Below are 72,089 nucleotides of genomic sequence, written 5' to 3'. Positions count from 1 at the left end.
TACCCAGTCGTTATTTTCCAGTGGCCTAGGGCAATAGCAATGCGTTGCACTAGGAGTCCAGATCGGGAAAATTCCACAAAAAATTAAAGTTGTGTCTAGGGTTAAAACAGTCTTTTCCCATGATTTTATTTCGCCCAGATGTGGGATTTAAGCCCTAAAAATGTTTAAACCATTCATTATTCACTTTTTACCCAAAATCAGAAGGTATTTCTCTCTCAAGAAAACAAAACCTAGTTCAAGAATCAAGGTCAATCCCAAGAATTTCTTCAAGAACTTCACGAATCTAACAAATTAAGGTATGTTAGATGTTCATCCATGGATCCTTACCTTCCATGGAGCCCAAGAATTCCTTTTTAAAATACAAGATTTATGATTCATGATTTCCATGTTTGAACTAGATTGAATTCATGTTCATAATGTTGTTTGAGTTTTAATCCATGATTTAGATTACAAGTTCCAAGAGTTGATTCTAGTATGTGTTGAATTACATGATATTCATGATAAACCCTTTAATTCGCAATTCATTGTTGTAACCACGTTAACCCTAAGTGTTTATGATTTAATGAACCAAGTATGCTTCTTATGTTCTTGATAAATTGTCTATGGGAATGAAATAATGCCATTATAGCATGCTAACATGTACTCTCTATTCATGTACAAGTTAATGCATTACAAGTGTTTAATGGAATGTCTCTATGAATGAATTATGACCAAGTGGACATTGTTATATTATTCAAGATTATGCTTTTCTTTACTTTTCATGCTATCGAGTCCTGGGGGTATTTAATACCCGATAACTAACTATTTATTTAGAGCCAGTGTCAACTACAAAATATTATCAGTCATATCACCATTAGTAGTACTCTTAGTCAGTTACAGAACTTAGGATAACTCAGTAATATCAGTGAGTTCAGTCTAGCTCAGTCCAATATAACAGTTTAGTGTCTTTCAGTTGGGCGTAAAATTCAGCACCGAACGAACCCAAGGATGGGGCTCAACTGCCACCAGAGGGTGTGATCCTTAAAAACACTCCTTGCATTCTAGAACTACTTAGCCAGCGTGGGTTGAGATATCAAACCTGCCAGTTGAGCATTGATGAGGTGCTCTACCTGCTAGTAGAGGGTACCACCATTCTCGATTAAGGGAACCTTCCAGTAAAGGGTTACTCTTTATCTTGTATTTACCCGTGGCATGGTACTGACACCGTTCCAATTGGGGTTATAGATTAGACCCCACCTCAGTTATCTTCTCTTATTTAGGGCATGTCGATAAGATGATTACCTCTCACAGTTTTAATTTCAGTCTTAGTCTTCAGAATAAAACTCAGTTCAGTTCTACAGAATTAGGACTGTCAGATACAATTACTCAGTTATTAGTAACTCAGATTATCAGTATATTTAGCTAGTAGTTATCAGATTCAGTTCCAGTATACTCAATTACAGTATACACAGTATGTTCAATAGTTACAAATCTTTCATGTATGCTAATCCAGCTCTTGCTTATCATTCATTTAGTTATTATTCATGTATATAAACCCATCCATTCAGCCTTACCTCATTTAGCATACCAGTACATTCCCACATACTGATAGTATACCCGTTTCTTGTGCTATGATATTTTATATAAGAGGTTCGGATGCTCAGGTTCCTTACTGCACTTAGCTAGATTCAGCTAGCAATACTAGATTTAGCAGTGAGTCCTCATCTATCGAGGATATTTTTTTATTTTTGTACTTCAGCTTAGCAGTATTTTAGTAGATGGAGTTAGTTGGGGAAGTGTCCCATCAACTCCACTTTCAGAAATTTTAAGTTAAAGGCTCTTCAAACTAGATATTTAGATAGTATTTTAGAGTCAGATGTTATTATTTATTATCATTATTTTAGATGTTTTAAACCTTATGGCATTTCAACCTATTATTCCGCAATTATTATAGTATTACTATTCAGTACTTACAGAAGGTACCAGCTCATGGGTTAGATTGTGGTCCCTTGGGATCGTAAGCACCTTGTAACGACTAGGGAGTAGTCTTAGGTCGTTACAGAAGATATCAATGAGACTAAGGCTCCGATACCAACTTTGTCATAACCCAAATGATCATGAGTAGCACCCACACTAATCTTCTTATGGGAGAACCATCTAAATCAAACCATTACCCAATCACTTAGTCAATATTAAAATGAAAGTATCATAAAACCAATTTAATGACAATAATTTAGAGCTAATAATTTGTAAGGAAAAAATAAAAAAAATACGTTTAAAATTTCCAAGACCCGAAAGTCATGTACAAGAACTTCTGAACAAAGATCATGACTAAAAGATATATCATAAAATAAAGAAAATAAAGAATGTTTCATTGCTAAAAAGATGGACAAGAACAAATAGAATGATCCATGGAAGTTTGGAGACAGAATGCTCACCCTTGGATCAAGATCTGCTATAAAACGCTAGTGGTGAGGTTATTTCAGAGCCTTTGGAATACTTTCTACACTCAACAAAAGAAGAGTATAGGGTAGTATTAGTACAAACCACTATGTACTGGAAGTATCATAGGCCAACTCAATTTAATAGCATGTACATAACATAAATCAAATAACAAGTAGACAGGCATCATCACGTAACAAATATTTAATGAATTAGTAATACAATAATAACAGGTCAAATAGTGATTACAAACAAGCCACATAGCCATCAAGATTATCAATCAGACTGTAAGAATCCACAGAATCAACAACAATACCATAAATAACAACCATATTCTTCTAAGCCTAGCAATTAGAACACTATTAGCTAGTTATCTGCTTAATAACCCATAACACCTCTCAAATTGAACATAAATATGTACACACATGCTATGAGACTTACTTTTTCCCAAATAATCATGACCTACAAGGAACAATCTATGTTTATGTACAATACCAGTGTGGTCCCCGATCCTCAATAACAAGAAATATCAATATCATATTCGTACCGGTGTGGTACCCGATCCTCCATAAATAAGTAACATCAATATCATATTCATACTGGCATGGTAACCATCCTCAATAAACAAGTAACATTAATATCATTTTTGTAACAGTGTGGTACCCGATCCTCTATAAACAAGTAATATCAATATACAAATCCGTACCAGAGTGGTACCCGACCCTCCATATGGAAGTAATATCAATATACATATCCATACCGGTATGGTAACTGATCCTCCATAAATAAGTAATATCAATATACATATTCGTACTGGCGTGGTACCCAATTCTCCATAAACAAGTAATATCAATATCATATTCATACCGGTGCACTACCTCCCAGGATACAATATGATCTACTAAGTTTACAAGTACACTTAAAGTCATACGAAAATTCCATCAGGTAAATTTCAATAATTAATTAGACAAATCTCAACAATCCAAATATCATCAATATTAAGCATATCCGAATACCTATTAACAATCATTCTATTTAGGAGCATACACACAATTAAATTGAGTCTAAACACCAATTAAACCGTAACCTACCTCAATTGAAGAATCCGAATGTAGCTAGTCCTAAGAGTCTTATCCTTCCTCAAAGTTTTGGAATGCTCAAAATCTGTTCCAATATCTATAATTTCCATAAGAGTATGAATCTAATAACATCCATTTTATAAATTCTTACTCTAAAAACCTAGACCAATAACCTAATTTATCCAAAATGATAACGGATTCCATAGGGAAAAATTTCATTTGAAAGTAACTAAGAAATAACGACCTGCACCACTTTTAATTCATTGGAAACATGGTTTCCATGCCAATTTCACCTTTCTGCCAACCAATAGCATTTTAATAATTGTAATAATCTAGAATCAAGAACAAAAAAAATATTTTAAATAGACTATAACCTTACTTTGATCGTTATTGACCATTCCAGTGGCAAAATATCCACTAAACTCTAGCAACAACACTAATTAATTACAATACTATCATTATAATAAGCCAACCAATTCTATAATTGGCAAACTCAGCTATAAGGCTTGAGAATCCATTCTTGTTAATCTCAATATAACATATGATTTCAATTAACCAGTACTGATGCCCACTGTCTATTTCCAGACAATTCGTCTTCATCACATGTATCCAATTAATAAAAAAAAACTTACAGGGATCTCACCTGAAATTGTAGAAACCCTTTCAACAAGGATGGAGAAAATAGTGATAGCTGTCGTGCTCCTCTACCTCTCAACTTCTGATTCTATTATTATAATATAGGTAAACCCTACCCAATTAAATTTATTCTAGTATTGGCCACATAATTAAATAAATTATAGTTTTGACCCATTAAATTACCAACTAAATTAATTATATAAAATTCCCAAAACTTGTAAAAAATCATCAAAATTTATCCAAACCCTCAAGAAAATAAACCAATATATGCATTGACTAAAAAGAACATCCCGAACCTATTGAAAATATTACAACACTAATCTGAGGTCGTCTCGATCAAAGATTGACATTTATTGGGTTTAACTTTTTCAACTCAATAACCCCATTAATGACTTAAATTACTTTCAAACACCTCAAGAATCAGTACTACTTATCCCATGTGTCATAATTAATGTATACAAACTACAGAGAGCACTAAATAGGGGAGATGAGAAAATTTCACAAACGACCGGGAGGGTCGTCATAAAATCATATTTTTACTTACCAAAGTCACCTATGAAGTAATGTCAAATTGATGTACAAAAAAATTTGACCTAAAAAATTGGTCAAGTAGCAGTAGTAGCGATAACAACAACAATGGTCAACAAGAAGAAGATGATGGCGATATTTTTTTTTGAGTTAAAATTTGGATTTTATGAATGAATGATCAAAAAACACAAAAAATAGTCTTTTCACTTGGTGGACTAACCCAACCAAAAAATTTAAAAATTTAAAAAATTGGCCTAACTACTTATTGATTTGAGACCCGACCCTCTCCCCCTCATTTATTGCATATAAATCCTAAAATAGTGTTTCCTAAATCAGTCCATTGTCTTCTTCGCCGCTTGAGCCCTTCTTCACCTGAAAAATATTGACCATATCTCTATTGAATCCCTAGTCTATCAGACTTTAGCTTTGGATTATCAATGCCCTACCATGGATGCGTGTTGTTGCTGCTGTTTCAAGCTTTCAGAAGTAAGTACCTTCTCTCTACATGATTATGCTTCTTTTTTAAGATCATTTCCTCTCTATATGCTTGCTATCAGCTTTGCTCTCTAGTGGATGGGAAAATTCTCTTGTTTTTGTGCTACTTTGTGGGATCTATGTCCCTGTGAAGAGTAACAGTTTTAGGTAAGTTGTATCTTTAACTCTATATTCATCATTTCCTTTTGTGTACTTCCTTTAAATCGATTCTTACTGCAATTATGGCCGGTAGGGAGATATTGGGATGCTCGGAATCACAATTGACTGATTTGTTGCCTTTTTCTCAAGTGTATTAATTGCAATAATCTTATGTGACCCTCCCCTTTTGCTGCAAGTCCTTTTTGATGGTTGAGATTGTATAGGCTTGTCAGCTTTTCCATCTTTTTGTTACCCTCATGGGTTGTAAATAGCTGCATGTGACTTCTGTAAACTCTATTAGCTATAGCCTTCAGCCTTTTTATTCCCTTTCTGATGAAATTCGAATGTATGGACACTGAACTTTGTCACTGTTAAGTATCTTCTTTCCTATAATTTCTAATTGCTAAAATAATCTAATGATGAATTCCCTTTTATCTATGGATTGATTAGCTAAGTAGTCAGCCAATTGATTGCCCTCCCTTATGATATGTTGAAACTGGAATTGCTTATCTTTCAATACTGCTCTAATATTCTCAATAGAATCTAGAAAATTCCATGGATAATTCCATTCTTTATTCAATATTTTCTGCATGAGAAGAGAATCTGTTTGAATTATTATTTTGTTAAAATGTATAGCTTTTTATAGTATAGCATGTACTTCTGTTTCCATATTAGAAGTATTCTCTATCTTAGAACCTTGTGCATATATCAAATCCCCCTTTTCATCTCTCAGACAAAAGGCATAGGAGCTAACACCTAGATTACTTCTAGAAGCTCCATCTATATTGTATTTAGTCCACACTTCCTGTGGGAATTTCCAATTTACCTTGATAATCTTCACCTTGGATCTTCTTTTCTCCAGCTCATTCAAGATTTCTAGCAATGCATTTGGAAAGACTTTTCTTGAGTTTCTAACCTTGAGTAATAATCCAACATTCCTTATGATATTAGATATTACTCTATGAGTTGACAAACTCTTTCCTTCATGTTTGGAGCTATTTCTTCTCTTTCAAAGTTCCCATATTATTATGCTAAGGATAGATTGATAATTATCTCTAGCTCTTCCACTAACCTCATCCCTCCACCAAGCCAATAAATTTCTCTGAAGCTAAGTCTACCCATATTAATGCCTGCAAAAGAAGAAAAGTAGGACCAAGTCCTAGTAGCAGTTTCTGATCATAGAAACACATGAGCTATGGTTTCTTGATCAGGAACAGAACAACACCAACATCTAGTAGGGACTTCAATTCCCCATCTACTTAAGTTATCATCCACATACACCTTTTCTTTCTAAATTCTCCACATCAGAAAAGCCATCTTTAAAGGTAAACCAGTCTTGCTCGTCCTTTCTTGAAAGTATATTTTATCTAGGAACATGGTCAACCAGGCAAATCCAAAATTTCACTTTGAATTTTGATCCATCTTAAATGGTAAACCTTTAATCCAAATATTTTTGAAAATCAAATTCTTTTTCTCTCTTCGTCTAATGTACTGCCATGCTGATTTAACTATATTTTTTCTTATTGAATCAAGCATCAAGATAGAAATATCTTGTACATCTGACCTACTTGGAGGCTTGATTTTATTTATGATGTGATTAACAACCTCCTAAGGAAAAACCTGAGTAATCATCTGATCATTCCAAGTTCCATTTCAACATAAATCCTTCATCTTTTGATACTTGTCGTCCCATTCCCTGCTATCCTGCACAATATTATACGAATCTCCTAAATTAGTCTAATTATTATATCATATACTTTCATTCCCATCTCTGATTCTTCATAATATTTGATGCTCAACTAGATCCCTAGGTTGCAATATCGTCTGCCACACCTGAGACTCTGCTCTTGATGTCCACACTATCTCATTTGGATGCTTCTTCTTGCAGTATTTGTTATACATATATCTACTCCATATTAAATCTTTTGTTCTAAAATTCCACCACGGCTTGCAAAATAGAGCCATAGATACATCATGCATCTCCCTGAAACCAAGTCCACCTTTATTTTTTGGAACACAGAGAGCATTCCATTTAACCCATTGTCTGCTTCTACCTCCTATATGACTACTCCAAGAAAGTGGAGCAAACATCTTTTATATTGTAGTCATAACATTTAAAGGAGGGTTCATCACTAAAAGACAATGAATGGAAAGAGACGATGATAATGAAATAGAATATGATGAATAAAGCAGCAACAACAATGAAGCACAAAAATCGTAAAGAGAGAGAAAACAACAATAAATGAGAAGAGACAGAAAATGCGCGATTTTTTCCTTCCGTTTCTAGTTATATTAGGTTTTACTAGGATCAAAGTATAAATTTAAAAATTTGTTCAAACTTTTTCAACTTTCTTAATCCATAATAAAGTATTTTTCACCTACATTCAATTTTTATAACTTAAGTCACCTACACCTCATTTCAAAACTCTTTTGTCACTTTTTACAAAATTTCCCCCAAACACTTCTAATACTAGAAAATTTCATAAACTTATAAAATTAACAAACGAATGTCTATAAGGTATTAACTCTGAGACTCAAAATAGTACGAGATTATTTCTACTTAGAATTAGAATAAAAAAGCATTCACAATTTAAACATACCTTTTAAGAGTGTATATTTTTATACTTATATGGTCCAAATAACATTTGAAGTATCCAAGAAATATTTTTGTGCTATGTCTCTTTCAAATGATTTGGCTGGGTATATTAAGTATAGAGAAGTATTTTATAGATTTTAAGTTTGAAAAAAATACAAAAAGTAGCAAATTTAAGTTCATAATTAAGCTTAATAGTAGCACTTTAAAAAAATTATGCGTGATAGAAACAACAATGATATTTTAGTGGATGCTTATCCTCTTTTATTATTCTCTCTTTCTCTCTCTTATATCTCTAATTTTTTTTTCTTTTTTGTTAGTATTTTTCATCTTCTTTTTTTTTTTTAAAAAATTTTTTGATTTTTTTTTTTTTTTTTTTTTTTGTCTTTTTTTTTTTCTCTTTTTCCTCTCTTCCATTTCTTTTTTTTGTTCCTTTTTTCTTTTTCTTTTTTTATTGATTTTTATTTTTCATATTTTTATTTTTCTTTTCCTATTAATAAGCATCATAATTCAACTCTAATTTCATCATCCAAGGGTTCAATCACACGTTCACATGAATCTACACCTATACTAATCAATTCCACATAAAATTGATCACCCAATATGAATTTGAATTTAATTGGTCATTATCAACATGAACAAAAGCAAACCCAACATGAAATTTTTAAAGAAATCCATAAACTTGAACTTTGAAAAGAGATTTTTGGGCTTTATAGATGAAAGGAGTCAATGAATGAACACTATGCATACCTGGTAGTGAATTTCTTACAGTTCTTGAACTTGAAGACTTTGAATCTCTTAGTTCTTGAAGAAGATTTGGATGTTGTTGCTTAAGGATTGCTCTTAGGGAGAAAACCCTAATTTTTGATGTTGTGGAAGAATAATGAAATTATGAGCCCTGGTTGGATATTACTAGGCATATAACGGGTGGTAAAAGACCATAAATGCCCTTTAACAAAGGCTTAAAAATTTACTGAACGGAACCTGTGATGGCTTATGCGACGGTCTGCACTGGATCGATGGTCCATCATTTCGACTGTCATAGGTGGACCAGGATAGGGACTCATTGCCTAAGTAGCAACGTCTTGGGCGATGGTCCATCGCAAATTTAACGGTCCATAAAATTGTCTATTGCACCTTATCTAGAAGGTTGCCTCACTACCTTAGCTACGATAGTCAAGGTGACGGTCCGTCGCTAGGTTGACGGTCTATCAACCTGGCCATTGCACCTGGACGATTCTGATAGCTTTTAGTAAACGTCCATAACTTTTCACTCCTATACCAGATTTAGACTAAATTGGTATCGTTGGAAAGATAATTCAATTTACCATATGATTAAAAGTGAAAATCTTAAAAATTCCACATGCAAAAAAATAGATTAATCTTTCAAAGAAAGTTTTTAACATTCTTCGGACAATTTTAAGGTAGGAAAAAGTATTGGGTATTACAATATCTCCCTCTTGAGAACATTCATCTTCAAAAATGAGACTGAGAATTAGGGGAGAAAATAAACTGACATACATGCTGAACATGAATGACTGAAACATGATTTCATGACTAACATGACTGATAACTGAATATATCATACTAAGTATGCATATCTGATTCTTGTGTAACTGATTCATGAATGCATGGCTGAGTGTTCTGATGAACCAAGGTTCTTATAATGAGAATGCATGTCGAATGCATGCTTGTATAAATGAACTGATACATGAATGCATGACTAAATATGCAATGGTAGTTAATACCAAATCTGTGATGAAATCCTGAACATGAACTGTATACCAAGTTTGTAACTGAAGTCTGAACATGAAACTGAAAAGCTTAAGTAGAACTGTTACCTTGAGATTGATCTGAGTTGGTGGGAAAGAGGTGAGGATACTTGGTTTGCATATATGATTCTGTTTCCCAAGTAGCTCCCTCAACGGATTGATTTTGCCAAAGAACATTAACTAGATGGACTTCTTTGTTCCTCAGTCTATGAGTCTTATAGCTAGGATTTCGACTGGAATCTCTTCATAAAGAGGCTGTTCTGAACATCTCTGAATAAGGACTATAACTGTTGGATCACCTATGCACTTTTTGAGTAAAGAGACATGGAAGACTGGATGAACTGAGGCTAGATCTGAAGAAAATTTAGGCTCATAAGCTACCTTGCCAAAGCGACTGAGAATTTTGAAGGGACCGACATATCGGGGACTGAGCTTTCCCTTTTTGATGAACCTCTTCACTCCTTTCATGAAAGAGATCTTTAGATAGACATGTCACTAATTTCGAACTAGAGATCCTTTCTGAAAATATCTGAATAAGACTTCTGTTGGATCTGAGTAGCCCAAAGTCTTTCTCTGATCAATTGGGCTTTTTCTAAGGCATCGAATACTAAGTCAGGCCCTAAAACTGTGGCCTCACTAACTTCGAACTAACCGATAGGAGATCTGCATATCCTACCATAGAGAGCTTTGAATAGAACCATCCAAATACTGGAATGATAGCTATTATTGTATGCAAACTCAATCAAAGGCTAGTGGTAATCCAAAATACCCATGAAATCAATTGTACACGCCCTTAGCATATCTTCTAGGGTCTAAATGGTCCTTTCTGCTTAACCGTCTGTCTGAGAATAAAAGGCTATACTAAGATGAACTTGGGTACCAAGACCCTTTTGGAATGCTTTCCAAAAATAAGAGGTGAACTGGGTTCCTCTGTCTGAGATAATTGATAACAAAACACCTTGCAATCTGACCAACTCCTTGATGTAGCGTTTGGCATAATCCTTAGTTGTATAAGAGATATGAACTGGAAGAAAATGAGCTGATTTGTTCATCCTATCTATAATGACCCAAACTGAATCATGTTGGCGATGAGTACGAGGCAAACCCATCACAAAGTCAATGTTCACTTCTTCCCACTTCCAAGTAGGAATATTGAACTCCTGCATGGACCCACTAGGCTCCTGATGCTCTATCTTTACCTACTGACATGTAGAGCACTTAGTAACTAATTCTTCAATATCTCTCTTCATCTCACTCCATCAATAGATTTCCTACAATTTGCGATACATCTTTATGGCCCATGGATGAATAGAGTAGCATGCACCATGCGCTTCTGTAAGAATTTGCTGCCTCAAGTCATCTATATTTGGAACACATAGACAACCCTGACAACACAAAATACCATCTCTTCCTTGGGAGAAAACCTCTACTTTATGATCTTCAACTGACTCTATCAACTTGAAAAGGCTGGGATCTCTATCTTACTTTTGTTTCACCTCGAAAACTAGAGATGAATCTGAACTAGTCTGAACCCATATGTCACCCTCCCCTGAATCAACTAAGCGAACACCTAGTCTGGTAAGATGATGAATTTACTGAGCTAACTTCTTCTTACTATCCTCAACATGAGCAACACTACCCATGGACAATCTACTAAGAGCGTCGGCCACTACGTTGGCCTTGCCCCACTACGTTAGCCTTTCCCGATTGATAAAGGACACTCATGTCATAATCTGTTAAGAGCTCTAACTACCTTCGCTGATGAAGAATGAGATCTTTCTGAGAGAAGACATACTGAAGGATCTTATGATCTGTGAACACATCTATATGAACACCGTATAGCTATTGCCTCTAAATCTTCAAGGAAAAACCTACGGTTACTAACTCGAGATCATAAGTAGGATAATTCTTCTCATGGGGTTTAAGCTATCTAGAGGCATAGGCTATGACCTTACCATGCTGTATAAGGACACAACCCAAACCTACTCTGGATGAATCACAATACACTATGAAACTATCTGAACCATCTGGAAGAGCTAAGATTGGAGCTTAGGTGAGTCGAGTCTTCAAATACTGAAAACTCTTCTCACAAGAATCTGACCACTGAAACTTGACTTTCTTCTGAGTCAATCTGGACATAGGGGACGCAATAGAAGAAAATCCCTCAACAAATTATCTGTAATAGCCAACCAAACCTAAGAAACTCCTGACGTCTGATGGAGAGACAGGTCTGGGCCAGTTTTTTACCACTTTGGTATTTTGAGGATCAACTCTAATGTCATCACCGAAAATGATTTGACCAAGGAATGCTACTGAACTTAGCTAAAATTTACACTTACTGAATTTGGCGAACAATTGATGATCTCTGGGAGTCTAAAGTATGATTTTGAGATGGTCTGCATGATCACGCTCACTATAGGAATAAACCAAAATATCATCTATAAAGACTATGACAAACATGTCTCAGTACTACTTGAATACATAGTTCATCAGGTCCATGAAAGGTGCTGGGGCATTAGTAAGACCAAAGGACATAACCCAAAACTCAAAGTGACTATACCAAGTACGAAAAGCTATTTTCGGAATGTCACATTCTCTGACTCTGAGCTGATGGTAGCCTAATTTGAGTTCAATCTTTGAGAAATAATTGGCACCCTCAAGTTGGTCAAATAAGTCATCGATTTTGGGAAGAGTATACTTGTTCTTGACCGTGACTTTATTGAGATGACGGTAATCAATACACATTCTGAGAGAACTGTCTTTTTTGTGCATAAATAAAATTTGTGCACCCTATAGGGACACACTAGGCCTAATGAATTTCTTATCTAAGAATCCTTCAACTGCTCTTTTAATTCTCTAAGTTTTGTTGGTGCCATTCTATATGGAAGAATAGATATAGGCTGAGTATCTGGAAGAAGATCAATGCCAAACTTTATTTCCCTTTCAGGAGGAATTCCTGGAAGATCTTTGGGAAAGACATCTGAATATTCACTTACTAATGGGACTGGTTCAAGACTGGGATTTGCAAAACTAGAGTCCTTAACTCAAACAAGATGATAGACATACCCTTAGATATATTTTCTGTGCCCAAAGGTGGGAAACAAACTGACCTCTAAAAGCGGATACACTACCCTTCTACACTAGGATGGGTTTATTCAAAAACTGAAACTTAACTATTTTGTTTCTACAGTCGATAGCAGGAATGAAGCCAATCCATGCTGAGAATGACATCAAAATTAGTCATCTCTAATTCAACAAAGTCTACAGAAGTGACTTTCTAAAATATCATAACTGGGCCGTTCCTGTATACTCGTCGGGCTGTAATGGTTTTACCCACTGGAGTTGATACTGAAAAGGGCTCTGCTAGAATTTTTGGACTGATTCTGGAATCGCCTACTATATAGGGAGTAACAAAAGACAAAGAAGCTCCTGGATCTAGCAAATCATAAATATGAACATGAAAGACCTGTAATGTACCAGTGACCATATTAGGAGAATTTTCTTGACCTTTTTGTAACTGGAGAGCATAAAGTCTATTGGCGTTGCCCATTAGTAGCACTGAAGGTGGCACCCTACTGGTTTGGGCGACCGAACTGAGTTAAGAAACGGTTATACTGACCCTGAGGACTTGGCTGAGGACAGTCTCTGACTCTGTGGCCTGTCTTGCCACACCCAAAACAAATACGATACCAGTTCTGCATATACCCTAATGGTGCTTGCCACAAGTCTGTCAAAGAGGATAGGTGTGGGCACTGCTAACACTGCCCTTAGACTTAGAGCCTGGTTCTCTATCTCTATTACCATCCCTGAACTTAGGAGCTAGAGCACTAGCTGAAAACGGAGTTGGAACTGCTAACTTAGGATGAAATTGAGAATGGTTTTCTTCTTCTGATTTGGATAGAGAAAAGTTGAAATTACCTATCCTTTCTCTCTTATTCTGCTTCTTCCTCATCTTAATATTTTACTCTTCTATCTGCTAAGCATGTGTCATAATCTTGGCTAAAGTTATGTCACTATTCAACATCACAGATCTATACTCATTGACCACACTGGCATTCACCATAGAAATAAACTTACTCATCTTAGCCATGTCATCTGCAACCACATGAGAGGCATATCTTGTTAATTGAGTAAACTTAAGAGAATACTCTTTCACCATCATATTTACCTGCCTAAGGTTGATGAATTCTAACACCTTATCCTCTCTCAGCTCTTGGGGGAAGAATCCATCTGAGAATGCGGTGACAAATTCCTCCTACTCAATAGGCCCTGTATCATCTGGCATTTTTGACTTCCACTGCTTGTACCAAGTATAAGAAATATCTTACAATTGATATGTAGCTAGCTCAGTACTCTCACTAGGAGTAACCCCTATGATGTTTGTAACCTTCTAAACCTGATCGATGAATTCCTGATGGTCCTTAACTTAGACCCGAGAAAGGATGGAGGATTCATTCGGGTGAAGTCCCAAATCCTGGTTGTAGCTGAATTGGCACTGGGTTGGCCAGAACGATAGCTGGTCATTTATTCTGAGCAGTAACTAACTGGGGAAGAGTAGTGAATGCAGCTCTGAACTATACATGTGAAACATGTTCACCCAAAGATACTTTGTCCTGAGGGTTTAGTTAATTCCCATTTCTTCTTTTTGGAGGCATGTTCTGTAGAAAAAAGGGAGAAACAAATTAGACTGAGAGATTGACTTGAGATTATGCTCATTGGCATGACATGAATACTGAAAGAAGGGAAATTTTTCCTAAAACATCTTATAGCCTCCTGCACATAAATGTGGCGCGCAACACACCCATGTACAAGAAGACTCTACTAGATGCAGCTTTCAGACTTCCTAGGACACTATTGAACCTTAGGCTCTGGTACCAAGTTTTTAATGCCCCGAATCTAGTACCTGGAATGCTACATGGTTCTGATAACCCCGAAAGACCATAGGCTAACCCATAACTGATATTTATACCTGTACACTGCATAATATACTATATAATATGGAAACACAAACTGAATGGACATAAGGTTAAACACTGAGATATAATATCTAATAAAAATATAACATCTGGGTGGGGTATAAAATACCCAAAACAACTTAAATAAATTGCCTGAAACATACAGTAGTCTGAAAAGACTCTAAATCAGGACTAAACTGTCAGAATAAGAAGTTGATAGGACATGTTCCCAACTAACTCCAACTAATAAATAATTAATAAGGTAATAAAGTAATGATCAGGTCCTCGAAAGATGAGGACTCACTACTAACTCTTAATGTTGAGACTGGAATCTACTGATGCTCTGGAGCTCGTGTCTCTAAACCTATGGTTTAAGACACCATAGCGCAAATGCGTCAGTACTTTGAATGTACTGGTATGCATGTGAGGTAGGATAAATGCATGGGGTACATATGCATGAACAATACTAACTAACTAATATGAATGTGAGAATGCATGCATGAATACATAGTAACTATAACTGAAATCGTGATAACTGGAATTTACTGATAACTAACATAACTGGTAACTAAATTCTGATGACTGATGTAACTGGTAACATGAGTGACTATATCTGATAGTCCTAAATCTGATGGAACTAGATGAGCTCCATACTATTCTGAGTTGACTGTATCTGACAGTCCTGATCCTAAAGAACTATCTAAGTTCTTTTATTGATACTGATGCTGAAACTGTGGGAAGTAGTTATCTAATCGACATGCCCCTAATATGCCATTATGGTTGAGTTGGTGTCCAATCTATAACCCCAATTGGAAGGCTGTTAACACCGCGCCACAGGTAAGGACAATTTGTGAGTAACCCTGATATAATAGGTAACTTTAGTAAGAACAGTAGGAACTCTCATATAATAGGTTAAGCCATCTTATCTACCCTCATATAGCAGTATATGATGTCTCAACCAATGTTGGATACATATTTCTAGAATGCAAGGATTGCTTCTAAGAATCACACCTTCATATAACAGGTGAGTTCCCATTCTTGGGTTCACTCGGTGCTAATTTCTAATCCCATCTGAATAGACACTGAACATGATTAACTGAGCTGACTAGTCTGAGTTAACCAAGTTTTGGTGAAGGAAAGAATATTACTGAGGTCTGATACCTGACTGAGATTTATTAAAGTTACTGAGTTTTTCTAAGTCATGAGACTGACTGAATTCTATTGAACATTACTTGACTGAGAGTATCTTGAGAACATGAAATAGGCTCTAGGCATACAGCTAAATTGTCTGGTACAAGTACCCCTAGGACTCGATGAAAATAAACTGACAAAACATGACTTTCTTGAATAAATGACCAACATCATAATCTATAATTCATTTATTGAGGCATTTCATCAAACCTGTGATATGCATAAACTTGTACATGCATGAGGATTGCATAATATCATACTAGTTGGGCACTTTTCCTTCACATAGGCATTTAATCAAACACATGGTAAACATAGTATATATAAACAATATTATACAATAAATAAACATCATAATTCAACTCTAATTTCATCATCCAAGGGTTTAATCATAGATTCACATGAATCTACACTTACACTAATCAATTCCACATAAAATTGATCACCCAGCATGGATTAGAATTTAATTGATCATTATCAACATGAAAAAACGTAAACCCAACATGAAATTCATACAGAAATCCATACACTTGAACTTTGAAAAGAGATTCTTGGGCTTCATGGATGAAAAGAGTCCATGAATGAATACTATGCATGCCTGGTAGTGAGTTTCTTGAAGTGTTTGAACTTGAAGAGTTTGAATCTCTTAGTTCTTAAAGAATATTTGGATTTTGTTTCTTAAGGATTGCTCTTAGGGAGAAAACCCTAATTTTTGATGTTATGGAAGAATAATGAAATTATGACCCTTGGTTGGATATTACTAGGTATATAAGCATGTGGTAAAAGACCATAACGCCCCTTTAAAAATGGCTTAAAAATTCGCTGAATGGAACCTGTGACGGCTCGTGGGATGGTCCATCGCTTGCTCATCGGTCTATTGTTTCGACCGTTGTAGGTGGACCAGGATTGGGACTCACTGCCTAAGTGGCGGCGGATTGGGCGACGGTTCATTGTAAGTTTGATGGTCATTCAACCTATCCATCACACATTATAAAGAAGGTTACCTCACTTCCTTGGGTACGATGGTCAAGGTGACATCCGTCGCTAGGTCGACGGTCCGTCAACCTGGCTATCATACCTGGGCGATTCTAACAACTTTGAGTAAAAAGTCCATAACTTTTTACTCCGATACTAGATTTAGACAAAATTGGTATCGTTGGAAAGCTAATTCAATTTCCCACATGATAAAAAATGAAAATTTTAAAAATTCCATGTGCAAAAAAAATGGAATCATCTTTCCAAGAAAGTTTTTAACATTCTTGGGATAATTTCAAGCTAGGAAAAAGTATAGGGAATTAGAACAGATAATGAGTGGAAGAGACTAATTGAGATAGACCTATGAGGAGGAGAAATTAGAAATTTTGTCATATTGTATTGCAGAGAAACCAAAAAGAGCAACTTTGGCAACATATGAAGTAATATGGTACCTGAAGATATGATAAAAACTATGACAAACACACAAAGAATGGTGGAGGGTTGTATCAAAAACTTTCAGGAATATATGGAATGTCAAATAAATTAAACTAAGAAAACTTAAAAAGTTTAACACCATATAGAAGTCTAATCTATTGTTAAATAACAAATACCACCATAGAAAAGACTATAACATACTTCATATTAGTTTTAACTTCACTAAATAAACCAATTCTTTCGCACAACCATATAGGTAAACAAAAAGTAGGAGATCATTTTATCCACATTGATATTCCATAGATGGTGTAATTAATAATGTTGTGTAGTTCACACATAGATTAGATGTAGATATAATTGGAGAAAAAGACAGAATAAATAACTATTTGGTCAAAGACACTTCTATTATATTCATAAAAAGAATACCGTTCACTTGTTATATCGGGCATTTCATTAGGTATTCTTATGATCAAACTATTGATAATGCTCAAACTACACCTCTCTTATGAGAATGTAAGCGATAGTTGTCAATATATAACCCAACTAGATTGGGGTCAAATCCCACAGGGAATATAGTGTGAATTTGAGTTAACTGCAGGTTAATCAACGGATAATTATTAGATTCTTGTGAATGGGTTTTTTTGTAAAGGTAACAAATAATTACTTCTCAATTCACTGTTTGAAATCAATATGATAAGGAAAACAAGAGTTATGTTTACTATGGGTGTTGGGATTTGACAGACGCTAGTAATGGTTCAAGATTCTTGTGGTAGGTAGGAACAACAGACTATCCTTGAAGTTATGTCTAAATGTTTCTCAACCTATTTAGAAATTTAACCACCTAATTCTCTCGAACTTAGGGAATTTATATTTCATAGCAGGATGTTATCTCAAGTTAATTAATCTTGATACAACATTAATTATTAAATGGAAGTTTAATGTTTTCAAGTCCCTGTTGATAATTCACTTCTTACTAGGTTTGATTTCTTATCTCAAGCAAATCACTAGTAAGCAAGGAATATTGTTTGTAGCCAATAGTCAGAGTATAAAATAATGGAATTAACAAGAAGTTTCTACCACCGTTAGAATCTTGAACACTTATTTACGTTACAAACCCAAACCCATAGATCCTACAACTTGAGTTAAGGGAATTTAGCTACTCATAATAAAACAATCAAGACAACAAGTTAAATTCATAGTTTTATATATGAACTTACAGCAAGATGAATAGCAACAAGTGTTTCTCAGATTTGATTCACAGTAGAAAATCCCAAAATAATTGGAATAATCTCTCCAAAAATAATTGTAAAGTTCAAGTCAAAAAAACCAGAGAGAAGAGATTCTCCAAACGTCAGTTCCCCCTTTTTCTCATTATAATTAGAAAACTAACATATTCTGTAAATACTTTAGCCTAATTATGGAAACAAAATCATAGATCATAGTATTTTCTCAGACAGGCGACGACGTGTGTGATGATTTTTTGGAGTCTGACGACTTATTAGGAATGTCGTCAGCTCCTCTTCACTTTTGACAATCTCTGCCTTAGGTTGATGATGAGACTGATGGATTATCACACTTCTGATGGCCTATCATAGATGTCATCACGAATTCCAGCTGAATCCCATTCTCTGTCTAAGCCTAATGACGAGCCTGACGGCTTATCACACTTCTGACGACCTATCATACATGTCATCACGAATTCTTGTTGAAGCTTATTCTCTATCTAGTGCTGACGGAAACTCTGATAGCTTAACACAAGGCTGATGACTTATCAGACAAGTCGTTATCTATACTTCCCTCTCTAATTACTCAAAAATCAACTCTTTTACTTTCATTATTGTTGGTTCTCTTGTATATTGGCTTTTACTTCAATATCAAATAGAAAACAATAAAAAATGACAAAAGTTACTTAATACCATGCAATTATTCTTAGTTAAAAGCCTCAATTGTGTTAGCATCTAGTCACATATCATACCCTCAACTTAAAATAGTTGTTTGTCCTCAAGAAACTAAAACACAACCAAGCGGATACAGAGTACATTCGACAGTTAGCCATCCATATTTTCTCAAAACATCTTCACCATCTCCAAGGTCAATTAATTTAAAAATAAAAAAATATGCATATTATTGAAGAACAACAATGCGACACACAGAAATCAAGATATGGCATCAATTAAGCAACAACAACCATGCATGTACCAAGATTACACTATCCAAACAAGTTAGAAATAGGCAACGTAACCAGTGTGCCCTCACTACAAAGAAGTCCCACTCCACTTATATCAGACATCACCTATGTAACCATGGGGAAAATCAAAAGACACTCACTCTCAGAGTGAATTTCCAATCAATGTATGCCAAATACCATAGGCTTGCCTTTATTCTCATTACCAAGTTTTTCCGACAGGTCAGCTAGGATCACTATAGGTCTTTTCTTTGGCTTGTAATGTAGGCTAGGGGATGGTATGATACTAGATGATATTTAAAGTGACTAAGTCTCCTTGACACTACACTAGCTTCTAGGTTCTTACTTATTAACCTTTTTCTATTCTTCTCTTTTCTTGATCACACATATTCAGGATGGGTGCAGTCTTTTCTACTCTCACTTTTTTTTTCACAACTTTTCTTTTCTTGTTCTTTTCCATTGCACCCAACTTTTTATTCTTTTCTTTTATTCTACCTTTCTTCATACTCATTTTACATCACGCACCCCTATGATATCCACCCTTAACTTAGGACATTTGCCTAAGTCAAGGTGCACAGTGTCCAAGGAGGACCAGGGCCAAAATAGGTTCATTATGATATAAATTATACGGTGATAGGCATCATAAAAAAATAGGTTATTCAGGCTCAAAATAGGGATCAAGGGATATTATGCTTAAGGGAAAGGTCATTTAGGCTAAAAGTGGCTAATATCAAAATAACCTATGATCCTTTCCTAACCCCTATCCTTCAATCTAGGTAAGACTAACCAGGAAAGTTTTGGATTCAACATAAAAAGGGAACCAAGTAAGATCTCACACGCACATGGCAAACAAGTATATCACAAGTTACTACTTATCTAGTTCATGCAATTGTTTAGCAATGATTATCAAAGCACTAGAACTGATACCAAACAAGATGCACAGTGGTCGCAATTAGATTCAAATCACACAGTTAACAATCAGACCATTTAAGAGGTGTTCTTAAAATAACAAAACCACGTTAGCTGCCTTAGGTACTTGTATTTCTCCTAGTCAACTACAAAATATTACAACAAAAACTCACCCTACACTCTCAACTTAAAATAAAAGAAAAACTAAACTAAGGGTTAGGGTGTACCTGAAGTAGATTAAGAACTAGGATCATGTGTTGCCTCCTATGTAGCACCTGATTTAATGTCACGGTATGACTCGGGTATCTCAATTACTTCAAACTTCATCCATACTGATAGTAGTAATACTTTTCATCAAGTTTTATAGATCGATATAAAGTTTTACTTGTTGCTCATTAACCTTGAAGATGATTCTGTCTTTATTTTTAAGTTTTAATAGTCCAAATGAGTAGACTTTAATAACTCTAAACAAGCCTGACCACTTGGATTTAAGCTTACCTGGGAACAGTTTGAGTCTAGAATTGAACAGAAGCACCACATCACCTTTTTGGAAATCTCATTTCTTGATCCTTCAATCATGATATTTCTTCATATTTTCTTTATATAGGTATGCTCTTTCATATGCCCTAAGACTCAATTCATCCATCTCATTTAGTTGTCTCAGTATTAGCTCTACTGTCTTTTTCCAATTCAAATTTAACCTTTTGAGTGCCCATAAAGCCTTGTGTTCCAGCTCTATTAGTAAGTGGAATGCTCTGCCATAGATTAACTGGAATGGCAACATGCCAATGGGTGTCTTAAAAGTGGTCTGATATGCCCGTAAGGCATCATTGAGATTTCGAGACCAGTCTTGCCGACTAGCATACACTATTTTGGATAGGATGACTTTAATATCTTGATTTGACACCTCCGCTTTCCCACTAGTTTGTGGGTGATATAGAGTGGCTACTCTATGCTGTTTCACCCCATATTTTGCTAAGGCAGCTCAAAAGACTTTGTTGCGAAAATGAGATCCCCCATCGCTTATAATAGTACATGGTACTCCAAAATGGGAGAAAATGTTCTTCTTGAGAAAAGAAACAACCTTCTTTCCTTCATTATCAGATAAGGCAACAACTTTGACCCATTTCAAGACATAGTCAACAGCAACTAGAATATACTTCATCCCCTACGAGCTTACAAAAGGACCCATGAAATCGATGCCCCAGACATCAAACAATTCAACTTCAAGCATCTTAGTCAAAGACATCTCATGTATTTTGGAGATCAACCCCTGCCTCTGATATTGGTCGCATTTCACCACAAACTCATGAACATCCTTAAACAACGTTAGCCAATAGTAGCCACTCTACAACACCTTCCTAGCAGTTCGATTACCTGCATGGTGACCTCCAACTGGGGAAGCATGACCTGCTTCCAATACACATAATACATCCACTTATGGTACACATCTCCTTATAATATTGTCAGCACATCACCAAAAAAGATACAGCTCATCCCAAAGTAATGTGTCACATCATGAAGAAATTTCTTTCTTTGATGGAAAGAAAGGTTTTCTGAATAACCTCACTCATAACATAATTTTCAAAATCAGCATACCAAGGCATTTTCTCCATAGCAGCAGCCAAGATCTCCGTATAAGGAAATGCATCATATATCTCTATTTCATCATTAGCTGTCTGCTCACCTTTTATTCTAGACAGATGATCCATAACTTGGATTTCGCAACCCTTCCTATCTTTGACTTCAAAGTCAAATTCTTATAGTAGAAACACCCATCTAATCAACCCTGGCTTTGTATCCTTCTTAGACATCAAATTCCTCAAGGATGCATGGTCAGTGTGGACCACCACCTTGGTCTCAAGCAGGTAAGCCCTGAATTTTTCAAAAGCATACACTACAGCCAGGAGTTCCTATTTAGTAACGGTGTAGTTATTTTATGGTCAATTCAGTACTTTGTTGGCATAATATATTAGATAAAACAGTTTGTTCTTCTTTTATCCAAGGGCAAAACCGCTTTCATCACACATGATCTCAAATAGTTTTGACCAGTCTGGTGTAATAATGATAGGGGCTTCGACTAGCTTATTTTTAAGGCATTCAAATGCCTTTAAGTAATCATCATCGAAGGAGAACTTCACTTCTTTCTCCAAAAAGTTTGCAAAATAGATTTGCAACCTTTGAGAAGTCTCTTATAAACCTCTGATAAAAGCCTGCATGTCCAAGAAAACTACGCACTCCCTTCACTAAAATGGGAGGTGGTAGTTTCTTGATAAATTCAACCTTGGCTCGATCAACCTCTATCACTTTTGCTGCAATTTTGTTCCCGAGAACGATGAACTTTTTTACCATAAAGTGACATTTCTCCCAATTAAGCACCAAATTGAATTCAACACTTTGTTGTAAGGCCATACTTAGGTTTTCCAAACACAACTCAAATGAATATCCCACCATAGAAAAATCATCCATGAACACCTCTAAGGTGTCCTCCATCATATCTGAGAAAGTTGACATCATACACCATTAAAAAGTAGCGGGTGCATTGCATAGCCTAAATGATATCCTCTTAAATACAAAGGTGCCATATGGGAATGTGAATGCTGCCTTCTCCTGATCTTCAGGAGCAATACAGATCTAGTTATATCCAGAATAACCATCTAAGAAACAATACCACCTCTTTTCGGCTAATCGATCAAGCATTTGGTCCATAAGGGCATCGAAAAGTGGTCTTTCAAAGTCCATGAGTTTAGTTTGCAGTAGTCCATGCAAACTCTCCACCCAGTCATAGGCCAGAGTGGAATCAACTCATTCCTTTCATTTGCAACAATAGTCATGCCCCTTTTTTGGGCATGCACTTAACTAGGATCACCTATTTACTATCAGAAATTGGGTAAACCCCTCATGCGTCCAACCAATTAATAATTTCCTTCTTAACCACCTCTTGCATTGGTGGGTTAAGACGATGCTGGTGCTCAATGGTTGGAGAACAATCTTTCTCAAGTTGTATTTTATGCGTGCAGATGCCAGGGGGAATGCCAATAATATCTGTGATAGTCCATCGTATTGCTCTTTTTTACCTCTGAAGTACTGAAATAAGTGCTTTTACCTACTTTTTGTCCAAATCAGCTACAATAATAATGGGTAGCAAGTTTCCATTGCCCAAAAACGTACCTTAAATGCCCTGGCAATTCCTTCAATTCCAACATCGGTGGATCTTCAATAGATGGCTTAGCTGGTGGTGTTGGTTGATTAGCAAGATCAAGATCTAGCATCTTAGAAGCATAAGAGTATGAACCCATTCCTGACAAAGAACAAATAGTCTTTTCATACTCCTCAATACCTTCACAATCAAAATTCATTAGAACTGCAGCTAAAGGCTTGACAACAAGTTTCTCCTCTATTGACACCTCCTACTCATCCTTATAATATACATCAAGGATTGAGAACACACTTATTTATTTATGCTGATTCATTGATTGGCACACATCAAATTGCACCACCTTATCATTCATCCTAAATAATAGCCCATTAGCTCGCAAATCAATCAACACACTTCCGATTACAAGGAAAGGTCGACCCAAGATTATGGGCACCTCAAAATGCACCTCGCAATCTAGAATGATGAAATCCACAGGAAATATAAAGCTAGCTACCTTCACCAACACATCATACAAAATACCAACAGGTCATTTTACTGACCTATCTGCCATTACAAGTCGCATGTTGGTGGGTGTGGGATTTCTCAAACCCAGCTTTTTATATACAGACAGCGGCATTAGATTAATGCTCACTCCCAGATCATATAAGGCCTTAGCGAATCCAGAGACCCAATCGTGTAAGGAATTATGAATGCTCCTGGGTCTGCCTCTTCTGCACCAAGGACCTCATAGAAATAGCGCTACAATAATGGAGATTATCCTCTGTTTCATAGCTCACATCTCTTTTCTTCATCACAAGGTCGTTCATGAATTTAGCATACCTTGGTATTTGCTCGAGTGCCTCCACCAAAGGCATATTTATTGTTAACTGATTTAACATTGCAATGAATTTACTAAATTTCGTGTTATCAAGCTTGTTCTTCAATCTTTGAGGAAAGAAAGGTGGTGGTCTTTGGAGAGTTTTCACCACTACTTCCTTTTCTTTATATTTTCCTTATTCTGGAGCATTATCGTAACCTTCCAGCTTCCCAGACTCTACTCAACATTCTTCTTTGGGTTCATCATCTACTTTAGTCATATCTATAATTAAACTTTTACCCATAAAAGGGCCAGGTAAAATTTTACCACTCCTAGTGGTAATTGCTATACATGAGCCATCACTTTGTGAATTCTGAACTGTATTACTTTGTAATGTTTCACTCTTCCTCTGATTCAATACTACAAAGATTTAGCTTATTTATTATTCCAGCTGTTTGTTTAAAGTAAAGTACGAATTCACCAACTGACTCATAGAGGACAAATCGGTCTTCATAGTAGTCACCCCTGAGTTGGTAGATTCCACTCCCTTTAACAATTTAGCCATCATGTCCTCTAGGGACATCTTTTTAGAAATTGTTATAGTAACCTCATGATTTCTAGAAAGGACATATAACCCGCTCCTATCATTATTGCTCCTCCAATTACCTTGCTCTTAGTTCTTATATCTAGCCCTATCATAATAAGTCCGACCTTGAATTCCTTGGTGATTTCCTTAGAAACCCCCTTGATTATTTATGTAGTTCACCTCTTCTTCTGACCTAGACTCCACTTTGCTTTGCAATCCCACAACCTTCACTTTCTCAGTTTTACCTGATAGTAAATGCTTGGTTAGAAAGTCCATCTGCGTTTTTAGGTGAGCCATGTCTTGATCATGCTCCTCATCTCTTCTACGTTGTTCCACAGTCATACGAATAGAAACAGTGGGGCTTTCTACCACAGAGTGCTTGATATGCCATCAGAGTGCTTGTTACGAGCCCTGTACAAAGTCTCCATCAAGTGTATGTCCGTCATGCTGTAGTTCGGACATTGCGTCAGCTTCTTCTTAAATCACTCCCAGGTTTCATGCAAGGCTTCAGTTGGGAGCTTTCTAAAGTTGCTGACCTCATCCTTTAATTGTACCCTCCTGGAAGGTGGAAAGAACCTTTCTAGGAATGCTCCTTTCAACTGCCTTCTGTTGGTTATAGAATCAGGTGTCATCTCATTAAGCCACAATGTTGCCTCCCCAGACAGAGACAATGAAAACAATCTCAAATGGATAGCATTCTGACCTACTCCTGGGTTATCAAAAGATTTATAAATGGTGACAAATGTTACTAGGTGCAAGTTTGGATCATCCCCAAGAATGCCACCAAATAACCCTTTTAAATTAAGGAGTTGAATCATAGTACTTGTAATGTTGAATTTTTCCCCAGGTGCTAATGGTGGAGGAATAATTGCACCCACTCCACCTGATCCATCCATTACATCATCATCATTATTGAGGTCATACTAGACCGGCTGGTGATCTTGCATTCCTCAGAATGGATGGTTCTTGTTAGCATTACGCTATACTGGTGCAGCTATTTGCTCTGCACGCCTTGGGTTACCAGGGTTAGAAACTCCTCATCTCCCAAGTCGTCATCCTTAGGATTTGGATGCCGTACTTGTTGACCATCATTCTGCACATTCACATGAGCTTTAGCTAAGGTTTCTAACCTATTAGCCTCCTACTGGTCTGCCATTCTACCGATTAGTTGTGGTTTCGGATTAAATAGTAATAATGGTTCTTCAGAACTTCTAGTTCTTGGCATGCACCACAAAAGTCCTGCAGCAAAAAATAACAACAAATAAACGTAAAACTAGGAAACGTGACTAACAGTCAATTAGCGCACACAAGTTCAATTTACAATCGTACTCCGCAGTAATGGAGCCATTTTTTATAAGGCTCAAACTACACCTCTCTTACAAGAATTCAAGTAATCGTTGTCAATATATAACCCAACTAGGTTAGGGTTGAATCCTATAGGAAATATGGTGTGAATTTAAGTTATCTACGGGTTAATCAACTGATAGTTATCAGTTTCGTATTAATAGGATTTTTTGTAAAGATAACAAATAATTACATCTCAATTTAGTGTTTGAAATCAATATGATAAGGAAAACCAGAGTTATGTTCACTATGGGTGTTGGGATTTGACAGATGCTAGTAACGGTTTAAGATTCTTGTGGTAGGTAGGAACAACAGACTATCCTTGTCAAAGTTATGTCTAAATATTTCTCAACCTATTTAGATATTTAACCACCTAATTCTCTCAAACTTAGGGAATTTATATTTCATAATAGGATGTTATCTCAAGTTAAGTAATCTTGTTACAACATTAATTTTTAAATGGAAGTTTAATGCTTCCAAGTCCCTATTGATAATTCACTTCTTACTAGGGTTGATTTCTTATCTCAAGCAAATCACCAGTAAGAAAAGCCTATTGTTTACAACCAATAGTCAGAGTATAAAATAATGGAATTAACAAGAAGTTTCTACCACCGTTAAAATCTTGAACACTTAGTTACATTACAAACCCAAACCCATAGATCCCACAACTCGGGTTAAGGGAATTTAGCTACTCATAATACAATACTGAAGACAACAAGTTGAATTCATAGTTTGATATATGAACTTACAAAAATATGAATAGTAACAAGTGTTTCTCAGTAGAAATCCCAAAACAATTGGAATAATCTCTCCAAAGATAATTGTAAAGTTCAAGTCAAAAAAACTAGAGAGAAGAGATTCTCCAAACGTCAGTTCCTCTTTTATTTCTCATTACAATTAGAAAACCATAACATATTCTTTAAATACTTCAGCCTAATTATGGATACAAAATCATAGATCACAATATTTTCTAGGATAGGCGACGACGTGTATGACGGCTTATCAAGAGTCTGATGACTTATCAGGAATGTCGTCAGTTCCTCTTCACTTTTCACAATCTCTGCCTTAGGTTGACCATGAGCCTAACGGCTTATCACACTTCTGATGGCCTATCACAGATGTCATAACGAATTCCAGCTGAAGCCTATTCTCTGTCTAAGCCTAACGACAAGCTTGACGAGTTATCATACTTTTGATGGCCTATAATAGATATCGTCACGAATTCCAGCTGAAGCCTATTCTCTGTCTAAGGCTAACGACAACTTTAATAGCTTATCACAAGGCTGATGACTTATCAAACAAGTTGCCAGCTATACTTCCCTCTTTACTTCCTTAGAAATCAACTCTTTTACTTCCATTATTTCTGGTTCTCTTGCATTTTGACTTTTGCTGCAAATATGAAACAGAAAACAATCAAAAACGACAAAAGTTTCTTAAAAATATAAAATTATTCTTAGTTAAAAGCCTCAAATGTGTTAGCATATGCTTACACATCAACTATGCATACAAGTAAATAAAAGGCCAAACCTATTGGTGGCCCCCTAAACTTGGCACAAACTTTCACTTAGACACCTCATATGAACATTGTTCACTTTTGGCACCTCAAATAGCCATAAAGTGTGTCACTTTTGCACCTTTCGACATCAGCATTGGTGAGAGCATCTCACTGCTGCCAACATGGAAAAAAGGGCCAATTAATTTGTGCCAACTTATTTAAATTGCCACATCACTATATACACCTATAATTATTTTTTTTATTGAAAAAAAGATTAAAACACATGGAAAGGGCCCAATTATAAAAGGACATTTTTCATTTTTATAAAAATAATTTTTATATAATTAATTTAAATAAAAATATTAATAACCCCACCCCCACCTTATATCATCTTCCTGACCACCCCGTTGTACCCCTTATCATCTTCCTCAACCCACCCCACCCCGTAAATTGGTTACCGCCACCTTACCCCTACCCCCACCCACCCACCTCTTCCATATTGTCTTCTTCAATCCACAACGCCCGCCCCCGCCACCCCTACCCCAACATTTTCTTTTTCCTTTTTCTATTCATACATTTTCCTTCCATTTTCTTTCATAACCACTATCAAATTTCCATTTCCACCATAGCATCACAATCACTAAACTCAATCGCCGAAGCAATTACCATTCAAATCCACCACTTACACAGCTTATTCCTACACTTTGAAATAAAAATAAAAAAGAAATCTCTTTTTATTTTTCATTTTTGCATGCTTGAGGATCAAAAATTTGGTCACCTCATCTCTCTCTCTAGTATTTGAATATTTTTTGTTATCTTGGAGTGCTTCATTAGTGTTGGAGTGCTTCTTTAGTACCTGTTGATTATAATCAATCAGTTAGGATAGAGATGGTCTATGTACTTGGTGGATTTATTTGCGAATATTGATAGAAGAGTTGGAGAAAATTGTCACCTCATAACATCAATATTTTTTGAGAAAGAATACATACACCTCAATTTTTTTGAACTCAATTTTCATCAATTCTTGGAAAAACTTGCAGCTTCATAAAATAGATGCGGAGAATTATGTATACTTGGGGTATTTTGGACATTGATTCATAGGTTGGGTGAGGGTGGGGGTGCTGGGTATTTAGAGAAGAAGGAGATTTGGTGGGGTGGATGGGGGCTGGGTATTCGGAGAAGATGATTTTGGTAAGTGGGTGAGAGTGTTTAGAGAAGATAGGTTATAGGGGGTAGGGGTGAATAGAGGTATTTGATTATTATTTTTATTTAAACTAATAATTTAAAAGTTATTTGGAAAAAAAATGAGGAGAAGATGGTAAAATTAAATAAAAAATGAGCGAAAATATAGCTATCATGCGCCAAACCGCGAGTGTAATACACTCTCTTTGCCGAATCAGCAAAAAGTGTCAAAGTAACAACCTTTATGGCTACTTAAGGTGTCAAAAGTGAACAACACCTACTTGAGGTGCCTAAGTGAAAGTTTATGCCAAGTTTAGGGGGCCACCGATGGGTTTGGCCTAAATGAAATAGAAAACTCAGTACAACTCATAGTTATAATAAATCCATAACCAATAGCAAATGGAATAAAATCTACAAGTCAATGAAAGCTAATGGCCTGAGGAAAAGAAGAGCTGAAATATAGAAATAATTGAGCAAATCAACATTAGATTAAACTCTAATTTAAAATTCAAGCAGCAGTAAAAGCAATGCAGTACCTCGTGGAAGTGAATAACAAAAAGAGTTCAGGATATATTTTAGGATGTAGCAAATCGTGGCTCCAATTTTACTGCAAAAGTAGTCGACAGAAGATCCTTCACCGATGATAAAATTAAAGCATTATTGTTAGCCGTGGTTAAGCTAAATACTATTCAAGAGTATTTGATGTTGATCTTTTCACACAAATATGGTTAAAACTATATCAATACTAATGTCGCACACCAAAGTATAAGTGCAACATTTCAACTTGGTTCGAATCAAAGAAGTGCTTCTGCTAAAAGAAGAGTGTGTTTCTCTGTCAAACTAATTGAGTTAGCACCAAATTATTGATTGCTTGATTCATCTTTATTGGTTCGCTTTTTGCTGATAAAGCCTCTTTCTAACTTTTTTAAGTCCAACTGTACTTGTACCAATGCAGCCCAGCACTAGAGAAACAAATTAATGAAGAACAAAAAATACTTGGGATGAGGAACATCAAAGTGATTAGCCAAAAGAACAATAAAGGACTTGAGAATTATATATGAACTTGAATTAGATGTAGGATATGAAATTAAGGATTTTACAAGGGCATTCCTATTTGATTTTTCCATACAAAAATGACAAACAACTTTTACATCTACTTGTAGGTCTTTGCAATACTCACTCTAAAACAAATATTTTAGCCAATTCACTATTTCATATCCACAAATGAAATGCATTCTCCAGAATATATGCCAAATTTTGCAATTTATAGCAAGGTTTTGGTTGGTCTTATTCCTAGACAACATGTGGGTGGTCTAAAATGAAGATTAGCAGAGTTCAGTTGGTACGTTGGCCAGCTAATGGGAATGTTCATCATGTCTCATTTCTCCATTTATGTGATCTGTATAGAAAGAACTAATCAAGAAGAATATAGAGTAAAGTATTAAAAACACACCTACATTGTCCCCCTTTTTGAGTTTCACACTAAACTAATGGAAGTGTGAGAAACACACATAAACTATCACATTTAGTTTGTGGAACACACCTAAACTATCACCATGTCAAACTATACCAATAGATACCAAAGATAAATAAATCAATTTCTTCAAAGGTGGAATAAACTATTTTTTGGCGGAAAATTAAATCCTGTAAAAATTTAGAAAGCAGCAGAGAAACTAATATAAATGGTTTTATATTAGATTTTGCATCTAAAGTAAGCCAATTCAAGCTCTTATTCTGTACTAAAATAATCCTAGGTACTGGAGATATGATCAAAATCTACCAACTCAAAGTTAAATAACAAAAGCCGTTATATATCTTTTAAAATATTTCATAGAACACAATAAATTTCAATTGAAATTCCTAACATAAGCTACTATAGTATACTATAAAACAAGAAAATAGTACAACACTTAAGAGAAACTTCCTTGAAAAAGAGAGCTTATGCTCCCTAAAATGAGAGGTTAACTAATTTTTTTCTTTAAGAAAAAAAGTAAAAGCAACTTGAGAATCCGGAACTCTGATTTTGAATCACCAAATGTATAAGTGGAAAAGCCCCAAATCCACAAGATGAAAGAGAAGGGAAAAAATTAAAATAAGTATTTACGGTGAGGGAATTGATAGAGTAAAATGATGATCCAATGGCATTTATGTCATCCGATCTTCCGCTCATTTCCCTCCACAAAGAAAAGATAGATAGAAAGATGGCAAAAAGCAAGGCTTGATCCCATGAAATCCTAATCACATGGCAACAACTTTATGAGTTACTCCTAGATTACTTTCCCCAAAAGTGAACTGAAACCCCCAATAGAACTTTAACCAAAGGAAAGGGAAACTTTTCTGACAATGCACTTCAAGGATCAAATGTATAAGTTACTATTCAATATACACATATACTTCACTGAGAGACCTTTGCTTTAGGAATAACCTTAATATCAACTTTTTGATCCTTAAGTTCACCCTTTTTAACAATAGCAGAACAAGTTCATCCAAATGACCTCTACCCACTTCCTCTCCAATCTCATACTTAATATTAAACTGCTTAGAAAAAAAATCTTATTCAAATTAGCACCTTCACTTTCCTCTTCTTTAGCTATAGCTGCAATATCGAATATGTGAGACTAATTAATATGGCAGACATATTTAACATTTTAGTAAGATTTAAACACGCACACAATCTACTCTATCCAAAAATTGGAAAATTGAATTAATTTTTATGACAGAAACTAACTCCGAGTAAAGTCTTAAATGAACTATGAAATTCAATCTTCTTCTTGAGTTGGAATCTAAGAAAACCCCGAGTAACTATAATAAAGAATTGGAGATGATGTAATAAGAAATCGATTTGGAGAAAAAGACATGTCTGACAGAGAGAACACATGCCTTGAATTTTTTCATGTTTTTTTTATTGTGCAACAACAGAAGATGATTTGAAAAAAGTTACCCTCAGAAAAGAGTTACTCTTGAAAGAGAGATGGCAGCCACGTATTTTATAGGAGGTTGTAACTTGGACACATATATAAACCTCATCAGCTGACTATTAGCCTGTGGGATAATATGATTAAAATAACCTCAAATAAATTTTTAAAGAAATTTAGCAGCCATGTCAAAACCATCTTTTCTATAATATAGATAAAGATAATATAGAAATGCTTCTTGAAATTGTATTTTTAAAAAATAAAGAAGACTTTTGAATTTTGTGACTTTAAATTGAAGTTGTGTCAAATGTTCAAAAATGCCCTTTAATCTTGTGGTCATAAACATGCTAGGTGGAAAGTTGAAATTAATGTATTGCCAAATATGGAAAGGGGTCATTCTTTTTGGAACAGACTAAAAAGGAAAGTAGGTCATTCCTTTTAAAACTGAGGGACAGCTTCCTAATTAAAGTGGTTCAGGTGATAAATGGATTCTCTAACGACTTTTTATTTTCTTTAAATAATTATTATTTTTTGGCACAAAATTATATTAAAATTAAGGAAATTTATGATTTGTTTGAATAATATATGACTTAATGGGTCAAATTTGAGTCAACAATGGAGAACCCAAAAGGTATTTCTACTATAGGAAAAAGACACGGGCTAGCCTTTTTAAAAAGAAATGGCCTAATTTTAATATATTGGACAGAAAATGATACTCGAGCCTTTTTAATTCCTTTTGTAGTCATTCATAATATGACCCAAATCAAGTATCCGTAGTAGCCAAAATAATTCCTTTCAACTACTCTATCGCACTTTCCTTTTTTGACTATTCTTTTCAAAATAAAATTTTTCTATTCTTCTCTACTTTCTTATTTGAATAGAGTTTTCTCTACTTTATCTACTTTCATAACTACTCGCATGTCGATCTAGTGTGAAATTTGTATCTACTTTTTCTTTTCATTTATAATTATTGTGGATTAAATTTGCTGTGATAAAGACATACAACAAAACTACCTTAGTTTTTGAAATCGACTGGTAGAGGATCCCAAATTCATTGTTAAAGATGATGATTTTGTTGAATTACCAATTGTTGATGTTCAATTGAAGGACTCGAAGAATGTTCATTCTCCTAATCTGTTAGAAAAAATGTAGAAATATATAGTACTTCATGTGTTTGAGTGACTCGATCTCAGAGTTGTTCACTGTCTGCTGAATAAATACATCTCAAAGTAATTGTCCTAATCGAATTACTAGATCTCAAAGTAAAGTATTTATTGGTCCATCAAGGACGACATAAAAAATCATCTAAATAAAAGAAAAAAATAGGCATGAATGATGAAGGAAGTTGTCACGACCCGAGACTACCCCCAAGTCACAACAACGGTGCTTACAGTCACAAATGACCATAAGATAACCGATCAATTGATACATACTGTGAGCACTGAGTAAATTGATAATAAACAACATATACAAAAAAATAGCTGATAATACCATAAGGTTTTAAATATTGAAAAATGATTAAATTATAAATATGAAATGTATGAAGACATACTGAAAAGACTGATAAAACAATGGATAAACCTACTAACAGTCTGAATGTCTGAAAAGGCTCTAACTAAATGGCTGTGGAGTTGATGGGACAAACCTCCAACAAACTTTAAATAAATGGAAATACTAAACTACTGAGATAAAATAAAATGAAACTATTATGTCCTCGATAGATGAGGACTCACCATAACTGCTACTGCTGATAAGATAAAGTGTCTAAGCACGGTTGTACATTCGAACCTATGATGTAATAAATCATAGCTCGAAGAAATGTATGCAGTCAGTACTTTGAATGTATTGGTATATGTGATGAGGTTAAGCTATAATATAAGGGTTAACCGTGTATGAAATATTGATTGGATAAATGACATCAGATACCTAAGGCATGCATGAAAACTAAAATACTGAGAATGCAAGACCAAGCATATAATGGTTCTAAAATAATCTGTAAACTAAATTATAGAAATTTGATAACTGAATAACGGGAAGTCTATATGCTATGTTCAATCAAACCTGAACTAAATTCTATACTAAATTTTGTACTAAATACTATACTGAGACTGCGGGAGGTATCATATAACCGACATTACCTAATCTAAGCTAATCAGGGTCCAACCTATACCATATTTAGAAGGGTTCTAGTACCGTTCCATGGGTACTAACACTAGTTATGTGGAACTACTAATCTGATGTCCTAAAGGACCAGGGTGTCAAGCCTAACTGACGGGAGACCCCTCAGAGGAATTCAAGGCTAACTAATGGGTGACTCTTCATATCCTATGCTGGCAATGTAGTTCTGGAATACAGGGACTACTACTAACAAATCTGACTAACTGATGGGGAAGTCGCTATCCCTGCATTAACTCGGTGCTAAATCCTACTCACAACTAAACTGACACTGATTACTTATAAGACCCCGCAAAGTCCTAGTCGTTTTAGTCCTATATAGCATGCAAAAAAGAGTCCTAGAATTAGAAAATTTTAGCTAAGTGTTGACACTTAGTCTTATTCTTGGGTTCGTTATTTCAATGACATCATTTATAATTTTTTTGACCTTAGATTGTCTACTTTTAAATTGATTCCTGATTACGAATGTCAATAGGTCATATTGGGTGAGTTTTGGAATTTTTCGACTTCGTTTGGGTCATGTTTGGATAGCCAAAACAGCAAGCGAATGCAATTTTAATGCATCACGTTGGTTATCGAATTGACACCATCGACGCGACGCGTCAGTGATCACTTCAACCCTATCGATGCGGCGAGTCGCCTATCGCATCACTGGGCAGTTTTTGTGTGATACCTAGGGATAAAATATTGAACTAAGTTAAAATAAGTACAAATTTGGTCTATAAAGAGAATTATGGTACAACAACAAATGGTATAGGATATATATATACACATATATATGATGTATTTGTTCTGTTGGTTCTGGTAAGACAAGAACTTTGGAGTGTTTATTATGTTTTAAGTGTGCCATGTAGTGGCCCTTTGACTTTTCTTAAAAAAAAGAGAAAATTAAAATAAGTAAAGTGAAAGTTAAAGAAAAGTTACATTCTTTAATTGGGAAATACTCCTAGGCGGTGGAAACAACTAGAACCTAAAGGGTTCTCTGTCTCTTCTCCGTACTTAGTTAGTTGATAAGAAAAATTCGAGCGATAATACATCTTACCAAATTTTATTGAAAGAGAAAACGTTCAACAGTCCTTAGTTTCTAAAGAACTATCAGTTTTATCTAGAATCTTCAAGAACTCGAGTTTGATCTTAACTTCAGGAGGACAATCTCTCGAGTCTATACTCAAATTTAATTATAGAATATGTTGGGGTGTAGTATAAGCTGTTAATTATTGTTTGATTTGAATCCTTCCACTATTCCTTGAATTGGGTTCACAAGAAAAAAAAAGGAAAATGGGAAATTTAAAAGAAGTTTTTAGGGTTTTCTATTAATTGGGTGGATTTAGTATTGAATTGTGTAAGTTGAAAGAGTTAGAATTTACTCCAAATTCTGATAAGAAATTCAATTAATGTCGGGCATAAGTGAAGATTTTTGGATTAAGTTACTAAATGCACCTATGGTTTATTGATGGACACACATGTAATCTTTGTAGCTAGTGAATTGTGTATCAGATAGCAGGAACTAGTGGTTCAGAAATAAAGGCTACACTCCAGTGGGTTTAATGACTTGAGGCTCGAATTATTATTGTATTTAATAAAGCACTAAGGTATGTAAAGTTACACCCTCCCTCATTATTAAGGCACCACCCTACATCATGTACTCTTTTCTATTAATGCTAATCGAATTCTCATGAAATACTAGAGTAGAATCTTTATATTGCCATACATATCATTCCCTTATCCTACCATCAAGCTTATACGTACCTATTTTTTCCTCTTTGTGTTAAATTTCCATGATACTTCCATATTATCATAAGTTTCTATACTTGAAGCCCTTAGGCCACATTATGTATATGTATATCACACGTTAGGAGTAAAAGTAAATAAATAATAGAATAATTTCACTTGTATATGATAGCTAAATGACCATTATTAAAGCTCACATGTCATAGGACTCAATGCAATATTTGATAAACATTAACATCGGGAGGGTACGTAGGGTTGTCTTGGCATATCGCTTGACGTGATTCTATGCATAGGATCGAGACCAGAACACTATAGCGAGCCCAACCAGTGGGCATACCCACTTTTGTGGCATCATTTGTATTTGAAGTCAGCTAGAATGTCATGCATTAGTTTCCCTTGACTCGAGCCAACATATGGCATATATGGCATACGGGAAGACCCCCATAGTAAGCCCCTGGGTGGGGCATACCGGGATATAGATTATGATTACAATTATACGTATGGGATCATAAAAATAAGCATGTGAGCAACATATGCTTTATACTTAACTCAGATTGCCTTTGGTAGGCCATTTGTGATTATTTTTACAACTTATAAGATAAGTACATCACCTAGACAAAGTATAGTCCCTATATTATAATGAATGCTTTTCTAAATATTATATAAGAGGCTAATAAGGTCAGCGTATAAATTACCAGTTGATTTCATATAGGTGTTACTTACTGGCTCATATGATTTCCAGTTTACTATTCAACTCATATGAACTTTTGTACTTGTCTAGATATTGTTCTATCTACTTTCATACCAGTACATGTTGTTTATGTACTGATGTCTTGGGCCTACCATGTTTTATTAATGCGGGTTCAGATTTTTCAAGATAGCAAACGTCCATCTTAGGCCCTATTACGGTTTTCAATTGATATTTTGGTGAGCTCCAACTCTCTTTGGAGCCAGTATATGCCTAGTATTTTTGATTATATGTACAGGTCACTGGTTGGCATGACGGGTCTGATGCCTACTAGTCACTTATAGTATAGCATGTTAAACTGACTAGAGGCTTCATGGACATCGTGTAGTATTGTATGGTTTTGTTAATGTAACTCTCTCGTGTATATGTGTAACTTTTATTTAATATCCTGCTCGTTAATATCTCACAACCTCGCATATGTCATAGAGTATTTGTAGAGTAAGTGTATACAGTTTTTATCCGTCATTATCATTTTGGGGCATGACAAACTTGGTATCAGAGCGCCTAGGTTCACTTGTCCCATAGAGTCTATGAAACCGTGCTTAGTCAGGCCTTATTTACCGATGTGTTGCGCGCCACATTTATAATTATGTGACTACGTGGACATTTTGGAACATGACCTTCATTAATAATCTAGATCGTGCCATAGAGTTAAGTCATAGGAAGTTGTTTCTGACTCCCATTCTGCTTATTTGTGATACAGACCATGTCTGCTACAGAAAAGGATAAAGCAGCCCAGCAGGCCACTACTAGCACTACTCAGAAGGCAACTACTACTGGGTAATCTCCCGTATTAGTGGATCTAAATAGGACTCATGAAATTTTGTTGGGTTCGATGCTTTTAGCTTCTCAAATGCTCAGAACGGAAGGACCTACAGGTGTTTCTGCACCTCCAGTGGTACTAACCATAATTCTTATCCCACCACCAGGTGCCTTAGGCCCAGATCTAATGGGAGCGATACAGTTGTTTACACGATTAGTCTCTGCTCAGGTCCAAAGACAGAATGTAGACGTACCTGCTACTACTCAGGGAGGGATAGCAGAATCTAAGATCAAAGATTTTCTCCATATAAATCCACCAAAATTCACAGGTTCTAAGATTATAGAGGGTCCTCAACAATTCATTGATGAGGCTTGTAGAATTTGAAAGGTGATGCGGGTCTCGAATACAGATGTAGTTAAATTGGCCGTCTATCGATTGAAAGATATTGCTATTGATTGGTATGAGATTTGGGTTGACTTGAGAGGTAAAAAAGCTTTTCCAGCGATCAGGACAGAATTTGAAGAAGCCTTCATGGATCATTTCATGCCATTAATGCTCAGAGAGGCAACGATGGATGAATTTCTATCTTTAAAGAAGGGTAATCTTAGTGTCAAGAAGTAATGTTTGTGGTTTACACAATTGTCCAAATATGCTCCAAATGTGGTTAGTACACAAGAAAAATGGATTCATCACTTTGTGAATGGCCTTACTTGTCCCTTGAATGACCTTCTTTCTATTACTGGAATGAATAAAAATTTAGATATAGCAAGGATCATGGCGGATGCTTAGCAGATAAAGTAATATCTGTGTAATCACAAGGTAGATAGTGAGAGGAAGCAGAGTAAAAGGGCTAGGACGGCCAGCCAGTATCAAAAAAGCAGTGGAGCTTCCACTAGTAGAGGTCCACCCAGGCACACCCAGTCACCTATATGCTCTACATCTAATGCTATAACTCAGTCCTTGACGCATAGGTATAAGTAGAATCAGACTTCTAGAGCACCATATTTACGACCTTAGAGGGGCGCTAGTTGAGGGTTACCGCCTTACTTACATGCAAGTAGTGTGGCCGACCACATGGAGGAGAGTGTCAGTGTGGTTTAAATACGTGTTACTAGTGTGGTATAGAGGGTTATATGGCACATGATTTTCCATAGCTTAGAAGTAAAGGTGGAGGTAACCGATCACAACCTATAGAATATGCATCATCCTTCTCATCATCAGTGCATACTTCTTCTCATAGTTTTCAAGCATCAGCAGGTAGAGGATCTGGTATGGGTGGAGGATCCGATTCAGGCACAGACTTGAATCGTATGTATGCACTAGCTGGTTGGCAGGATTTAGAGGCATCTCCAAATATGGTCACAGGTACATTATCTTTCTTTTCATATGATGTATATGCCTTGATAGACCCAGGATCTACCTTGTCATATGTTACTCCATTCATTGCTAAGAAGTTTGGAGTAGAGCCGAAGTTGTAATGAGAACTATTTCTAGTATTAACTCTAGTAGGAGATTCTATTATAGCTAGATGAGTCTATTATGATTGTGTAGTGACAGTATGTGGTCATGCTACATTGGCTAATATGATTGAACTTGAAATAGTTGATTTTGATATTATTATGGGTATGGATTGGCTATCCTCCTATTATGCTATAGTTGATAGTCGAGCCAAGATAGCCGTTTCCACTTCCCAGGAGAGCCAATCTTAAAGTGGAGGGGTGATTGTATGATGCCTAGAGGAAGGTTTATTTCCTTTCTTAAGGCACAAAAAGTTATTGCAAAGGGGTATTTTTATCACCTAGTCTAAGTAAAAGACGTTGAAGCTGAGAAGCAGGCACCGACTTTAGAATCTGTACCAATGGTGAATGAGTACTCAGATGTATTTCCTGATGAACTTCCTAGATTACCTCCTATCAGAGGGATTAATTTTTGTATTGATGTGGATCAGTACCCTATCGATATTGTAACACCTCGAGATTCTATCCTGAGATGTCACACGGTGCTTGTGACCCCGAAGGGCCACAAACTAATCCTTTACTGATATTTGTACCTGTACACTACATAATATCTGAAATAAATGTCGAAACTAGCCACAAGGTTCAACACATCTATGAATACTCATAATACAGAAAACTAAATATTAATACATCCGTCTGAAAAACCTCTAAAGTATATGAACTATGGAGTTTATGGGACAAGTCCCCAACTAACTCCATCAACTAAAAATAAATAAAGTCTAAGGTAATAATAGTAAATAGAGATTGGTCCTCAAAAGAAGAGAACTCACTGCTACTGCTGCTGACTGGAACTGAACTACTGAGGATACTCTGGATTCTGTGCCTCTGAACCTATGGTGTCAAATAAAACACCATAGTACAAATGTGCAGTACAGGAATGTACCGAGTATGTAGATGAGGTAAGCTAATGCAAGGGCTCATTAATGCACAATATCTAAACTAAATATTCATAAAGATGCCACATGAGAACAGATACATGAATGCACAGACATTAACCACAATCATCACAACTCTAGATATTGAAACTCGGATAGCACTTTACTATAGAATGACCTCACTACTGGCACTGAGATACTGAATCATAGACTCATCTGATACTAATAACTGAGAGTCTGGATGTACTTGCATAAAGGACTGAATTTTGAGCTTACTGCTTTTGACTGACAGGATTAAAGATCAACTTTTCTAATAGATTATTCTGGAAGTGATTATCAAAGATAAGAAGTATGATTATATCTAAATCTGACAACAAGAATACTAAATAGAAATTTGATACGGTGATCAAGCTTGTCAGGTGGCATATCACTGAATATGATATCAAATAACTATATATGAGATTAAGCCTATCTGATGGGATGGTCCATGAATCAATGGAACTATCTGAGTTCCTCATAAAGATAGATTACTGTATCTGAAAGTCCTAATTTATGAAGATTGATACTGAAACTGTGATTAAATCTAAAACTGAAACTGTAACTCTGGAAAGTATCTACTTAACCGACATGCCCTAACATACCATAGGTGGGGTCCAACCTATAACCCTAGGTGGAAGGGTGTCAATACCGTACCACGGGTAAAGACCTCTCTCTGGTCAATCCTCTTTGACGGATGACCCTTACCAAAAAGTTGACCTAAGGCAACATAATAGTCAAATACTCTCTCTCTCTGGAGTTGAAAACCTTTACTGACGGTGACTCATATATACTACACTAGATACGCAGTTCTGGAGTTCAGTGATTGCTACTAACAACTCTGGCCTCTCTCGCTGGCGGGAAGAGCTGCCATCCCTTACCTTGCTCCATGCTAGTTTCTACTCCTAACTGAAAGACTCTGACTGAATCCTTAACTGACCACAACTAAACTATATCTGATACTGATCATGTTTCTCAAAAGATCTGACTGTGTTAAGATAAGATTACTTATTTTCATATCTGACGGAAAAGGTATTGAATCATGGTATCTGACTGACGATACAGAGCTAGAATAGATTACTCAAATTGCTTCTGAGATTAGAATTGAATCACTTGAATACTATTAGATCTAAGTTGATTACAGGACTGAGGCTAGATTACTCGTGATAGAGATATTACAGAGATAACTGAGATTACTGAGCTTTCTTAAATTCTGCACTTGTCTGAGGATGCAGAGTTCTATAGTTCACTGAGTACTGAGAATCATGGCTCGACTGAAATTATCGAGAAACTGACACAAGCTCTATAAAACAACTCTATTGTTGGGTATAAATATCCTCAGAACTCGATAGCATAAAAGTACAGCATAATCATTCTTGACAAGTTATCACCATAATCATTCATTCATCATCACAAGCATTCGTTTATCAACACAAGCATTCATTCATCATCACAATCATTAAAGCATCTCTTCAAGTAATTAGGAATCAGGTCATATGTTCATTCCCACAATCATTACGACATCACCTCAAGCATTTAACGATCACAAATATCTATTCATCATCACAGTCACCAAGGGGTCACTTTAAGCATCTCGGAATCAGAATCATTTAATAACGTACGAGAAATATGCTACTAGATCGTACTCCATTCAACCAGGTTTTACCTCAACTATTTCATACCTATATGAGTCTTAACATGTGTTTGGATATCACATGGCTTGGGGAAACTTCATACAATTATGTCATAACTTACTTGCTAACCACTTGGCACGTATTAAAAACTTAACATATATCAAGAACACATAATTGGGGAATTTACTACACTCACATCTTCACTTGTTCACTAAGGTCCTTCAATAAAACACTAGACATGCACAGGTTCACACTTATTTGGGGATTTCCCACTACATGGAATAATTCATTTACTTGGGCATTTTATCAAACACAAGGCATGCATAAACTAACTCATAATTTGGGGTTTCTTATTCAACATATTATAATGGCCCTTATGCTTCACCTAAGCTCTTTATCTAACCTATGGGGGACATGCTTCACTTATTCAACCATTTCTACACCTAAAAGTCATGAACATATCACATAGAAAGAAACATAAGGAAGATTCATCAAAAATATCACATGGATTCTACCTATTAGGGTCAATGCTCATGAATCTTGTAAACAAACATGAATTAAAACTCAACAACACATGTAACATCAATTTCAACTCATACAAATCATGGAATCTCACAAACATAAAATTTTCATACTTTAAAAAGGGTTCTTGAGCTTCTTGGATGAAAGGGACCCAAGAATCAACATCTGCATACCTTAATCTTTGAAATTAGATGAATTCTAATGCTTGATACTCTATCCACAATTGGAATAAATGATTCTCGAAGCCCACACTATGAGGAACTTGACTCTTGAAGAAATCTTGAAGAATTTAAGGATGATTTTTGAAAGATTAGGGTTCTTGAATAAAACTCTAGATATTTTCTCTTAAGGGAATTGGAAGAGTAAATGATGAAATTACGGTTTGGATGGGGTTCCTCATATTTATAGAAACCTATAAAAGATGGTAAAATACCAAAATACCCTTTAAAAATATCCTTAAATAGCTGGAAAAACAAGCCGTCAAGCTGGTGGTAAGTCGTCACGAAATGTCGTCACAAAAGGGTGAAATTTTGATTTTCTGGTTAAGGTTGATGACAGTGGTGATAGGCCATCACGAGCATGATGGATTATCACATAATTTTTTCACTAGGGGTAGAAATCTACTCAGAGATGACAACCTTGGTGATAGTCATCACGGGCGTGACGACTTATTACGAATGTCGTCACTCAGTTTTCCAGCCTGGCATGCTGGAGTAAAATAGTCATAACTCCTTGATCCGATATCAGTTTTTGAAGAAATTAGTATCATTGGAAATATAATTCATAGATATTTCATTTGATATATAGTAGGTCTTATCATTCAATAAATACAAGGAGGTATGGTCGATTGAATTTAAGCCAAATTTTGACGCTCACTAAAACTTGAATGATAGGAAAACTTTCAACTCGTCCTTGAGTTAGGGGACCTCTATGACCTTCATTCATGCTCAAATAGATTCCCACACTATATAATTGGTTAACACACTAAATTACATAGGATTCGAGGCTTTTGGAACATCTATGCATATGAATGATGGATTCCATTCTAGTCCAAAATGTGAGGTATTTCATTATCTGTCCCTTGGAATCATTCGTCCTTGAATGTTGCTTCATAAGTTATGAGTATTGATCAACAAAACTTACTTAAGCTATGTAAATATCTAGAACATGGCTATGCAACTGGAACCACTAGCATATAGAGTTATCGCACTGGGTATGCATATCTGATGCATGGAATACTCGACTGAATGTACTCATTGATGAATTCTCATAACACATGCTATGTGATGCATGGACTCATAACTGGGCTGATCTACAGAATGCATGACTAATCACACACTGACAACTGAACTCATTTCTACTAAATGCGCATATCTAATGCATAAATGTTTGGCTAAGCTAACTTTCAAAAGCACGACTTGACATTGCAATAATGACTGATGCTAACTTCATAAAGAAAATATGAACATGCATCGGTACAAATCTAATGGCATGCAACATCATAAAACTATGGGGTATATCCCCCTTAGGACTCTATGTCTCTCTAAGCACACTTCACTGACATACTGGGTGGTGCGCGAGGCACCTACAGACTGGGTTATGATTGACCAATCAAGATTTGAAACTCATGCATGACTCATGCTAACATATAAGCTCAAAATAGGATAAAAGGATCTATTAATGAATGTCATAAAGATGAAGGGCTCATAACATGCCCGGGTCTATTTTAGGGAATCCTTCCCGATCAACGCGAGCCTGAAGCACACGGAGTCTACCTCTTTGAGTCAGCACACTACATTTTCGCCTTATATGGCCTGGATCACCACACCCAAAGCACACATCACTACCGGCTCTACACATACCTTGGTGGAGCTTGCCATACTCTCCACAACGTAGATGGGTACGAACACCACTAGCACTACTTTGGGCTTTGGAGCTTGGCGCTCCCTCAGATCTGATACCCCAAGCAGAGGTGTGGTACATTAGCTGAAGACGAAGATGGAACTAAAAATTTTTGACCATACTGAGAACTACTATCACCTTGAGACTCTAACTGCGAGAAACCACGACTACTTGTCTTGGCTTTCTTACTCACTCTCTCTCTCTCTTTCATCTTATCTGCCTTAATCTATTGTGAATGAATCATTAGCCTGGAAATATCCATAAATCTATTAAACATAGCAGCTCTACACTTCTTCAACACATAAAACGACACCCCAGACAAAAACTTACTCATACTCGCTCTAGGATCAGCTTCCAAGTCGGGAGCATACTTAGCTAATTGGTTAAACTTAAGACAATACTCTTTCATAGTCATGGAACCTGGCCTTGGGTTAATGAACTCTTCTACCTTAGATTCTATCATCTCTAGCGGGAAAACCCTATCTAGAAAGGCACTCTAAAACTTTGGCCAAGTCACGGGAGCTGCATTCTCCCATCTACTCTTCTCCCACATCACTACCCAATTATGAGCAATATCTTTCAGACCATAAGATGCTAACTCAACACTCTCCTCCATAGAAACATGCATAATATGGGTGATCTTCTTCACTTTATCTAAATAAAGATGTGGATCCTCACCTACTATTGACCCAAAGAATTCTTTTGAGTTCATTTTCATGAAATTTCTAACCCTAACTACGACAGAATTCCCATGTTGTTAAGGTGGGGCTGTAGCATAATGATTGCCCTAAGCATTAGTCACAGCTTGGGCTAGCACCTAGAAAGCTACCCAAAACTCTGCATGTGACACACTCTAATTCTTAGGATCTACTAGCTAAGGGGGATGATCATCAACCCCACAGATAAAATCTCTGTGAGAAGGCATACTATGTAATTGGAAGAAAGAAGTGGATTAGACTGATAACCAACTTAAGCTTATGCTCACTCGCATGAAATAATCACTGAAAAAAGGAAAATGGCTCCTAAGAACATCCTATAGCTTCTTGTACATAAATATGGCGCTCTACACACCCATGCACAAGACTCTACTAGATGTGGATTTTTAGAATCCCTAGGACATTTTTGAACCTTAGGCTCTGGTACCAAGTTTGTAACGCCCCAAGAGTCCATCTCGAGATTTCACACGGTTCTTGTGACCCTGAAGGACCATAAGCTAACCCTTTACTGATATCTCTACCTATACACTGGATAATATGTGAAATAAATGTGGAAACTAGCCACAAGGTTCAACACATCTATGAATACTCATAATACAGAAAACTAAATACTAATACATCCATTTGAAATGCCTCTAAACTGTCTGAATTGTATATTTGATAGGACAGGTCCCCAACTAACTCCGTCAACTAAAAATAAACAAATTCTGAAGTAATAATAATAAACTAAGATTCGTCCTTAAAAGAAGAGGGCTCACTACTACTGCTGCTAACTGGGACTGAATTGCTGAGGATACTCTGGATTCTGTGCCTCCGAACCTATGGTGTCAAATAAAACACCATAGCACAAATGTGTCAGTACAAGAATATACCGAGTATGTTGACGAGGTAGACTAATAGAAGGGCTCATGTATGCACAATATCTAAATTGAATAATCATGAAGATGCTGCATGAGAACACATACATAAATGCATAGACCATAACCACAATCATCACAACTCTAGATATTGAAACTCAGATATCACTTTACTGTAGACTGAACTCACTATTGACACTGAGATACTGAATCACTGACTTATCTGATACTGATAACTGAGAGTCTGGATGTACATACATCAAGGATTGAATTCTAAGCTTACTACTTTCGACTGAAAGGATTAGAGATCAGCTTTTCTAATAGATTATTTTGGAAGTGATTATCAAAGATAAGAAGTATGATTATATCTGAATCTGACAACAAGAATACTCAATTGAAATATAATACCATGATCAAGCCTGTCTGGCGGTATATCTCCGAATATAATATCAAATAACTATATATGAGACCAAGACAATCTAATGGGATGGTCCATAAATTAATGGAACTATCTGAGTTTCTCATAAAGATAGATGACTGTATTTAACATTCTTGATTTCAGAAGATTGATACTGAAACTGAGATTGAATCTAAAACTGAAACTGTAACTATGGGAAGTAGCTACTTAACTGATATGCCCCAACCTATAGGTGGGGTCCAACCTGTAAACCCAATTGGAAGGGTGTCAATACCATCCACGGGTAAGACCTCTCTCTGGTCAATCCTCTCTGATGGATGACCCTTACCAGGAAGTCAGCCTAGGGCAACATAATAGTTAAATACTTTCTCTCAGAAGGTGACAACCTTTACTAATGGTGACTCCTATATCCTACACTGGCTTTGCAGTTTTAGAGTTCAGGGATTGCTACTAATGACTTCGGCCTCTCTTGCTGACGGGAAGAGCCGCCATCCCTTCCCTCGATCAGTGCTATTTTCTATTCCCAATAGAAAAAATCTGACTTAATCCTTAACTGACCACAACTGAACTGTATCTGATATTGATTATGTTTCTCAAAAGATCTAACTGAGTTTTGCTAAGATTACTTAATTTTGTATCTAACAAAAAAGGTATCGAATTATGGTATTTAACTGATGATACAGAGCTTGAATAGATTACTCAAATCGCTTGTGAGATTAGAATTGAATCACTTGAATACTATTAGATCTGAGCTGATTACGTGACTGAGGCTTGATTACTAGCGATACAGAGATTACACAGATAACTAAGATTACTGAGCTTTCTTAAGTTCTACACTTGTCTGAGGATACAGAGTTCTATAGTTCATTGAGTTCTGAGAATCATGGCTCGACTTAAATTATTGAGAAATTGACACGAGGTCTAGACAACAACTCTATTGTCGGGTATAAATACCCCCAGGACTCGATAGAAAAAAAGTACAATATAATCATTCTTGAATAGTCATCACCACAATTATTCATTCATCATCACAAGCATTCGTTCATCATCATAGGCATTGATTCATCATCACAATCATTAAATCATCTCTTGAAGAAATTAGGAATTATGTCATATGTTCATTCCCATAATCAATAAGACATCACCTAAAGCATTTAAGGATCACAAACGTCTATTCATCATCACAGTCGCCAAGGGGTCACTTTAAGTATCTCGGAATCATAATCATATAAGAACGTAGGGGAAACATACTACTAGATTGTACTTCATTCAACCAGGTTTTACCTCAACTATTTCATACCTATATCAGTCTTGAAATGTGTTTGGATATCACATGGCTTGGGGAAACTTCATACTATCATGTCATAACTTACTTGCTAACTATTTGACACGTATTAAAAACTTAGCATATATCAAGAGCACATAATTGGGGAATTTACTACTCTAACATCTCCACTTGTTCATAAAGGTCCTTCAGCAAAATACTAGACATGCACGTCAACTTCAATCGACCCCACTTATGACTTAGAGCTTGCAGTTGTGGTTTTTGCACTAAAAATATGGCGTCATTATTTATATAGAGTGCAGGTTGATATCTATACTGATCATAAGAGTCTTAAATACCTATTCAAGTAGAAAGAGCTGAACTTGAAGCACGAGAGGTGGCTAGAGTTACTAAAGGATTATGATGTTAATATTCTCTATTATCCAGGTAAAGGTAACGTTGTAGCTAATGCTCTTAGTCGACTATCTATGGATATTCTACAACATCAGTCACTTGTTCAATAGGGAATAACAAGAGATGTTCATAAACTATCCAATCTTAGTATTCTCCTTATGGATTCCTAAGAATGTAGGTTATGGTACTTAATATAACTGAGTCATCACTTATGGTATTGGTTAAATAGAGGTAGTATGATGACCCCTTATTAAATCTCCAACAGTAAAAGGGAATTCAACAATATTGATTCATAATATTTGAGCTAGCAAGTGACGAAACTTTGAGTTGTCGAGGTAAATTGTGTGTACCTGATATAAATGGGTTGCAGAAAAAGATTATGGCTGAGGCACATTACTCCCGTTATTCAATCCATCACAGTTCTACAAAAATATATCATGATTTGAAAGAAATCTATTGGTGGAATTACATGAAAAAAGATATAGCAGAAAATGTGAAGCGATGCCCCAATTGTCAGCAAGTGAAAGCAGAATATCAAAGAACCAGTGGCCTAGCTCAAACCTTTAGTATTCCTATATGGATATGGGATGCTATTAATATAGACTTCAATGTAGGTTTGCCTTTTTCCTATTTGAAATATGACTCTATTTGGGTAATAGTTGATCGGCTGACGAAATCAACCCATTTCCTTCCTATTGTGTCTATGAGCATAGCTGAAGATTATGCCAATTTATATATAAAAGAGATTGTTCACCTACAAGGGATCCCGATATCCATTATTTTAGATAGAGGTTCCTCATTTAAAGCTCAGTTTTGGAAATCATTCCATTAGAGCTTGGGTATGCAGGTGAACCTTAGCACTGCATTTCATCTATAGAAAGACTGCCAGGCTGAGCGCACCGTTCAGCCACTTAAAGACTATTTGAGAACGTACGTACTAGATTTTAAAGGTAATTGGGATGATTATTCACCTTTAATAAAATTTGCTTATAATAGCAATTATCACTTCAGCATTGGGATGGCTTCATTCGAAACTCTCTATGAGAGACGATGTAGATCACCTATTAATTGGTTTGAAGTAGATGAGACACAAGTATTTGTCCCAGATCTAGTCCATCAAGCTATCAAAAAGGTTAAACTGATATGAGAGCGGTTGAAGACTACCTAGAGTAGGCAAAAATAATATACGGATATGCGACATAGAGATCTAGAATTTTAAATTAATGATTTCATATTCTTGAAGGTGTTGTCTATGAAAGGCGTTATGTGATTTGGTAAAATGGGTAAGTTGAGTCCCTGGTATATTGGGCCCTATAGAATTATTCTCTAAATTGGCTAGGTAGCCTATGAGTTAGAATTACCTCCAGAGTTAGCTGCAGTACATCCTGTCTTTTATGTGTCTATGCTACGTAAATGCTTAGGAGAGCCATCCCGTGTCATCCTTATTAAAGGTATTAAGTTTGCTAGAGACTTATCTTTTGAGGAAGTCCCCGTGACTTTATTGGATCGCCAAATCAAAAAGTTGAAAACCAAAAGATATAGCTTCCGTAAAGGTGCTTTGAAGGAACCATAATGTAAAAGAAGACACTTAGGAAGCAGAAGTGGACATGAAAACTAAATACCCTTATTTATTTCAAAAACTATCAGAAGGTCCATGAACTACTTGTCCCTTTTATGATCAATAGTTTCTACTATATTTTGTTCTGTTGATATCTGATTCTTACCTGATATGTCTAGGTACTTGATTGATGCCTAGGAACCTTGGTATTTACTTGGAAACAGCATGCACATGAAGGTTATAAGGCAAGTTACATAGTTGGTTCTGACTGTTTGTTATGTGTAAGGCCAAGAGAAGCCTCGTGTACTATTTCTTGAGTTTAAGGCCAAGTAGAGCCTCGTGTGTTATTTGTTGAGTATTATATGCATTGTGACACTCTGTGAAGAATATTTGGATGTATTCTGGCTAGATGACAGGTACCCAATAGGCCAATTTACAAAGAAAACTCTGGCGATTTTTTTTTGAAAATTTAGAGAGTTAGTCAAATTTAAGGCCTAATGATTGGTCAAGTGAGACCGAAGTTGATTAAACGATCTTAGGAATGTCTTGGATAGTTATGGGGTGCAAAGTAAGGTACAAGCATCATTCGAGGATGAATGATCCTAAGTGAGGGAGATTGTGATACCTCAGGAGAAAATTTTGAACTAAGTTAAAATAAGTACAACTTTGGTCTATAAAGAGAATTAGGATACAAAAATAAATGGTATAGGATATATATATACACACAGATATATGTGTTGTATTTGTTTTGTTTGTTCTGGTAAGACAAGTATTTTGGAGTGTTTTATATGTTTTAAGTGTTCCATGTAGTGGGCCCTTTGACTTTTCTTTAAAAAAGAAAGAAAATGAAAAGAAGTAAAGTGAAAGTTAAAGAAAAGTTACATTCTTTAATTGGGAAATACTCCCAGGTGATGGAAACAATAAGAACCTAAAGGGTTCTCTATCTCCTCTCCATAATTAGTTAATTGATAAGAAAAATTCAAGGTATCGTGTAGCTTACCAAATTTCCTTCAAAGAGAAAACGGTCCACAGTCCTTAGTTGCTAGAGAACTATCAGTCTTATCCAAGAATCTTCAAGAACTCGAGTTGGAGCTTAACGTCAGGAGGGTAATCTCTCCACTCTATACTCGAATTTAATTATAGAATATGTTGGGGTGCAGTATAAGCTATAAATTATTGTTTGATTTGAATCCTCTCACTATTCCTTGAATTAGGTTCACGAGAAAAAAAAGGGGAAATGGGAAATTTAAAAAAAGTTTTTAGGGTTTTCTATTAATTGTGTGGATTTAGTATTGAATTGCGTAAGTTGGAAGAGTTGGAATTTACACTGAATTTTGATAAGAAATTCAATTACTGCCATTATTGGATTAATATACTAAATGTACTAAGTTTTGTTGATGGACATATATGTTATCTTTGTAACTAGTGAAATGCATATCGGATAGCAGGAACTAGTGGTTCAAAATATAAAGGCTACACTCCCACGGGTTGAATTACTTGAGGCTCGAATTATTATAGTAGTTAATAAATCACTAAGGTATGTAAAGCTAAACCATCCCTCGTCATTAAGGCATCACCCGACGTCATGTAATCCTTTCTATTAATTCTAATCGAATTCTCATGAAATACGAGAGTAGAATCTTTATATTTCCATACATATCATTCCCTTGTCCAACTATCAAGATTATAATTACCTATTTTTCCCTCTTTGTGTTAAAATTCCATGATACTTCCATATTAGTATAAGTTTCTATACTTGAAGCCCTTAGGCCACAATATGTATATGTATATCAAACGTTAGGAGTAAAAGTAAATAAGTAATAACATAATTTCACTTGTATATGATAGCTAAACGATCATTATTATAGCTCACATGTCATAGACCTTCAAGTCATTATTTGATAAATATTAACGATAGGAAGGCACATAGGGTTGGCTTGGCTTATCGCTCGACGTGATTTTGTGCACAGGATTGAGACCATACCACTATAGCGAGCCCAACCAATGGGCATACCTGCCTGTGTGGTATCATTTGTATTTGAAGTTGGATGGAATGATATGTATTGGTTTACCCTGACTCGAGCCAATATATTGTATATATGGCTTGTGGGCAGACCCCCATAGTGAGCCCCTAGACGGGGCGTACCTGGATACAGACTGCTATTATAGTTATACATATGTGATCATAGCAATGAGTTTGTGAGGAACATATTCTTTATACTTACCTCAAATTACCTTTGGCAGGCCATTTGTGATCATTTGTATGACTTATAAGATAAGTACATCACCTAGACAATGTATAAGCCTTATATTATAATGAACGTTTTTCTAAATATTATATAATAGGAAAATAAGGTTGGCGCATAAATTACCAGTTCATATCATATATATATCTTACTTGCTGGATCATATGATTTCCACTTTACCATTCGACTCATATGAGCTTTTGTACTTGTCCCGCTGTTGTTCTGTCTGCTTTCATACCAGTACGTGTTATTTTGGTAATGATATCTTTGGACCACTATGTTTTATTAATACAGGATCAGATACTCATGATATCAAACGTCCACAGTAGGCCTTATTGCTATTTTCAACTAATATTTTGGTGAGCTCCAACTCTCTATGGAGCCAGTCCATGGCTAGTATTTTTGATTATATGTACAAGTCTTTGGTTGGGCATGACTGGCCTGATGCCAACTAGTATAGTGTGTTAAACTGACTAGAGGCTTTATGGACATCGTGTAGTATTGTATAATTTTGCTAATGCAACTCCTTCATGTATATATGCAACTCTTATTGAATATCATGTTCGCTATTACCTCATAACCTCATATACGTCATAGAGTGTTTGTAGAGTAAGTGTATACGGTTCTTGTCCGTCATTATCATTTTGGGATGTGGCATTTTATGTATTAAATTTTGATTTTCCAAGGGCATTTAGGTCCTTTAACCTCACCCAATTCAGCTAAAACATGAAATTAAGGATCCAAAAGGGAAAAATACACTCATTATTCACAAAATCCTCTTAAGAACAAGCCCTAGTTTCATCAAGTTCAAGTCTAAGTTCCAAGAAATCCCCAACAATCTTCACGAAATCAACAATAAAGGTGTGGTAGGTGTTCATTCTTGGGTTTCCTTCTACCCTTGGAGTTCAAGAACTCTTTTTAGAACTACAAAATTTTATATCCATGATTTACATGTGCAAATTGGATTTTATTCATATTTTTGTTGTTGTATGGGTTTCAATTCAAGATTTCACTATAGTTTCCATGAACATAAAATAGAAAGTATGTTGTTTGATGTAATTCCCATGTTAAAACCCTTGAGAGTTGCAAGTTTAAGTTGTAGTCATGATGCTTATATGGTTCATTATCATGTGAATTGATTATGCTCCCTAAGTGTTTGATTGAATGTCCATGTGAATTGAATAGAGAAATCATGACATGTAACATGTGTTCTCATTCATGTACAAGCTCATGAACTCCAAGTTTTTGATAAAATATCCAAGTGAATGAATTGTGAACAATTGACTATTGCTATGCTTTCAAGATTTGCTATGTTTTATCCATTATGCTATTGAGTCTTGGGGGTATTTATTACCCAAAATCTAGTTGTTTACTTAGTTGTAGTAGTTACAAATTTGTTCCAGTAAAGGTTAAAAACCATACTACTCAATCACTTAAAGAACTCAGTGAACTCAGTACACTTTAGTTAGTCAGCACGATCAGTGTCAGTTTAGTCAATCCTAGAATAGTCTAGAGATAAGCTTAGTATCGATTCAGTTGGGAGTACGATTTAGCAATGAGCAAACCTAAGGATGGGGGCATTCCTGTCAGTAGAGGGTTTGACCCTTAGTAGCAGTCCCTGCGTTACAGAACTACGTAGCTAGCATAGGGTAAGTTGTCCTCCTGCCAGATTAGGGTTGATGAAATCATATGAATATTTCATGAGTCTTCCTGCCAGATTAGGGTTGACACAAGATTGTTAGTATCCCTTAGAAAGGTGCAAACACCCTTTCAACTTAGGTCATAGGTTGTACCCCAACTCAGTCTATAATCAGGGTATGTCGGTTAGGTGATAACTCTCACAGTTATAGTTTCAGTCTTAGTATTTAGTAAAGAACTCAGACAGTTCTATAGAACCATGGCTATCAGTTATCAGTTACTTAGCCATCAGAATTCAGTGCTTTATCTCTAGTCTAAACTTTCAATTACCAATATTCAGTTATCAGAACTCAGTATTTCTATTTCAGTATAATTCAAATAGACGTTATATGCACATTATTGTATATTCAACATGTTAAGTAGTGACAGTTTTGCATGTACTGTCATCTAGTTACTTAATGATGTTCATTCAGTCAGTTATCATCTCATGCATATGAACCCATGGATAGCAGCCTACCTCACTTAGCATACTAGTACATTCAAAGTACTGACACATACTCTTTCTTTATGCTACGATGTTTCATATCATAGGTTCAGACACACGAGTTCCTGATCATACTTAGCAGCTCAGGATATTAGCAACAACTTCAGTAGTGAGTCCTCACCCATTGATGATATTATTTTATTTTAGTATTTCAGTTAGTTTAATAGTTATTTTAGTCAAAGCTATACTCAGATAGTTAGAGGCTTTCAGACTAGCACAAATGATTATTCAGTTTTTAGACATTATTATCAGTACATTCAATTATTATTTCAGTGTTTCAAGAACCTTATGGTATTTTCGGTTATACTTTCGCATATATTTTTAGTATTATTATTCAGTGCTCACAACAGGTAACAATCATGGGTTAGCTTGTGGTCCTTCAAGATTGTAAGCACTGTGTGACGCCCAGGGTGTAGTCTTGGAGCATTACAAATTTGGTATCAGAGCCTAAGGTTCTAAAGATTCCTAGGTAGTCTAAAAGCTACGTTAAGTAGAGTCTTGTGCATGTGTGTGTAGCGTGTCACACTTATGGAGAAGAGGCTATGAGATGTTTTTGGAATAGTTTCCCTTCTTTCAGTATTCATGTCGTGTGAGTGAGAATGGGCTCAAATTAAACTCTCTGTCTAATCCAGTTTTCCTTTTGTTTACATAACATGCCTGTCATCACGAATCGTGGTGGCTCGGGCGCCCTTCTACATCTGGTAATCTTTCACAATACTCATACAAAAAATAAAGGATGTGCAAAAAAAATTCGTTATGGAATCACGGTCATGTACTAAGTTAAGAATATCAATACGAAAGAAAATACATCAACTCCTAGACTATACCTATTTTTGTTTGCGAAATCTCTAATACATACGATATAAGTAAACTGTCTCAAACTGGGACAAGGCCCCAGTGAACCTAAACCAAAATAAATTATAAGTATCTAAAGGAAATAGGCCTTCTGGAATAGAGAAGACTCACAAAAATCCACACTTCACTTTTGTCCTTAAAATTCTATGGCTCAGCAGGACCTCTAGACTGAGCCTAAGACCCTGAAATGTAAGGGGTCAATACAATTGCACTGGTATTCAAAGCAAACCAAAGTAATGAATTTGTATATATATAGCATAGGTGAGATCAAGTCATAAATCATTATGCATGAACTAGTTTAAAATACATGGTCCATCTCAAATGGTCTTAAAACAATCTTGTCAATGCATTTCTATGCTTTGTTTTACTTTTGAGCTAGGTGGTACACCCTACATATCTGAAAGTATCACACGGGCTATATGGGATCCTTCCTTAACTCGGAGGCCAAGACCTCAACCCAAGTTTACCACAAAGGTTGGAGTATATGCTTATCTACTACACCACAGGGCCGTCGCCACTGTACAATTTCCCTTTCAGGTAACATAATAACCCGTATCGGCAAAACACAATTTTGGGAAATGAGTTTTATAGATCAAGCCTTCTTCGGGTAACCACCAAACATCTCTTAAGCCCATTTTAGTCTGTTCTAAGCATGCATCATTCTAGAATCAAATTCTGAAAAATCTAGATAAAATCTGTATATTTAGTCTGTTCAAAATCTGCTATGGCTTATCTTCATTAGTATCGTCATACCAAGACTTATAAGTCATGCTTCTAAGCCATAACATAATATATCATAGACTCTTCTTTCAAAACATAAAGTTTGGAACACCATACTATTAAAATTAATTTGTGCACACACACACTAGATCTATGGAGAGGATAAAGAAAACTAGAGAGAAAGTTCTTAAGGAAAGAGAGAGAGAGATGTGTGAGAAATAATTTTGTGGTAACACCCGTGGGTAAACTCCACGGTGGACAGGCTATTTATATTAATAATTAAGAAAATGTACAATCACACAAAGAAATAAGAATAAAAGGTACAACCTAAAATTTATGTCGGGGCTCCGCGTGAACATTAATATATAACAGTACGTCACATATTAATCAGGCTCCACAACCTAACAATTATCCCACTTTAAGACTGATTCTGTCATCCAAGAATTATATTCTCAAAAAAAAAATTATTCCTCTATCATCAGTATGTTCGCCACACCGCAACATCTGTATACACAACTATAGAAGACTAACTAAGGTTTTGCACAACCTTAGTTTACCAACATTAACATATTTTGTCAACATGTCTACTGGATTCATTGCACCCTCTATATTTTCAAACACATATCACCTTCTTCTACTGCCCTGCGAGTGAAATGATACCGTCTTCTAATGTGCTTTATCTTCGAATGATAGACCAAGTTCGTCACCAACTGTATGGCACTATGGCTATCTGTGTAAAGATTTTTCTCATGCTACTACTAGCCCAGTTCTTCTAGATAATCTACCAGCCATATCATCTTCTTTCCATCTTCAGCTATTGTCACATACTTAGCCTGAGTAGATGAAAGAGCAACGTACTTCTAAAGCCTGGACATCCAACTCATTCAGTACCACCTACGGTGTAAATGTATCCGGAAGTACTATTTCTTTATTCCACATCCCCACCAAGATCATTATTAAAAAAACCTTGCAGAATCACTTTGCCATTGCCAAAACAAAGTGAAGTACTGGATGTACTTCTCAAATATCTTAGAAGGCACTTCACAGCTTCCCAATGCTCTTTCCTGGGGTTTGCCATGTACCTGCTAACAAATCCCTCTGCATGTGCTATGTCAGGTTTAGTACAAACCATAGCATATATCAAACTCCCAACTGCAGAAGCATATGGAACAAGTGCTATGTGCTCTCGTTCCTAAGCTGTCTTCGGTGACTGCTCCTTTGACAATTTTATGTCATTTTCCAATGGAGTAGTCCTAATTTTAGCATCATTAACTCTGAATCTGGCCTGCTCCTTCTCAACGTACTGCTCTTGGGGTATATTCAAAGTGCCAGCAGTTCTATCCCGAGAAATCCTTATCCCAAGAATCTGCTTTGCTGCATCTAAATCTTTTATCTCAAACTCAGAAGATAGACTTGCCTTCAGAGAGTTTATCTCCTTCATAATGGATCCTGCAATCAACATATCATCCATATACAATAGTAAAAATACATAAAAATTAGTGTATTTCTTGAAGTAGAAACACTGATCCTTTTCACTCCTGCAGAATCCACTCTTGCTCATAAAGGAGTCAAATTTCTGGTACCACTATCTAGGTACTTGCTTCAGCACATACAAGCTCCTATTGAGCTTGCACACCATGTGTTCCTTTTGTGGAACTACAAACCCCTATGGTTGCTGCATATAGATTTTCTAATCCAAATCTCTATGAATAAATGTAGTTTTTACATCCATTTGCTCAAGATTTAAATTCTCCGAAGCAACAATACTCAATAAAATTTAGATAGTAGTTAATTTCACAATAGGAGAAAATATTTCAGCATAATCAATATCTTTCCTTTGTGAATATCTCTTCACTACTAATCGAGCCTTGAACCTTCTTTTGCCATCAGGTTCTGCCTTGATTCTGAACACCCACTTGTTCAACAAGGCTCTCTTCCCTACAGGTAACTAAATCAACATCCATGTGTTATTTTTCTATAGTGGGCTCATCTCATCATCCATGGCTTGCTCCCACTTGATTGAATCCTCCACCTACAGGGCCTCAGCAACAAACTCTGTTCCTCTTCATTAGTCAACAACAGATAATGTAATGATGGTGAATACCTATTTGGTGCTTTAATGGTCCTGGATGATCTCCTCCAAGCCTGCTCAGGTGTCACTTGCTCCATCTATGGTTATTAAACAACCGTCTCTGGAGTTTTTTGAGTTTTTTCTATAACATCTTTGGGTGTACTCTCAACTCCCATTTTCTTTGTAGTCTCTTGAACCTTTTACTCTCTGTCCTTGTACAAGACATTTTCATCAAATGTCACATCACAATATCTTAGGATCTTCTTGTTCCTGTCATCCCAAAACCTGTACCCAAACATGTCAGAACCATAACCTATAAAGTAGCACTTTATAGCTTTAGCATCAAGCTTATCTCTCTTCTATGGACATAAGCAGTTCAACGAAAAGTTCTCAAGTGCGAATACTTGAGTTCTTTTCCTATCCATACTTCTTCTAAAATCTTGAACCCTAGAAGAACTGATGGTCCCTTGTTGATCAAGTATGCAGCTGTGCTCACAACATCTTCCCAAAACATCTTAGGCAGTGCACAATGTATTGTCATGCTCCTTGCACGCTTATTCAATGTTCTGTTCATCCTTTCTGCAACTTTATTCTTCCTCGCCTTCCTGGGAACTTTCCTCATCAATCTGATTCCCTTAGCTGCACAAAATTGTTTGAATTCTGACTTGTCATATTCTCGTCCATTATCAAACCTCAGGCATTTGATTTTCAAGCTAGTCTGATTTTTAACTTCAGCTTTCCACCTCTTAAAAGTAGCAAACACATGTGACTTATGTTTCAAGAAGTAAAACCATACCTTTCTGCTGAAGTCATCAATAAAGGCGACATAGAATCTGGATCCACTAAGTGATGAAATAGGAGATGGTCCCCAAACATCTGTATGGACTATTCACAGTCGTACTTTCTTCGACTCTTTCACAGTCTTCGTGAAGTTTACTCATTTCTATTTACCTATAACACAACTCTCACAAAGACCCATATTAACATCTTTCAGCCCCCTTAAAGCTCTTTTTACAGCCAGCATCTTTATTTCTTTGGCACTCATGTGTCCAAGTCTGTTGTACCACAGATATGAAGTAGAAGCACCCTCAGCAACAACAACCATATTTATACACCCTGCAGTGGTGTACAAAGTTCTAGATTTTGTGCCACGTTCTACAACCATAGCACCCTTCACAATCTTCCATGAATCTTTTCCAATCTCTGTTGTATAGCCTGTGCTATCCAACTGACCAACAAAGATTAGATTCTTCTTGGGGCCAGGAATATATCCGACATTCTCCAATGTCCACTAATTTCCTGTTAGAGTTTTTATATAGACATCCCCCTTTCCTTTCATCGCCAACGGCTTGTTGTCAGCAAGATATACCTTTTCAAAATTTTCAGACTTGAAATTTTGGAACAATTCCTTGCTTGGAGATGAATGAAAAGACGCACCAGTATCCAATATCCAGGATTCAACCAGGCTGTCCACACTAAGGATTAGAGCATCCCCAATGTTTTCTGCTGAATTAACAGAATCATTATCATCTACAGATTTCTAATTCTTCTTCTTCTTGGATTTCTTGCAATCTATCCTAAAATGTCTTTTCTCTTCACAATTCCAACATATCACGTTGGGTTTTTATGGAAATTTTCCACGATTCTTCAATTTTGATCTGCCATGTGTATTCTGACCCTTTGGTTGGTCTCTACACCTTCGTTCAACACTGAGAGCACTACCAAATGACTCCTCAATTTCTCATTTGTGAATGCTTTCTCTATTAAAAACATCTCAAATTTCATCAAACTTCAGTTTCTCAGATTCACAAGAACTGCTAATTGCAGCAACAACAGATCACGAAATATAGTTAACTAATAATCATGTTGAACTCGTTTATATGATCAGCAATAGATCTATTCTCATACATCTATAAATTGAACAATCTAAGCATCAAATATACCTTGTTTATATCAAATGTTTTTTCATGCATATTTAATAACGCCTTCAATAGATTGCAAGTGGTCTTGTTATTGAACCGCATGAACATTAATACATAGCAGTATGTCACATATTAATAAAGCTCCACAACCTAACACATACTTCAGACAATTCAATAAGATTTAGACTTCAAAACATTTATCAAGTTATGCAAAGATCACTCTTTTCAGCATTTTAACAAACATGTCGTGCTCATGAAATTTGTGACAAAACATGCAATCTTCTTAGTAAACATATTTAACCTTTAACACCAAGTAAAATCCCCTCTCTTCAATTTAAATCCATAATCCAGTCATAAACAAAAAATCAAGACATTTGTATCATGCTTCTAACTATGCATTTCGAATAAATCATAACTTACGAAAAAATGAAACTTGTAAACAAAAGAGGAATTTATAGTAGTTCATGCTCTCATTTCATCATTCAAACTCATCAAACACACACACACACACACACACACACATATATATATACATACTTATACATGATTATAAATCAAATTTGGGTTAAAGGCCTCAAGACAAAAACAATAATATCATTAAAGAATTCATAAAGCAAAATTGTAACATACATTCCAAAAATCCTTCAAAAACTCTAGATTTCACAACGTTTAAATGTTGTTAAAACAATTTTCTTATGTCCATGTAGTTTAGGAAAACCCCACGTCCCTTAGATTTCTTAGGAAAAAGAGTGGAACCTGAATCTCACTTAAGTTCTTGAAATTCTTGACCTCAAGGATGAACTCTTGATCTTAGGGAAAAAGACTGAGGTTTTTTAGTTGAGAGATTGTAAGAGGTTTATGATGTATTTTGCCCTAAAAATGATTTAATTTCATGTTAAGACAGAGTTTAGATGAGGGGAATTGACTAATATACCCCTCCTGACTCAAAATTAAAAATAGAAATCATAAATTAGGCACCGACGTGTTAGACGATGCGATGCATCGATATTGCATCGGTCCACCGCTTCATCGACACGGTCATCAATGCAGCATGTTGACTTCACATTAAGCCACTATTTCCAATATCCAAACACCTCTCTAACGTTGCCCAAAAATTCAAAACTGTACCGATACATTCCCCTTAATCCCCTGAACATGAATCAACTTAAAAATCCATATCTCAAGGTCAGAAATATTAATTTAGAGATCACAAAAGTTTAGGAGCTTAAAATATGACTAACTCCTTTTGACACATGGGAAATTTTCAGATGATCAACCCTTTAAGCATGCTACAGAGGGAGGTATTAAATTGAGGATATCACGGGGTGTTACATTATCCCCTCCTTGGGATCATTCGTCCCCGAATAACTACTCGAGACACAAAAGGCACAATTTTAAGAACTACATGAAAAGGAAGGAGTAGTATAAAATTTGTACCTTCCATATCATCATCCATAGCCTCAAAGTGGTTTGGGTATCTAGTTCGCATGACATATTCTGACCCCCAAGTAGCTTCCTCAGCTTTTTAATTCTTCCATAACAACTTTACTGAAGCTATCTCCTTACCTCTCATCTTCCAAACTTGGTGATCCAAAATGGCAATGGGTTCTTCTTCATATGACAAGGAGTCTTTCACATTGATATCCTGTACAGGGAATACTAAGGAATGATCTCCAATGCACTTCTTCAACATGGAGACATGGAATACGAGATGAACAGAAGAGAAACTTATAGGAAAATCTAATTCATAGGCCACCCAACCTATTCTACTCGCAATCCAGTATAGACCTATATAACGAGGACTAAGTTTCCCTTTCTTGCCAAATAGCATGACCCCCTTCATAGGAGAGACATTTAGGAACATCAAATCATCCACCGAAAACTCTAAATCTCTTCTCCAAACATCGGGATAGGATTTCTAGAGACTTTGAGCTAACTTGAGTCATTCTCTAATAATTTTCACCTTGTCCATTGCCTGATGTACAAGATTAGACCCAAATAACCGTGTTTCACCCACTTTATACCATCAAATCGGTGATCTACATCTCCCCCCATATATTGTTTCAAAAGAAGCCATCTTAATGCTTTCAAGGTAGCTATTATTGTAGGCGAACTCTATTAATGGAAAATGATCTAACGAAGTACCTTTGAAGTCAACTACACAAGCTCTCAATATATCCTCTACGGTCTGGATAGTGCATTCAGCTTACCCATCCGTTTGAGGGTGGAATGCAGTACTAAGATTTACTTGGGTACCTAAACCCCTCTGAAAAACTTGCTAAAACTGTGAAGAGAATTATGTACCTCGATCAGATATAATGGATACCAATGCCTCATGAAAGCAAACTATTTTCTCAATGTATAGCTTGGCATAATCATCTCCCAAATAGTTAGTGGTCACAGGCAGAAAGTGAGATGACTTGGTAATCCGGTCTACAATCACCCAAATGGAGTCATATAAGTTCCGGGACCTTGGAAGCCCTATGATGAAATCCATATTGATCATCTCTCACTTCCACATAGGCAAGGTTATCTCTTGAGATATACCACTTGGCCTCAAGTGTTCAACTTTGACTTGTGGATAATTTAAACACTTAGAAAGAAAATCAGCAACATCACATTTCATATTGTTCCACCAATATATTTCCTAGGTCAAGATACATTTTAGTAGAGCCTGGGTGAACAACATACCTCGAAGTGTGAGCTTCGTCAATAATCCTTTCTCGCAAATCCACATTCAAAACACACAGCCTATCTTGATATCTCAAAATACCATCATCGTTAATTTCAAAAGCCATCACCTTCTATGGATCCATATCTTTCTTAATCTGCATTAAGATGGGATCCTCGGCCAGCTTCTCCTTAACTTCCGCACATAAGGAAGACTTATCTATTTCATGCACAACTACTCCACCATCTTTGGAAGCCAAAAGTAGAACCCCTAGATTTTCAAGCTGGTGAATATCTTTCACTATCTCCCTCTTTCCTTCATCAATATGAGAAAGACCTCCCCCATAGATAATCTACAGAGGGCATCGGACACCACATTCGCTTTGCCCGGATGATAGTGCAGGCTTATGTCATAATCCTTCAACAGTTCCAACCACCGCCTTTGCCTAAGATTCAACTCTTTCTGCGAGAAAACATACTGCAAACTTTTATGGTGAATAAATATATCAATATGTACCCCATAAAGATAATACCGCCATATTTTAAGTATAAATATAGCAACCGCTAATTTCAAGCTGTGAGTTGGGTAATTTCGGTCGTACACCTTCAACTACCTAGATGCATAAGCTACCACCATGTCATGTTGCATAAGTACACATACCAGTCCCAATCGGGATGAATCACAGTACACAACAAAACCCTCTATTCCCTCTGGAAGAGTCAAAATAAGTGTGGTAGTCAACTTGTGTTTCAACTTATTGAAAATATTTTCACAAAAGTCAGACCATACAAATTTTACCTTTTTCTATGTCAACCTGGTAAGCGGAGCAGCTATGGAAGAAAAACTCTCTACAAATCTTCTGTAATACCCTGCCAAACCGAAGAAACTTTGAATGTCGGTTGGAGTCGTGGGTCTGGGCCACTTCCTCACTGCCTGAATCTTTTGCCGATCAACTTTAATTCCCTTACTAGACACAATATGCTCCAACAAAGTAATGGCATCAGGCTAGAATTCATACTTGGAAAATTTTGCATACAATCTATGATCTTTGAGGGTCGGAAGGATGATTGGGATGTGACTGGCATGATCCTTCTCAATCTTAGAGTAAATCAAAATGTCATCAATGAAGACTAAGACAAATAGATCTAGAAACTAGTGAAACACCCTATTCATTAGGTCCATCAAGGCTTCAGGGGCATTAGTCAATCTAAAGGACATAACTAAGAATTCATAGTGTCCATATTGGGTTCAAAAAGCTATTTTGGGAATATCTGCCTCCCTAACCTTTAACTAATGATAACTTGAATGAAGGTCTATCTTTCAAAAACACCAAGCACCCTAAAATTGGTCAAAGTAATCATCAATTCTAGGAAGAGAATATTTATTTTTAACCGTGACCTTATTCAGATGATGGTAATCTATACACATAAGAAGGTAACCATATTTCTTACGCACAAAGAGTACAGGTGCACCCCAGAGGGAAACACTAGGATGAATAAATCCTTTGTAAAGAAGATCTGTTAACTATTCTTTCAACTCCTTCAATTTTGCAGAAGCCATTCTATATGGAGGATTAGAAATAGGATGGGTGCCTGGCAATAGATCAATACCAAAATCTATTTTCCTATCAGGTGGTATTCCTAGGAGATCATCGGGAAAGACTTCTAGAAATTCATTAACCACAGGGGCAGACTGAAGAAAAGGACTTTTAGTATCTGAATCTTTAACCCAAATAAGATGATACAAATAATCTTTGGAAATAAGCTTACGGGCTCTGAGGAAAGATATGAATTTCTCTCTAGGTGCTAGAGAATGCCACTCCTATTCTATCACTAGTTCGTTCAGAAAAAAAGAAAGAAACCTTTTGGGTTCTACAGTCTAGAGTGGCATAACATGAATGGAGATAGTCTATTCCTAAAATAACATCAAAATCAACCACATCAAACTCTATGAGGTTTGCCACGGTATCACAGTCACAAATGGACACAACACTAATTTTATATACCCTTCTAGCCACAACAATATAACCTATAGGAGTGGAAATAGAGAAAGGTTCTACAATAACATTAGAATCAAACCCAAAACCGACTGCCACATATGGGGTCACATAAGACAAAGTAGACCCGGGATTAATTAACATATACACATTATGGAAAAGGATTTATAACATACCCATGACTACTTCTGGTGAGGCCTCTGCCTCCTGGCAATTTGATAATGCATACAACCGATTACAACGGCTCCTGGTTACAACGGCTCCTGGTAGCTGAAGTAGTACCCTTAGAAAGTGGTGGTTTCGCTGATGAATTATCTTGAGATGTAGCACCCCCAACACTTTCTCTTGCAGTCGGCCAATCCCTTTTGATATGGTCTGGCTGGCCACAGTAATAGCAAACAAGATTACCTAACTGACATGGCCCTAGATAATCCCTTCTATATTTTCCACAGCACGGGTATAACCGAGGAGTATGAGCTATACTTCCCTGATACTGAGTTCCTTACTTTCTCAATCCATGGCTAGGCTAAGAATTCTACAACAACTGGAGGTCTGGGCACTGGGGCGCTGGCTGACGACTAGGCATGGCTCCAAAACTTTTTCTTAGGCCACCTGTTACCCCAATTACCATCTTGGTCTTGACTATAGTTCTGGTCTACTGGTCTAGCCCTCTTGGTCTGTCTATCTTTCTCCTTTGCTTTAACAACCATCTTTCTCTAATCCTCAATCTGCTGTATATGAATGGATAATCTGGAGAATTCTATGCCTCCATTCAACATTGCCTCTTTGCACTCCAATACCAAGTCATAACATTTTCACCTCTCAAATCTTCCCACTTATTGTACCACTAACTTAATACCTCCTTAAGTTATTAAGCTACTGTTCAACCCCTTCTACTTCATCCAGATACATCACTCAAAAAACTTTGTCTATCTAGTCTACAAACTCTTGCAGATCTTACTCCACCTTTGTACCAATAAACTTAGGCGGGTTTAACCTCATAAACTGACCTACCCATATAGTCTCGGATGTGCCAAATATACACCTAACATCCTTCGACCATTAGGTCTATGAAGCCACCAACTGTGCAATCATATGCATTGACAGTCTGAACTCAATAATTGATATCTCTCTCTAAGGACATAGGGTATGGTTATTCCCAAACCAAGGATCCCCAGGTGCCCTACATGGACTAGTCTAAATGGGAAGGACTCCCGAAGCAGCAATAAATTCATGAGTGTGAGCCCTATTATGTGTCCTCATCCTATGGGTTGGATGAATATCTTTAGTTTGGGCATTATGATCATTGGAGAGAAGTGGAGAAATAATAACTTTTCTAAAATACAAGAGACCATTGATTAGGGGACATTTCATACTCTATAACACAAGCTAAATCATAAAGAAGTGAGACATTCCTAAATGCCTAGTAGCCTCCTATTTATAAATATGGCGCATGACACACCCATAAACAAGACTCTACCCGATGAGATTTTGTAGACACTTGGGACTAAGAACCGTGCTCTGATACCAAGTTTGTCACGACCTAAGCCAGACCCTAGCCCTAATAAGCATTCCAAACCATAGAGGCTCGGGCGCCCTTCGACATCTGGTAATCAGGCACAATACTCATGCAAAAAATAAAGGATACAACAATGAAATTCATTATGGAATCATGGTCATGTCCTAAGTTAATAATATCAATGGAAAAGAAAATCCATCAACTCCTAGACAACATTTATTTTTGTCTGTGAAATCTCTAATAGATACAAAATAAGCAAACTCTCTGAAATTGGGACAAGGCCTCCAGTTGAAATAGGCCTTATGGAATAGAGAAGACTCACCAAACTGCAAACTTCACTTCTTTCCAAAAAATTCAAAGGCTTAGCAGAACCTCTATACTGAGTATCAGACCCTGAAATATAGGGGGTCAATACAATTGTACTAGTATGCAAAGCAAACCAAAATAATGAATTTTTATATATATAACATTAGTGAGAGAAATCCATAAATCATTATGCATGAACTATTTTAAAATAAATGGGCTATCTCAAATTCTCTTAAAACAATCTTATCAATGTAATTCTATGCTTTGTATTACTTCTGAGCTAGGTAGTACACCCTACATATCTGAAAGCATCCCATGGGCTCTATGGTTGGAGTTTCTGCTTATCTACTATGCCACAGGGTCATCGCCAGCGCACAATTTCCCTTTTAGGCAATAAATAACCCGTTTCGGCAAAACATAATTTTAGGCAATGATTTTTATAGAGCAAGACTTCTTCGGGTAACAACCTAACATCTCTTAAGCCCACTTTTAGTCTATTTTAAACATGCATCATTCTAAAATGAAATTCTAAAAAATCTAAATAAAATCCATATATTAAGTCTGTTCAAAATCTGCTATGGCATTATCTGTATTAGTATCGTCATACCAAGACTTGCAAGTCATGTTTCTGAGCCATAAAATATAATATCATATACTCTTCTTTCAAATCAAAAAGTTTGGACCACCATACTTCAAAAAATTCAAGAAGATTTAGACTAAAAAAAATTTATCAAGTTATGCAAAGATCAATTTTTCAGTATTTTAACAAACATGTGGTGGTCATGAAATTTGAGACAAAATATTCAATCTTCTTAGTAAACATCTTTAACCTTTAATATCAAGTAAAATCCCCTCTCTTCAATTTAAATCCATAATCCAGTCATAAATTATAACTTATGAAAACAAGAAACTTGTAAACAAGAGAGGGACTAGTAGTTCAGGCTCACATTTCATCATTCAAACTCATCAAACACATACATATATATATATATACTTATACATGATTATAAATCAAATTTTGGGGGAAAATCCTCAAGACCAAAACAATAATATCATTAAAGAATTCATAAAGCAAATTTGTAACATAAATTCCAAAACCCCTTAAAAAACTCATGATTTCACAATGTTTAAATGTTGTTGAAACAATTTTGTTTTTCCCATGTAGTTTAGGAAAACCCCGCACACCTTAGATTTCTTAGGAGAAAGAGTGGAACCCAAATCTCGCTTAAGTTCTTAAAATTCTTGATCTCAAAGATGAACTCTTGATCTTAGGGTAAGAGACTAGGGTTTTTAATTTGAGAGATTATAAGAGATTTTTGATGTATTTTTTCCCAAAAACAATTTAATTTCTTGTTAACATAGAGTTTAAATGAGGGGAATTGACTAATATACCCCTCCTAACCCTAAATTAAAAAATAGAAATTGGGAACTAGGCACCGACATGTTAGATGATGCGACATGTCGAAATCACATTGGTCCACTACTTCGTCAACGTGGCATGCTGACTTCGCATTGAGCCACTATTTCCAATAACCAAACACCTCCCTAATGTTGCCCAAAAAATTCAAAACTATACCGAGACATCCCCCTTACTCCCCTAAATATGAATCAACTTAAAAATCCATATCTCAAGGTCAGAAAAATAGATTTAGAGACCACTCAAGTTTAGGAGCTTAAAAAATGACTAAGTCCTTTTGACACTTGGGAAATTTTCAGATGATCAACCCCTTAAACATGCTACATAGGGAGGTATTAAATCAAGGATATCACGGGGTGCTATAATGCCTTCCAAAAAGACCAATGGAAGAAGAACTGGAAACCATCCAGCATCTCTGCCCGTTTAGGAAGATCCCCTAAATTAGCATGTTTATCAAGTAGAATTTAGAGCAACTTTTACCACCCTAGCTCATTCTGTAGTAGCCTAGAATGTATGCCTAACTGTTATTCAGCCCAACCAATTGGTCAATACTATTGCATCTAGAATTTGAGACTTTACTTGAATGAATCCTTCTTCTTATTTGAGATCCAAGTATGAAGAAGATCCCCAATAATTCCTTAATATAATGCAAAATATAATAGACATGGGGACAACCGCTAGTGAGAGTGCTAGTTAGCTTCCTATCAGTTACAGGATATAGCTCATACATGGTTTAAGTAGTGGTAGGCAGATAGGGTCATAGATGCAGGGCCTATAGAATGGAAAGAGTTTGCTACTGCCTTTATAGATAGATTTTTTTCCATTGTAATTAAGAGAAGCCAAGGTCTTACAGATCATTAACCTAAAGCAGGGCAGCATGATGAAGGATTATTCTCAAAATTTTACTCAGTTAGACAGATATGCTCCTCATGTAGTAGCTGATAGCAGATCTAAGATAAGTAAGTTCGTATTTGGTATGTCCAATAGTTTGGTCGATGAGTGTAGGACCACAATGCTAATTAAGGATATAGACTTGGCTAGGTTGATGATACATGCTCAACAAATGAAGGAGTCAAAGACTAAGGAGAATGAGAGAGAGAATAAGAGGGATAGAACAAGTTGCTTCAACTTTACTCAGCCTAAGTTACAAGGTGGTCATAGTCATCAGTTCCACTTGAAATCATTAGGTCCAGCTTTGTCCTCAGCCATTGCAATGGTTCCTAAATTAGAAAATGGTAATAAGGATAGGGTGCCAGGCTCTAAATATAAGGGTAGTATTAGCAGTGCCCAAACAAATCCTCTTTTTTAAAAGTATGGCAAAAACCATTAGGGTGTCTGTAGAGCTGGAAGTGGTGTATGTTTTGAATATGGAAAGCCAGGCCATAGGAATAGAGAGTGTCCTCAGGTGGGTTCATAGAGTTAGTATAATCATCACTCTGCTTATTCCGATCGCTCGCCTCAACAAGGTGCCACTTCCAATTCTGCCAGTGGGCAATGACTAAATAGGCTCTATGCAGTTCAGTCCTGATAGAATATGTAAAGTTCTCCTGATGTGGTCACTAGTATATTATAATTTTACTATTACATATGTATGTTTTACTAGATTCAGGAGATATTTTGTCCTTTGTAACTCTTTATATAGTTGTTGACTTTAGAGCCAATCTCAAAATCCTAGCAGAGCCCTTCTTAGCCTCTACCCTAGTGGTTAAGTCTATCATAGCCCAACAGGTATATAGGAACTATCCAATTATGGTGTCTCAAAAAGCTTCTTTCACAAACTTTGTAAGTGATGATAAATTTTAACATCATTTTTGGAATAGATTGGGTTTATTCATCCTATTCTTTAGTTGACTATAGAAATAGAGTTGTCTATTTTCAGTTCCCAAATAAACCTATCCTAGAATAAAGGGGTAATACTTCAGTACTTAAGGGTCAACTTATTTCATACCTTAGAGTGAGAAAAATGATATCCAAGAGGTGTGTCTATTATCTCATTTGAGTTAAAGATTCTAGTTTTGAGACTCCTAATCTTGCGTCAATTCCAGTAGCGAGTGAATTTCTAGATGTGTTTCTCAAAGATCTTCCTAGAGTTCCTCCCCAAAGAAAAATTGACTTCAGAATAGACCTTCTATAAAATACTCAGGCCATCTCTATTCTGCCATACAGAATGGATCCAGATAAAATTAAAGAGTTGAGGGAACATTTGAGGGATCTCTTAGATAAGGGATTCATCAGGCCCAGCGTCTCCACGTGGAGCACACCAGTTTTATTCATGCGTAAGAAAGATAGTTCTCTTAGAATTTGTATTGACTATCGTCAGTTGAACAAACTCACAATCAAGAGTAAGTATATGCTTCCTAGATTCAATGACTTATTTGACTAACTTTAGGGAGCCAATGACTTCTCTAAGATAGACCTCAGATCAGGCTATCATCATCTCAGAGCCAGAGAATGTGACATTCTTATAATAGCTTTCAAAATTCGGTATGGTAACTACAAATTCTTAGTCATTTCATTTGGTCTTACTAGTGCCCCAATAGATTTCATGGACTTGATGAACCACGTGTTCAAGCAGTGCTTGGACATGTTCATCATAGTCTTTATAGATGACATTCTTGTCTACTCCCACAATGAATATAATCATGGAGACCATCTTAGAATAGTATGATAGACTCTCAGAGCCTATCAGTTGTTCACCAAATTTAGTATATGTGAATTTTAGCTAAAGTCAGTAGATTTCCTTATTCATATCATTTTGAGTGATACCATTAAAGTTGATTTTCAAAAGACCAAAGTAGTGAGAAACTGGCCTAGATCTATCTCTCTGTCAGATATCAAGAGTTTTTTAGGTTGGCTGGTTGTTATCAATGGTTTTTTGAAGGATTTTTGTCTATTGCATCCCCCATGTTTAGATTGACCCATAAGAAAATCAAGCTCCAGTGGTCAAATTTTTATGAGAAGAGTTTTCAGGAGTTAAAGACTCAACTCACTACAGCCCCGTTCTGACTTTACCAGATAGTTCAGATGGATTTTTTGTATATTGTGATTCTTCTAAAGTTGGTTTGGGGTGTGTTTGAAGAAGAAGGGGAAGGTTGTTACCTATGCCTTTAGACATCTTAAGTCCTAGAAAAAGATTTATCCCACCTATAATCTAGAGTTAGCAACTGTTGTGTTTGCCTTAAAGATTTGGAGGTACTATTTGTATGGGGTGCATGTTGATGTGTTCACAGACCACAAAAGCCTAATATGTGTTTTCTCAGAAAAACTTGAACCTTTATAAGTAAAGGTGCTTAGAGTTGTTGAAGGATTATGACATGAGTGTTCTATATCATCCGAGCAAGGCTAATATAGTGAAAGATTCCCTCAGTAGGTTGTCCATGGGTAGAGTTTCTCACGTTGCAGATAATAAGAAGAAGTTAGTTCAGAAAGCTCATCAGCTTGCTATGCTTGGTGTCTGTTTGGTTGATTCAGCCGAAGGTAGTATTTTGGTGTAGAAGAGTTTGTAACCATCTTTGATCTCCAAAGTAAAAGAAATCCAGGATAGATTTCCCCGTTTAGTTAAGCTGAAAGAGTTAGTCAGAGACCAGAAGGTAGAGGTTTTCTCCCAATAGAGAGATAATATGTTACATTGCTAGGGTAGACTATGTGTGCCATGTGTGGATGGCGTGAGGTAGCAAATTCTTAGAGAAGCTCTTGGCTCAGGTTACTCAATTCATCCAGGGGATACTAAGATGTACCGCAACTTTTGGAAAGTCTATTGGTGGAGTGGGATGAAGAGAGACATTGCAGAGTTTGTAGCTAAGTGCTCCACATATTAGTAGGTTAAGATTGAGCACCAAAAGCCTAGTGGTTCCATGCAGGATTTTAGTAGTCCTACATAGAAGTGTGAAGAAGTGAACATGACTTTGTGATAGGTTTGCATCGTTCTTGTTGTCAGTATAATTCAATTTAGGTCATTGTGGACAGAATGACCAAATCGGCTCATTTTTTGCTAGTTTATACCTTATATTCAGCCGAGGATTATGCGAAGCTCTATGTTAGAGAGTTGGTTAGATTGAACGGTTTTCTATTGTCCACTATTTTAAATAGAGGTACGCAGTTCACCTCTCATGTTTGGAAAGCTTTTCATAAGGTTCTTGGTACTCAAGTTCACCTCAGTACAACATTTCACCCTCAGACAGATGGTTAAGCAGAAAGGACCATTCAAACTTCAAAAAATAAGTTGAGAGCATGTGTTGTTGGCTTTTGGGGCAGTTGGGATGACCACTTATCTTTGATAGAGTTTGCGTATAATAATAGCTATCATTCCAGTATTCAGATGGCTCCATTTGAGGCTCGTTATGAGAGGAGAAATAGATCTCCCATTGGTTGGTTTAAAGTAGGTGAGGTTGTACTAGTAGGTCCTGACTTGGTGTTTAAGGCTTTAGAGGAAGTGTAGTTGATCATAGAAAGGCTTAAGACAGCCCAGATCCGATAGAAATCGTATGCAGATGTGAGAAGAAAAGATCTCGAGTTTGAGATTGGCAACTTTACATATTTGAAAATCTCTCTGATAAAGGGAATGAAGAGATTTGGCAAAAAGGGGAAGCTTAGTCCTTGATATGTTGGTCCTTATAGGATTCTCAGTCATTTTAGTAAGGTAGCTTATGAGCTTGAGTTACCTATAGACTTAGCATCAGTGCAACCAGTATTTCACATTTCCTTGCAAAAGAAGTGCATAGGTGACCCAGTAGTTGTAGTCCTTATAGGGTATTCAGGAAAAAATTTTCTTATGAGAAAGTCCCAGTCGAAATCCCTGATCGTCAAATTCATAGACTAAGGAACAAAGAAGTTCCTTTGGCCAAAGTTCTTTGGCAAAATAAGTTCGTTGAGGGGGCTACTTGGGAAGCATAAGTAGACATGCGACCAATTATCCTCACCTCTTCTCTACAAACTCAAAATCAGCCTAAGGTAACAATCTTTCATAGATTTACTCTATTCCATGCTTAGTTACAGCTGCATAACATTCTCATACCATTCATGCATTCATGAAATAATTTAGTTATATGTCATCTCTCCAGAATTCAGTCATGCTTCAGTTATGTATGTCAGTGTAAGTATAGTTCCTCAGTTCCACTCTATTCAGTCAGTCTTATTTGAGGATAAATGTTCCCAAAGGGATATATTGTAAGACCCCACAAATTTCTAGTCATTTTAGCGCTTTATAGCAGCCAAAAGAGGTCCCAGACTTATAAAATTTCAGCTAAGTGTTGACACTTAATCTCATT

Source organism: Capsicum annuum, chromosome 5 (genome assembly GCF_002878395.1).
Source record: "Capsicum annuum cultivar UCD-10X-F1 chromosome 5, UCD10Xv1.1, whole genome shotgun sequence".
Taxonomy (NCBI): Eukaryota; Viridiplantae; Streptophyta; class Magnoliopsida; order Solanales; family Solanaceae; genus Capsicum; species Capsicum annuum.
Note: the sequence above shows the minus strand (reverse complement) of the source record.